The 72,089-nt window shown below is 34.1% G+C and overlaps 3 protein-coding genes across 6 annotated transcripts; 1 reads left to right on the top strand and 2 right to left on the bottom strand.

The window, feature by feature from the left end:
* Positions 1 to 16,963: 16,963 nt before the first annotated feature.
* On the bottom strand, positions 16,964 to 19,187 carry LOC127129398 (serine/threonine-protein phosphatase 7 long form homolog). Its single transcript, XM_051058589.1, has 3 exons — positions 18,403 to 19,187; positions 18,231 to 18,321; positions 16,964 to 18,143 (listed from the first exon to the last, which is right to left on the bottom strand). Exons 1-3 carry the CDS (start codon positions 19,185 to 19,187, stop codon positions 17,028 to 17,030), a joined length of 1,992 nt encoding a protein of 663 aa, XP_050914546.1. The 3' UTR covers positions 16,964 to 17,027.
* Positions 19,188 to 29,164: 9,977 nt separating this feature from the next.
* LOC127128224 (ABC transporter I family member 11, chloroplastic) lies at positions 29,165 to 41,627 on the bottom strand. Of its 3 annotated transcripts, XR_007805792.1 has the most exons (12): positions 41,354 to 41,627; positions 41,112 to 41,191; positions 39,945 to 39,996; positions 39,694 to 39,827; positions 39,020 to 39,134; positions 38,808 to 38,894; positions 38,606 to 38,654; positions 38,423 to 38,507; positions 36,934 to 37,054; positions 34,963 to 35,047; positions 34,697 to 34,867; positions 29,165 to 29,589 (listed from the first exon to the last, which is right to left on the bottom strand). XR_007805792.1 is itself a non-coding variant. In XM_051057447.1 (10 exons), the coding sequence occupies exons 1-9, from the start codon at positions 41,507 to 41,509 to the stop codon at positions 36,976 to 36,978; spliced, it is 837 nt and encodes a 278-aa protein (XP_050913404.1). In that variant the 5' UTR covers positions 41,510 to 41,627; the 3' UTR covers positions 29,165 to 29,589; positions 36,934 to 36,975. The 3 variants fall into 3 exon arrangements, 1 of the variants encoding a protein (XP_050913404.1); XR_007805791.1 differs by lacking the exon at positions 34,697 to 34,867; XM_051057447.1 differs by lacking the exons at positions 34,697 to 34,867; positions 34,963 to 35,047.
* Positions 29,588 to 35,461, top strand: LOC127128223 (protein LAZY 1). Of its 2 annotated transcripts, XM_051057445.1 has the most exons (5): positions 29,804 to 30,519; positions 30,602 to 30,665; positions 31,122 to 31,840; positions 34,129 to 34,375; positions 35,241 to 35,461. In XM_051057445.1, the coding sequence occupies exons 1-5, from the start codon at positions 30,514 to 30,516 to the stop codon at positions 35,258 to 35,260; spliced, it is 1,056 nt and encodes a 351-aa protein (XP_050913402.1). In that variant the 5' UTR covers positions 29,804 to 30,513; the 3' UTR covers positions 35,261 to 35,461. The 2 variants fall into 2 exon arrangements, with proteins under 2 accessions (XP_050913403.1, XP_050913402.1); XM_051057446.1 differs by lacking the exons at positions 29,804 to 30,519; positions 30,602 to 30,665 and adding an exon at positions 29,588 to 29,745.
* Positions 41,628 to 72,089: the final 30,462 nt, after the last annotated feature.

Here is a 72,089-nt window from a genome sequence, read left to right on the forward strand (position 1 = left end):
TTAGTATGATGGTCTTCTTTGATTCGACGAATTTCCTTCTTGCTGGTTTCCTATACTAGTCAAACTGTTGAAGCATCCTCTACCTTTGTTGTCAAACCACTTTCCTCTGTCTTTCTTTTCTTTTTCTGATTGGACCTGCAAAACCACATCACTCTTGAACTTACTTGCAGCTCTTTCAACCATTCTTTGTTCATGATATTCAAGCGTCCTTTGGAGCTCTTCCTTTGTCAATGTTGACAAGTCTTTCGATTCTTCTATGGCTACTACCACATGATCAAATTTGGAGGCAATGACCCCAAGATCTTTGCAACAATTGATCTTGATGTCAACACTTCTCCACATATCCTGATTTGATTCACCAGTTTTGTTACCCTAATGAAAAAGTAAGTTATGCTTTCTCTTTCTTCCATCAGAACCAATTGATATGTTCTTTTATGAGTTTGTAACCTCACCTCTTTTACCTTCTCAGCGCCTCCAAACAATTTATGCAAAGTTTCCCATGCTTCTTTCGCTGATTCAATATCAGTCAGCTTTTTGAAATTGTCTGGATCAACATATTGATGAATTATAAAGAGATCTTTATAATATTTATTCTTCAATTCTCTGTGTGCAACTTTTTCTTCATCTGTCCCATTTTCTGCAAGTGGTATTACTCCTTCCTTCATAAAATCCCACCTGTCTTGATAACAAAGTACGGTCTTCATCTACTTACAACAATGATCATAATTCTTACTATTCAGAATTGAAAGACTTGCTGGAAAATGCCAGTTTGGATTATTAATCGCGATATTCTTCCCAAGAATCATACAACCAATGCTCTAGATACTAGATGCTGGAATTACGATGAATTCCTGATGTGGAATTTCACCAAATCTTGGAGAATTCTGAATCAATCTTTCTGATTGATTATTCACCTTGTTCTTCAATCTTCACTCGAGTGAATCAACCACACCTTGATTGCAAGATGATTCCGCTGCACAACAATTATTAAAGAAAAATAAAAAAGATGAATTGGGGAAGTAAAGAAATAAATTAGGATTTTAGAGAAAAATAGAAGATGAAGAATATTTTTACAGAGTTTATCTCTGCCTTAAAACTGAAGTTTTATTCACTCTTTTTTCTATACACTAACCTCATAAACTTTCATATACCAATAAAATGTTTTTGTAATGTAGAAAAAAGAAAAGAAAAAAAAAATATATATATATATATATATATATATATATATATATATATATATATATATATATATATATATATATATATATATATATATATATATATATATATATATATATATATATATATATATATATATATATATATATTTTTTATTGTCAGTAAAAACTAAAGTAATGTTAATATTATTTTAATAAAATTTTAAAGTAATTAGTGTATATTTTAAAATTAAAAGGTATTAGTGTCATGTTATTAGACCTCAAGAGGAGACTGTAATTTACCCATATATATTTAAACGTTAACAAAAATATTTTAAAAATTGAATGCAATCTAATTGTAAGTGTGTGGTTTCTTATAAAATCGATTTTTACCTTTTTCTAATTTTTTGTATCAGCACTCTATATTTAATTTTTATTTTAGAACCAATGGACTTTCATTGATTTTAAGCGATTTGACTAAAAAACAATCTAATAGCACATTCAACCTTAATATTATGGGTTTTATAACCGTAAGTTGCGGTTGGACTTAACAAAAGTTTATAAAGCCTATTTTCGGATAAACATTCCTCTAGTAAATATATTTTCAAATCATATCTCATTAAATAAAAAATGCTTTAACACACATTTTATTAAATATGTAATTTTTTATGTCGAAATCGAAATAGTGTGTTTGTATTCGACACATGTCAAAAGGATTTACTGTGTGTCAAAATAATATATGCGTTGGACAAAATATGTATTAATTGTATTTGACAGATAGTCAAATATAATTTGCCGAAGTATGTAGTCGAAATATGTAGCTACCAAAGAAGTCGACAATGTCGAAGAAGATTGACTTTGTTTAGTTTTAGTTGAGTAAGTTGTTTTGTGTTTATTTGTCATGCAAGTAATCTCATTTATAAATAGAGAGTATCTCTACTTTTATTTATTCTAAACTTTAATATCAAATCTTGTAATAGTTTTACGTAGTATCATAAATCACAATTGTGATTAACACGTTGTATCAAATATTTAAAGTGCAGTTTACACAATAATATATTCATCTTCTTCCTCTATAATTTCTCTTTTCTTACTTTCAATTGTTTTGTTTTTTTTAATTTTTTAGATAGTATAAAATCATTTTGCAACAAACGGTTAACTGTTTCATCTGAATAAAAATGAAGAACAAAAAATCGTGATCAATAAAAAAATAGATAATCCCATTTTTATACTCAAAACTATTGAATTTAATATATAAATATAAATAATAGATAATCCCATAAAATATACATTAAAAGGAGGGAATGGAGGAGGAGTTTGTTACGTGGAGTAAACAAAAGCAACAGTCTTGGTTATCAAATTTAAGGAACAATTTCCCTAGTTATAGCCTAGTGGCCTCAATCATTGTGAAAGGAGAGACAGGTACGTACGTGATTGAGACAAAACCTACCAATGAGGCCAAATATTTGTGTCATGACATCTTCATTTTTAGCTAGGTCTGAAAACATTAAAGTTTGCTACTCTTGGAGTTGGATCAATGTTGAGCACGTTTTGGTTAGCATGTCCCATTAACTATGAAAACTTTCTGTTTGTTTTGGTTAGCACGTTTTTAAGGCATGACTTGTCCTTGTCAACTCTATATGTGGGGCAACAGAATTTACTTCTTCCCTTTAGAATTTATGTCATTTTTAAAAACGAAAATGTATTTCCAAATGAATGTAAACTTAATTATTTCTTACCAGTAATACTTTTTAATTAACATTTTATACAATACTTTAAACACATCATAGATTAGTTTAGTAAATATGTTATCTATTTCAACATAGTGTACATTTTATATTGTATACATTCCAAATGAAGTATGTGAGGAATGTGTACAAGTAAAGCATCACAAGAATAGCTTCAGCAAGAATGTAGGAAGAAAGTCGAAGGCAATTCTTAAAATTATATACCCTGATGTATGTGGTCGAATCCAGGTGGATTCGTTTGGAGGTAACAAATACTTTGTCACATTCATAGATGATTTTAGTCGAAAACAGTGGATTTACCTGATCAAGAACAAAAGTGAAGTCATTAAGGTATTTGTCAAGTTTAAATCTATAGTCGAAATACAAAGTGGTTGAAAGATCAAGATTCTAAGGACTGATGGTGGCGGAGAATATGTTCTGAAAGAATTCGACACACTATGTGAGAAAGAAGGGGTTGTGCATGAAGTGGTGTCACCCTACATTCCATAACAAAATGGAACTGTTGAAAGAAAGAATATAATCATCATGAATATGGTAATAAGTATGTTTAAAGGCAAGCATATACCCAAATAATTATGAGGAGAAACTGTGACGACTGCAACATATATTATGAACAGATGTCCGATGAAGAAGTTAGAAGGAATTACGCTAGAAGAATGTTAGTTTGGTGTCAAGCCTAGCTTAAGTCATCTGAAAGTATTTGGATCTATAACACATAGACATGTTCCTGATCAGCTGAGAAGAAAACTTGATGATAAGTCGAGTCAAATTATTCTAATAGGATATCATTTGACTAGAGGATACAAATTGTTCGACCCGGTGAACAAGCAAGTAGTGATCAATATGGACGTGATCATAGATGAGCTTAAGGAATGGGATTGGATTGAAAATTTAAAAAAGGATTTAGTGAGAATCCTATGTGAAGAACCAGCAAGTAAAGTTGAAAGAGAAGTTCGACAAAAAGAAGTCAGAGATCAAGCAAGCACAAGTGCACCTCAAAGAACAAGACACATGCCTGCAAGGTTGCGGGAATGTATGATTACATCAGATGATATGGTCAATGATGAAGGTGAGCTGGTACATTATGCTTTTTCTGTAGATGTCAAACCAATCAATGCAGTTGAGGCATTGAAGGATTCGACATGGATAAAAGCAGTGAATTAGGAACTGAAGTCCATCAAAGTCAACAAAATTTGGTCAATTATCGAATTGCCTCAAGGCAAGAAGGCAATTAAAGTGAAGTGGGTATACAAGGTGAAGTTAAATCCTAGAGAAGAAGTAACTCAACACAAGGCAAGACTTATGGTGAAAGGATTTCTTCAGAAAGAAGGAATCAACTTCGAAGGTTGCACCTGTTGCTAGGATCAAAACAATCAGGTTAGTTGTTGGTCTAGTAAACATGAATAACTAACATATGTGTCAGATGGATATGAAATATGAATTCATGAATGACCTCTTAGATGGAGAAATTTATGTTGCACAACCAGTTGGGTTTGTGAAACAGGGCCAAGAAAGAAAAGTATATAGGTTGCATAAAGCCATGTATGGACTCAAACAAGCTTCAAGAGCTTGGAATAAGAAGATAGATAGTTTCCTAAGGGAGAAAGAATTTGTAAAGTGCACAACTGATCATAGAGTATATGTAATAAAAATCAATAATGAATTTCTTATATTGTGTCTCTATGTCGATGACTTATTAATAACAGGTAGCTGCAAGAAATAGATCGAAGACTTCAAAGGTGATCTTAGCAAAGAGTTCGAAATGTCTGATTTGGGAAACATTTCATACTTTCTTGGTATCAAATTCTACAAGAGTATAAGAGGCTTTATGATGCATCAAAGAAGATATTCAAATAAATACTCAAAAGATTTGAGATGGAAGAATGCAATGCGACTTTGACACCTGTTGAACCAAGATTGCAACTGCTGAAACACTCAGATGAAGGTGATGTCGACCCAACATAGTATAAAAGACTTATTGGGTCATTAAGATACGTTTGTCATACAACGTATGATCTAGCATACAGTGTAGGTATAATGAGTAAATTCATACATAAGCCAAAGGTATCACATCTAGCAGCGACGAAGAGGATACTGAGGTATCTCAATGGAACTCTCAACTATGGCATTATGTTTTTTGCATCTGATAAAGGAAAAGAATGTCATCTATTAGGTTACATCGACTCAAATTGGTGTAGTGATGTTTCTGATAGAAAATCCACAGCTGGTTATATGTTTATCCTAGGTGGTACACCAGTTGCTTGGAGCTCAAGAAAAGAACCAGTAGTAGCATTGTCGTTGTTTGAAGCAGGGTACATAAATGCTTCCCTATGTGCATGTCAAGCAACATGGATGGTTAATTTGATCGAAGAAATTATAGGAAAGAACCATGGAGCAATTACCATAAAGATCGACAACATGTTTGCTATCAATCTGGCGAAGAAACCGATAGCACATGGAAGAAGCAAACACATCAAAATAAGGCTTCATTATATTCGAGAGAAAGTAGACAATGGGAAATTGAACTTGGAACACTGCATAACTGAGAATCAGATTGCAGATATCATGACGAAAGTTATGCAAGTCGAAGTGTTCAAAAGACTAAGAACAATGATGAATGTAGATAGCTTAGACGCGGTGAATTAGGTGGTGTGTTGAAAGTGTAACCCTTTGTGTCAGAGCACCATTTCGACAGATTATGTTGTAGTCTAAATGCTCTGCATGCGTAAATATTATAGTTATCGAAATATAAACGAAGTGTGTCTTCGACAGAATTTAAGACTTAGCATTTATTTTGTGTTTTAGTTGAGTTTGTTTGTTTGTTAGAGATTGCTTGGTGTGCAAGAAATATTAGTCTATAAATAAGGAGGTGTTCTATCATTGTTTGTAATAGAGTTGCATAGTGAAAAGAGTGAATAAAACTTTAGTTTGAAGGCATAGAGAAAATCTGCATAAATATTCTCCCTTTTCCCCTTTTCTCTAAAACCCTAATTTCTTTATTTTCTTTCCCAATTCATCTTTTCTTTTCTTATTTACATTGTGTAGGAGAATCATCTTATAACCAATGTGTGATTGATTCACTCGAGTGAAGAATGAAGAACTAGAGGAGTAATTATCGCGGCTGAAAAAATCACAAAGTCGCCATCATTCTTTATTCATTCCTAAAGAACAGAGAAATAATGACAAAACCTAAAAGGGGAGGATAAGACGTAAGGGTTTGGGAATCGATTAAGTGAGGGGAAAGTGTTATGCACCTCGCACCTCCATTGTACTCAATGGGATCCTTCTCTAGTTCTAGGGTTACTATGTTTACCTAAGGGGTGTTTGCTTAAAGTACTTATTTTTTATTAATTCTTTATTACAATTATTTACAAAAGATGACAATCTATTATTTTCAGGGAGAAAGATTTAATTACAAAAGGGACCAAAAATGATTTTATATTATTGCACTCGCCAGAGTGTCACAACTTTATGTCTACTTATCCTCAATTAATGAAGAATCAAAGTATCGTAGTTCATCTAGAAAATTGTTGTGTTTATTTATTTTAGTTGTGAAAACATCTCAACGAACAAGGGGGCAGAGAAAAGTTTTTTGAAAAAGATCTCAATGCACAACGGCAAAGAAAATTATATTTGATGTGCGTTGGGATTGATTTGTTGATTGATAAGGTGTGACATCAATCAATCAACTTGATTTGTAAAAAATGTGTTTTTAATTTGATTTAGAAATTAGGGTATCCTATATAGATATATAATTATCATATTTTGTTCTTTTTATTTGAATGTTTAATTATAAAGAAAAAAAATTGTTTTAACGTGAATTTAGAAAAAAAAATCAATTAGATTAAGTTAGACCCATTAAAACTTAATTAAATGGATTAATTTTAAACACGAGGTATAAAAGAGATTTTGTATGTTTTGTATTTTTTTAAAACTAGATATGAAAGGAATATTTTTATTTTATTATTTATTTAATTTTTTAAAAATAATAAGAAGAAAATGAAAGAGATAAATGATTCAATGTTCATATTAATCATAATTTAAAAAAAATTACTAATTACTTATTTTAAAAGATGGAATGTTTTGCATTATTTTATTGCTTTCGAATAGTTTTTATTATTTTGCATCTTTACTAAACATAACATATATTTTTTTTTATTTAACAAAAGAGATTTTCTTTTATGTTTCTTACATATATTTTTTATGTGTTAATAAACTCATGACCTAATTGATTAATCTAAATTATATTGATGAAGATAGACATTATATTTTAATAATCAAATAGACTGTAGACATAAATAATCAAATTTAATTATTAAAATATTACTGTAAGAATCATTTTTTTTTTGCGTTTGCTTTTAATCGTGACTTAAACTAAATTTCAAATAGAAGAAAAACATATTTTAATGATATTATATTAATATTTAAATTATATTACTATCTTTTTTTGAATATATTTTATGTAATTAGAATAACGATGATCAATAAATTAATTATTAAAATATAATGAAGAACTCAATTGTATGTAAAAGTGATTTTTCTTTGTAAATTTTTTAATAATAATAATAATGCAAAACAAAATGTTAAGATTAAAAACGGTTTTTTTCAATAATAACAATAATTAAAAAAAGTTAATGTTAAAAAACATTTTTTTGGTAAAAATGTTTTTTTAATAGTAATAAAAAAAAGATTAAGATTAAAAAAAAATTGATTTCATATTGATTTATGATGCTAGCTTAAAAATCAATTTATGATATTAGTTAAAAAAAGTTTGTGACATTTCTTTTAAAAAGATCTAAAAGAAAAATTGATTCTTTAAAGAATTACTTCATGACAATAAAAGAGTTGTTAGAAAAACAATGGAAAGGCAAAATAAAACTGATTTAAAAAATTACTCCATGATATTAAAACAGGTTGTTATATGATTTTAGTTCGGTGACATCAAACACATAATTAAATCCAAGTATCAAACAATAGATTAAGACAAACAAGATCCAATAACAAAATTTTATGCAAAAAAAAAAAAGATAAATAAGAATGGAGGATAACATACAGAGAGGAGGATTTTCCCGGTCAAATGTACAATTTCTCTTTCTTTCACTCTTTTTCCTTTCTTTGCTTCTTCTACCTCAAGTTCTTTCTAACTAATCTTCTCGTTTTTCTTTAGTTGCAAAGACGGTTGAAGCTTAGATTAGGATTTTTAGTTGTTGTTGTTCTTTGATGTCAAGAGCAATAACTTTAGGATTGTAGATTTGTAACTGTGGGTGTCTTTTCCGTGATAATTGTAGGTCAAAAATTGAATGTCTAATTGAATTGTTTATGAAAGATTTTGAGGATTCAATTTTATCTATTTCTTAGAAACCAAGTCAATGAATCTGGATGGATTCATGGCTCATGTACGATGTAACAACAAAATATAATTGAAATTGATTTTTTTAATGATTTTTAATGCTATAATAATTATTATTAAAAATACTAATTAATAGATTCATGGCTCATATACAATGTAACAGCAAAATACTAATTATTAAAAAATAATTTAATAATAAATTTGAAAATAAAATAAAAATAATAAAAAGTATCATTTTTTATTTTAAAATAATATATACTTAAATGCACGTTTAGTTTGCTTAATTTGAGTGTTTTAAATCATTGTTCCCTCTATTATCAAATCAACAATTCTAGTCTCTTAATCACGATGGTCTTTGGATTTTTGTGGTCCCCTCCGACTTTTGCATACTAGTATTGATGATTAGAATAAAAGAATAATCTTTAATGATGTCATTGATGACTAGGATAATTTATTAATTAATAATTTTTATAGAATAAATTAATAATTAATTATTTTAATTAATGTTTTCTTGAGTTCCAAAATAAACTCTTTTGCTTTAAATCATCTATATGATTTTGGTTATGACCACTCAAGAGATGATTACTTGGTAATTTTATATATTAATCATAATTTTACTTATTTTATCCCTATATGCCTTATAAAAAGCGATGATATTATTAGAAAAGCTAATTATTCTTTTGTGAAGTTAAATGTTGAAGAACAGTTGTTAGAGATTAACTCTGACTGTAGCAATCCAAATGGATTACAAACTATCATCTATACGGAGTCTCTACTTTCACTCTCTGACGGTGACATTCAGCAAGTTTAAGATCACAGAAACAAGAAAGTCAAATATTTTCCTTCACCATTTTCTTGCAGCTTACAATAGAATATTAACAATTTTCTCACACCATCCATTAACTGATCAGTTTCATTTATAAATGGAGCCTAGAGCTTGCACAATCTGAAATTCAAAACTGGTATTGACCCCAAAATGGTCCATTACTCCACTCTTTCTACCATTCTCATGTTGCACTAGAGTCTCACATTGTTTCTTTCATAAATAATTTTAGTGTTTATAAAGGTCAACAATGCAATACAATGTCTTCTTGAGTTCAAGCTTGAAATGGATACTTAATTAATTGGGCTTAAACCTAGTAATTCTTTTCAAAATTTTAAATACTTAATTTTTAAATATATTAATTAAAACAATTAATTATTAATTTATTCTATAAAAAATATTAATTAATAAATTATCCTAGTCATCAATGACATATTATTAAAAATTATTTTGTATCCCAATCATCAATGTCACATATGCAAAAGTGGAGGGGCCCACAAAAATTTAAAGACCATCAAAATTAAGGGACCATAATCATTGGTTTTGTAATAGGGGTCAATTGTTTAAAACGCTCAAACTAGGAGGATCAAAAGTGCATTTAAACCAATAATATAAATGAAGGTAAAAACATAAAAAAGAGAAAAAAAAAACTCTAAAAGTTTAGAAAATGGGATTCCAACTCAAGTCATCTCCCTTGTAACTCCTTACACATGTTCTTCTACCAATTGTGTCATTTAATTTATTCAAAATAAAGTGGCACAAGAAAACATATAAAAGATGGACAAAATTTAGGGTACGACAACTGTCCCTATTTAATCACCTTTGAACTGAGATGATGATGACAGCGAGTCTTCATTCTCTTGGGGGAAGATGATTAAATATAGAGAGGGACCCTAATTTTTGTCCACGGATTTAGATTCTCTGGGGATGTATAAGGACTTGACGCATCTCGTACTTCGTTGGTATCCAAACCAACCTTTGGTGGAACCCTCGTGAAACTCACATAACTAAATCTGGTGAGACCCGAGTAATACCCGTAATGGAACTCTGATCTCCGAATCACTTCCTTAGGTAATCCATGTGATACTTTGCTGGAACCTGAATCTCTGATAGGTTTCAACCACTCTTGGTGAAACCTGTGTACGATTCCGATGATCTTCCGATCATTTTTTACGGAATTTAGGTAGGACTCTAGTGATCCTCCAATTGCCGCTAATGAAACCCCTTGATAAAACTCTAATGAAACCCTTTGATAAAACCCTCGATGAAACCCTGGTAAAACCCTCAATGAAACCCTAGTGGAACCCTTGATAAAAAAAAACCTTGATTAAGCCCTTGATAAAAGCCCCTGGTGGAACCCTTGATGAAACTCCTGATGAAACCCCTAATAAAACTCTTGATGAAACCATTGAATTATACTCATGATTATTTTGATGGAATTTATCCCGTATGCGGGATAGGTTGCTAATTTGGGAATGTGATGGGTGAAAACCTACTCACCGGTTGGTAACGATCATCTAGGATGATCTGCTACTGGGTAGATTCTCTTGAAGACTCACTAGGGGTGAGCTTGCTGGGGAAAACCCTTTGAAAAACGTTTTGTGGAGACAGTGGGGAAGGCCAATAAGCATTCCTACTTGGTAAATTGTAATGATATATTTCGGGATATGAGAATTCAACTGTCATCGATATAAGAACTGATGCTAAATAACTCATAATTGGCATGAAAAACTGATTTAATACCTGAGAGTGGTGACAGTGGTATAAGAACCGAAAGCAATAACAATGGTATAAGAACCGTAAACAAGATGACAAATGGTGTAAGAACCGTAAAATAAAAGGATAAACGGTGTAAGAACCATAAAATGAAATGATAAGTGGTGTAAGAACCGTAAAATGAAATGATAAACAACGTAAGGACCGTAAAATAAAACGGTGTAAGAATCAGAGTGAGCAATGGTGTAAGAACTTAAAGTAAATGTATGACAACTTTGTAATAACTCAAGTGAATAAATGACAACGGTGTAAGAACCAAAGTAAAAACAACGGTGTATCATGGTACTTTTATACTTAGGGAGAGATCCTTATTGGGACTCCGTGAGGACTCTTAACTCAACCTCTCACTATCGTGGTACTTGAGAAATAAAGGTATCATGGATAGGACCAGAGGAAGGATTATATTATCATGGATGGTACTGGAGCAAGAGCTTCTGTTGGGGAGTTCTCTAAGAAGAACAGAGTAAAAAGGAGATTGATAGAAGAACTCTATGTCTTTACTAGGGAAGACTGGTGTCACGTAAGATGACTGTCTACTAGGGAATAGGCTTCCAGGAGAGGTTCCCTAAGGAGCGTTAGTGCCATAGAAAGTCCTAAAAAATCCCTGCAAGGATCTGATGAGGGAATTGTATATCATTAGGGCATACCAGGGACAGTGTTGCTAAGTATTTTTTGCTTGGAGAATGAGTTCCAAGGATACTCGCTGGGGTATTATCCTTAAGACCGACTCACTGGGAGATATAGTGAGAAAATAGTTGGGGAAAAGTTTGGACGAAGATCTATCACTAATTTAGATGGGGATTGATCTAGAGTCTTATGATGAGTCCTTAGCATATGATATGTATCTACGTTATGTATGGATGTTATGCCATGTTATGTATGCATGTTTAGAGTTTGTATGGCGTAATGCTCCATATTCATGGATATGATACGCATGATATGATGCATGAATATGGTGTTGTGAATGATTCGTCCATGGATAATATATTCTTTTGAAGAATAAGGTTTATTTTCTTTCGGCGAAGAGTAAAGCGATACCCCCGAAAAGTGGCTTTTGAAGGTTGGGTTTTGGAATTGTTACTGAGGATGAGCTTTGGGATATTTGAGACGTTGGGTAAGCTCGAGCTCTTGATTATGAATGTTGGGTGTCCAACAAGATCTGGCCTTTTAGGTAAATTCCAAATGAGGTTGGGCTTTTTGTAGGGCATTGAATGCCGAGGAAGGTTGGGTTTTTGTGAGGTGGCAAGTAAGATTAGGCTTTATGAGGAGGTCGGTTTTATGTTGTCGTAATATGCCAGATGAGTGAGATGATATGAATGATTAGATGCTAGAGTGAAGCGACATAATTGATGCATGACGATGATTTGAATGTTTCCACAAGTGCCCCTGTGGTGTGCCGGGGATTGTTAGGACTTAGAGAGGTTACTTGTATTACAAGGCTATTTGTCAAATGATTATGGGATATTACATCAACATGACTTCCCAATACTCGTTTCGAACTTGACGATTACCGATGTTCGAAAGAGCTTGTATGTGCTTCTTGAAAGTTTTGAGAGGGCTTGTCCCTGCAGTATCCTATAGTTTCCCCAGTTTTTCGGGCCTTTGAAGAGATTCACTTCAATATGAGTTTGGATCAGCTTGGCCATAGCACGCACTTGAGATGGTATGTCATTGTATGAGCCTTGATGAGTTCACCTTTGACTAATCGAATCATGTGATGATCTGCCTTTGATGAACTTTTTTTTGAAGTGGTTTCTTTTAATCAAGATTTGCAGCAGACTGCCCCAAATTGATTGAGATTTGGAGGCTATTACCCTTATTTGTAGGTCTTTTGAAGCAGTTGCTCGAAAAGGAACTTGGATCTCATCTTGTTGTGGTATGACCTTGGTATGAACTTCCCTAGTATATGAATCTTGAAAGGTCAGCCCCTGATCACTAGGGTCTGAATGAGTTGCATGAAAAGGGACTTGGGTCCCTCAATGCTGCGATATGACTTTTATATGAATTTCCTCAGTCTTAGAAAATAATGCCCCTGACTAACCGACTCTCAGAGTGGTTGGATTCACTATTCTCTTCAGGTGGCATGCCCCAATATGATTCTCTTGAAAGATTTTCCCTTATCATTAGGGTCGTGGAGGTAATTCCACACCGGTGGGTCAAATCTTGGGATGATTTGCTCCTAGTTAGTATGACCTTCATATGGTGTGCCCTGATTATAAGAATTTTCTCCTGATCGGAATGATCTTCAGATGATCTACCCGTGATTGTAAGGATTCCTAGGTGATTTACCCCTAGTAAATAGTTTTCTTGAAGCAGTATGCCCCTGATCAGGCCTCTTTTTAAAATTCTTTAATGCTAAGTATTGATTTGCAAGTAAAATGTTCCTTTTGAAAAGTAATTCTAATGCAATGCACATGTAAGTTTTTGAAACCAATAATTGTTATGGAAAACATATATGGTGTATACAGATGATATTTGGCCATGAAGTTGACACAAATGAAGATTTGAAAATATAGTTAGCGATGATTTAACAAACATTCGAAGTCAGCTTAATAACGATTTTTTCCGAGTGTGCTTTGATAGTGAACCTAGATTCAATTAGGACTTTTAAAGGTTATAATTTTGCATGGTTCACGGTTTATGAAACAAAAGGATTATAAGGCTCAAATTTTGATTAAGACCCACCCATTCTTCTTGTTGATCTCCATTCTTAAATTCAATCAATTCAACAAATGCGTTTAGTCTGCAAGAGAATTTTGAAAGATAATAATGGAGGTAGATGTAATGGTTCAAGAACTTGTGAGATTCTTGAGGTTGTAGTCACCTACTTTCACTTACAAGCTTGTTTCTTGTTGTTTTTATACTTTTTAATCCCTATTTTTGTATGGACCAGTTCTTTTGAATTTTTGGTCCATGGGGATGCCCTAACTTTTGCTTAAGTCAACTCCTTTTTAGTTTTTGAATTAACAGGCTCTTTTTGAATCATGGTGCCCTAACTTTTTCCTAAGTCAAATTCTCAGGGTTTTTTTTTTCTTTTTGACTTAGCGGGCTCTTTTTTTAAATAACTTTTGTGATATTTGCTTTTGATTTCGAAAGTTGTGACCGCCATGTTAGCTATTGTGAGCTTTGTATTTTCATTGTTTTCTCAATGTTGGATGGAGTATGCGAGGAATAGGATGTGCTTAAACCTCTTACTGTGGTGATAAGATGAAATAATTCTCTTTAGATTAGAATGCATCATTGACTTAATTGAAAAACTAATATGTCCCTGGTTAAGATTAAGGGTTTTTATGAATAGAAAAGGAAACAACGACTTCTGGCTTGAGGGGGTTGACTACGGATTTTATCTTTTTATTTCTCCAGTATTTGGGAAGTGAAATAATGTCTTACATCGTCATCCAAGTCTTACTAATAAAAGCATTCGTCAGCAAATTCAGTTATTTTATTTACATCATTCTCCTTATAAGTTTGTTAATATGTGAGGAGTGAAATAAAAAGGTGTTGATTTTTTATTTTTTTTATGATGGCATAAGAGTAAAAACAAATGGATTGATTCCAAAAATGTACGCATGCTTGTTTTACTAAAATTACTTTTCAAAGATTACAACTTTAAGCAACAAACAAAACTTAACAAGAAAGAAATTATAACTAAAAATGATAAAGTCTATTGATCCTAGGGGTGAGCTTCCTTGTTGAACCACCGAATTTTAGGAGATGCTTCTTGATATTCTTGTACTTTGTCAAAGTAAGAGGTGATCTCTCACCGATGAGACTCCTCCTTCAAATTTCAACTGCTTGTTGTCGATCAAGTCTTGAACTTTGTGTTCACACTAGGCGTTCTTGTCATAACTGTGAGGATATGGATGAGGATGAGGATCAGGGGGTTGTAGTTTTACTTGGGCATCTCTGAGCAAGTGCTGAAGTAGTTGTCGATAAGACTTTGGTACATGATCCCATTTTTTTCCAAGCTTTATTTTTCGTTGTAGGACACACTAATCTTGTGATCGATGAGGCGCATGAGCCTGCTGGTGATAAGAATACTGCTGCAGATTTTGTTGTGGAGGCATTATACATTTGAGGCTCTAGGTAGGCATATGACTGGCATGGCGAAGGGTTGCCTTCTCTCTTCAATGGTACTTCCCCTCTTGAGTCCCTCTATAGTTTCTTGAGACGTCTTTCAAGTTCATTCATGAGTATCAGGAAGCCTGGTAGCTAGATAGTTTGAGGAAGGTCGGTGAAGGTGGAAGAGGTATGGTTCACGGTGCATGTATGCAGATGCATGAAAATGCATGGGGTATGCAAAAAAGATTTTTTTTATGTATTTTTAGGTATGCTAAAAGTTTTTTTAATGTATGCAGGTGTCACATTAGGATAGTGACAAATAGGGATAATTAGGGCACACATATGGGTTTAGGGATACTATCGAATATAAAGACACCTTATTTAGGAAAGCTCCTTACAAATAGGGATAAAGACATGTATGAGAACCCATATATGGGTTTAGGAATAATTTCAAATATAAGGACGCCTTATTTAGGAAGGCTCCTTACAGATAGGAATAATGTCTGGTATGGGAAATGCAAATGTGGGTTTAGGAATGGGATGATGACAGAACAACCTACGGGAGGGCTCCCTATGATAGGTTGGTTCTAAGGTTTTACTACTCAATCCCATCACTTGTAGGATCTAGAATTTTGGGATAAGAGTCATAGCGTCATGAACTATATCTTTGTTTTACCATGAGAAGAAACTAGCCCTCCCAAGATAATCCTTCGGGATAAGTCTTATCTAGGCGGGACCTTAGTAACGATCCTTGCGGGTTGATAAAATAATGTCACCATGGGTGAAATAGGTTCTAGATAATGGTTCCCAGAGTCATGGACCACATCTAAATCATTAGCGTAGTGAGCGGATAACCCTCCTATGAAGACAAATTTAGGGGATCTATTATGAGTGTAGTTTTCATGCCCCTGAGAGATGTGACATCACACTGGTTAGCACTGCGATTCTAATTCTTAACTTATATTTTTCCTCCAAACTTGGGTTTTATCTTCTCACAAATAAAAATCCCAACCAATGACATGTATAATAATGAAATAAAAAAGAAAAGATAAAATAAAATGAAAAGAAAATAAATAAAAAGCAAAAATAAATAAAAAGCACAAATAAATAAAAGTAAACAAGCCCTAGAACTAGAGGGCATGGTTGATTCTCTTTTGGAAAGAATGAATCCCCAATAGAGTCGTCAGCCGTCGCGGCGGGAAAAATCATAAATCCGCCATCATCCTTTATTTGTTCCTAAGGAATGGAGAAATAATGATAAAAACCTAAAAGGGAAAGATAAGATGTTAGGGTTCAGGAGTCGATTAAGTGAGGGGAAGGTATTAGACACCCCTCACCTCCATTGTACTCAATGCGATCCTTCTCTAGTTTTAGGATTACTATGTTTACATAAGGGATGTTTGCTTAAATTACTTATTTCTCTAATTAATATTTTATTTCAATTATTTACAAAAGAGGACAATCTATTATTTTCATGGGGAAAGATTTAATTAAAAAAATGGGACTAAAAATGGTTTTTTATTATTACACTCGCTAGAGTGTCACAACTTTTGAATTTTTTTTTTAAATATCCAAAAATTTCAAAAAAATTTCAAAAATATCCAATTTTTCAAAATAATTACACAAATGGCCAAAATTGGCCATTTTTTACCCTTAGGCGCCACCCTAGTTGGCGCCTACCCTTAATGGGGAGGGCAAGTCGCCACTAGGGGTGGCGCCTATGCCCAAATCCATTTTTTTTTTTTTTTTTTTTTAATGTTTTTTTTAATGTTTTTTTTTTTTTTTTAATTTTTTTTTATTTATAAATTTATGTTTTTTATTAAGTATATTAATTTATGTTGACACATATATTTTGTCTAAATTTTTTTATTTATATATATATATATATATATTAATTTATATATATATTTAATTTATATATATATATATTTAATATAATTTATAAGTAATTAATATTATTTGTAAATTTTTGGAAAAAAAATTAATTTATATATGTATAAAGATATGATAGACAATATTTTTAAAGATAAAGATAAAGATATAAAGATAATAAACAGAAAATATTTTTATTTAAATAATAAACAAGGCAAATATTACAAAGATATGATTAATCACATATGATGCGGTCCCTTGTACGATCCGCACGGGGGAGGTCTAGTTACTCGCCTAGACGGTTCACGTGGTGGTGGTGCTTCCCTATTACCACCCCTTGCCCTAACGCGCCCCCTTGCCGCTTGCCGTTGTGGTTCGGTCGAAGTCCCTTCAGTGCTGTAGGAAAGACGGGTCCCCTCTGCGCCCTCGAAGCTTTGTCTCGGTGGGACAAACTGACTACTGCTGGGTGCGCCCTCGAATTGTGGTCTTTGGTAGTTTAGGGTTGAATCGGGTTGGCCAAAGTGCAATGTTTGTTGTGGTGTGTAGTAGTCCTGTTGGTAGTCCTCTTGTATACCCGTGTCGGGGCTAGGTGGAGGACTGGAAGAGCTTGGGAAATTGCCGTGTTGGAATTGTTGGGATTGGTGGAAGTAGGGGGATTGATATTGTGGTAGGTGTTGGGACTGTTGATGGTGGTGGGAATGTTGAGTTTGTTGTTGGTAGTCTTCATGGTATTGGGATTGAGTTTGTGGTATGTATTGTTGATTTGGTTGGGGGGTGGACATGTGTTGTGGTTGTTGTTGTTGGTAATATGGTGGTGGTGGTTGTTGTTGGTAATAAGGTGGTGGTGGTTGTTGTTGGTAAAATGGTTGTGGTGGTTGTTGTTGGTAATAAGGTGGTGGTTGTTGTTGTTGGGAATACTGTGGTGGTTGTTGTTGTTGGAAATATGGCTGTTGCATCCGGGGATCGTCCAAATAGAACGGGTCAGACACAATCATTTCTGGATTGGTATTTGCTCTATACCATTCCACATATTCCCTTGTCGGCTTCATTTCGTTGGGCGCCACCGGAAATTGTAGAACATAGTGGGCACGGTCTTTCCACATTTTTCGAAACTCCTTAGCAAATTCCTTCCAATTTTGGGCATACCACTGGTGGCTGACTTTTTTTAGATGCCAAGGTTCCATGGACATTGGGGGGCCTGGGATGTCTTGATGCATTCCGAATTGAAGCTTGACACGGTCACTTTGGTGCATCTCCACAGTGGTGAACCGCATTATGGCCGTTTTTGCTGTCCAAACAGCTGCATCTTCGGGGTTTGGTTGATGTTCCAATCCCAAATATGGCCTCCAAATAAACTGCAAAGAAAAAAGTAAATATGTTATTTATCGATAATGCATGACATTAATAAATCAGTTAGAAGTTGAGTGATTTAGTGGTAATACATCCTGTGCTCGGAGACGATCCAACAGTTGACGATAAAATATAATTTTATTTTTGGGGGTAAGACTGTAATCCAGTCCGGTTGTAATGAACCTAAACAAAAAAAGATAAATAATATTAGTTACAAATATTTATAGAATAAATATACAAAATGAAATAAGATCATAAATTTACCTAGTTGCGTAGGGGAAGGAGTAGTCATTAGGATTTTCTGGGGCTAGCCTCGGCAATCTCCACCACCCCCATGTTTGAAGCAAAAAAGAACATCCAGAAAATGTACAGTGCTCATTTTGTGCATTTTTACACAAAGAGCTATATAGGAATGCTAATACTGCAGAACCCCAACTATATGTGCTTATTCTATCAATGTCCCCGAGCAAACTCAAGTACATAAAATTTATGCTATTTCCCGTCCCTTCGGGAAATAGCAAGTTCCCAAACAATAGCATAATGTAAACCCGGGTTTTTATGACTTTTTCTTGTTCGGAGGATTCCTCAGTCAAAGTTATGGAGTTGTGGTACAATTGTAGGCTAGATAATTTAATACCCTGACCCCTTGCTTTGGCAGACCCCTCACCCTCGACCAGATCTACCCCCAACATTTCAACACATATTTGGTTAGGCTGTTGAACATTTCCGGTGACAGGCTTACCATCTATTCTAAGACCTAAAAGCATGTACACGTCCTCTAATGTGACGGTACATTCACCAGTTGGTAGGTGAAAGGTGTGTGTCTCAGGTCTCCAACGTTCACACAGAGCCAAAATGAATTTGGCATCAATGGTGGCATTTACGACATGCATTACATGACCGAAACCCGCACGCTCTATGTAAGGTACGCACCATGGGTCTGGATAAGGCATTGGGTGTGAACGTTGACGAAATTTCTTGGGATCCTTTAAAAACAAACAATATAAAAAATTATTATATTGGACTTTTAAAAAACTAACTACAAACATACGAAAGAGGCAATGTTCAAGAAAAACTTACGAATGAGGCAATGTTTGCCCTAGTTCCTCTGTGTTCTTGGCCCATGGTAAGAAGCGACATGACTGCAATGTAGGAAGAAGCTTGGTGGATGAGAAGTTTCGCCTGAGTTCTCTGAATAAAAGTGTTAGTGGTAGATGAAAACTTGCAAGAATGACCCTCTATTTATACTCTTTTTCAAGTAAACTGAATATGCAAAAATGTGACAAGTGTAAGGCATGCGTGGTAGTGTTGGCATGCATTGGTGGAATCTGATGATGCAGAAACGTGACAAGTGTGAGGCATGCGTGGGAATCTTGCAGAATAGGTGCAGACTACGTGGCAGTGTTGGCATGCATAGGTGCAGACTAGGTGGGAGTTGTCTTGTCTTGGGGAAGACTTGGTGGAATCTGATGATGCAGAAACGTGACAAGTGTGAGGCATGCGTGGGAATCTTGCAGAATAGGTGCAGACTACGTGGCAGTGTTGGCATGCTTAGGTGCAGACTAGGTGGGAGTTGTCTTGTCTTGGGGAAGACTTGGTGGAATCTGATGACGCAGAAACGTGACAAGTGTGAGGCATGCGTGGGAATCTTGCAGAATAGGTGCAGACTACGTGGCAGTGTTGGCATGCTTAGGTGCAGACTAGGTGGGAGTTGTCTTGTCTTGGGGAAGACTTGGTGGAATCTGATGACGCAGAAACGTGACAAGTGTGAGGCATGCGTGGGAATCTTGCAGAATAGGTGCAGACTACGTGGCAGTGTTGGCATGCTTAGGTGCAGACTAGGTGGGAGTTGTCTTGTCTTGGGGAAGACTTGGTGGAATCTGATGATGCAAAAATGTGACAAGTGTGAGGCATGCGTGGGAATCTTGCAGAATAGGTGTCACACTGTACAGGTCAGATGAGAAGTTAAGTGTCACAGAGATAGTAGAATCCAATTTTAGCTTTGATATCCCCCAATAATTTATTTAACGGTTGAAATTTGACTTTCAAATATTTATTATTGTGGTGTACGCGTGCACTTTCAAATATTTTTCAAAAAGAAAAACAAATAATTATATTGTAATTAAATTATTTTATGTTTTATTACAACTTTAAATTGAATACTTCATTTAGTTACGCCATACTAATTGGTGGTGAAGACTTGATGGGGAACAGGCATGCATGGGAATCTCTGAGACTATGTTCAGGCTAGGTGGATAGGTTGGAATGCATTAGTACAGACTAGGTGGGAGTGTTGCATTCAAGGGTGTGACACGTGTAAGGCATGCGTGGGAATCTCTGAGACTTGGTGGTGAAGACTTGATGGGGAACAGGCATGCATGGGAATCTCTGAGACTATGTTCAGGCTAGGTGGATAGGTTGGAATGCATTAGTACAGACTAGGTGGGAGTGTTGCATTCAAGGGTGTGACACGTGTAAGGCATGCAAGGGAATCTCTGAGGTATTCACAATATCTTCACAGCAATCTTCACACACATATCTTCACAGCAATCTTCAGTAAGATTCTTGCAGTATAAATATTCACACACATTTTCGCAAAGGTATTCACAATATCTTCACAGCAATCTTCACAAAACCTTGAAAATATCTTCACAAAACCTTCACAAAACCCTCACAAAACCTTCACAAAACCTTCACAAAACCTTCACAAAACCTTCACAATGTCTTCACAAAACATGTCATCTTCTTCACAATACAAAGTCAAAGCTCACGTCAACGGTGAGACTTATGAATGTGATAAGTCTGGCTTCCTATTTAGAAACACCGAATGCACTCGGTTTTGTCTAAATAGAGGAGCTGACTTCTCTTATCTGAAAAGGAAGATTGAGTCCAAACTAAGACAACCCGTGTCCCAAATTTTTTATCAACAACCTTTTTTTTCAGAAAACAACTCTGTCAAGTTTTATAAGTCATTGATTCAAAATGACATGGAGACACAATACATGCTTCGTAACCATGAGTACTCTGGTTACGACTACATAGTGTTGTACATTGTGTTGGAACAACCTCAACCAACTCAGAATATTCAATCACAGGTTATTGATCCTGTGATTGATGACGAACAAGATGCTGAGCACCACGTTGAAGACGATGTGGTTGATGATGCTGAAGACGTGGTTGATGACTTGGTGAACCGTCATTCTGAAGACGAAGACCAACCTCAAATACCTATAGCGCAACGCTACTCACCTCCTGCGCACTTCACAACACTTAACTTGGGCGAGGATGAGCCCTCATCAGATATGTTCTACAACCCATATATGAGGTCTGATGAGGACTTAAAGAAGGGTGACCAATTTCGGACCAAGGAAGAGTGTCTGTTAGCAATAAAGAACTGGCACTTGAAAAATTGTGTTGACTACGATGTTATCAAATCAAATCCGGAAAGATACGTTATTGAATGCAAAAATCCGGAGTGTGGATATAGGTTGATGGCATCGTACAAGAAGAAGCATAACGCGTGGGTGATAGGGTCAATATCTCAAGCTCACATTTGCGTCAACACCAACATGGCACAGGATCATCGCAAACTTAGCCATGACATGATCTGCCATTCCATATTACCTCTAGTTGAGGCTGACCCGTCACTGAAGGTCAAAACAATTATCTCCCATTGTGTGGCTGTTTTCAAATATACACCGTCATACAGAAAGGCTTGGTTAGCAAAAACCAAGGCAATTGAACTGGTGTACGGTAACTGGGAGGAATCATACAAACAACTACCACGCTACCTGGCTGCACTACGATTGTATTCACCTGGGACGGTTACTATAATGGAGACCTTGCCTGCACAATCCCCTGACGGAACTCGTCTAGAAGGTAATGGAATTTTCCATAGACTTTTCTGGGCATTCCGTCCATGCATCATCGGGTTCACATTCTGCAAACCACTTGTTCAAGTCGATGGAACTTGGCTGTATGGGAAATACAAAGGATCGTTACTGATGGCGGTCGCACAAGATGGCAATTCAAATATTTTCCCAATAGCCTTTGCATTGGTGGAAGGAGAAACGGCAGCTGGTTGGAGTTTCTTCCTTAAGAATCTTCGAACGCACGTGACTCCACAAGCTGGCATCTGCGTTATTTCTGACAGGCACGCCTCAATAGACAGTGCATACAATAATCCAGCAAATGGCTGGCATGACCCCCCGTCTACCCATGTCTACTGCATCAGGCATATTGCACAAAATTTTATGCGGGAGTTCAAGGATAACTTTTTGAAGCAACATTTGATAAACGCGGGGTACGCATTAAACCAGCCTGGATTCCAATACTATCGCCGGGAAATAGTGTTGGCAAATTCTGATGCAGGGAGGTGGATTGATAATATCGACAGAGCGAAGTGGACTAGATCGTACGACGATGGGGTGAGGTGGGGCCACATGACAACAAATCTTGTGGAATCAATGAACGGCGTGTTTAAGGGCATACGTAACCTCCCGGTAACCGCATTGGTGAGTGCGACCTATTTTCGGATGGCAACGTTGTTCGTAACAAGGGGCAGGCGCTGGAATGAAGTGTTGCAGACGAGTCAGGTTTATAGTGAAGCCTGCATGAAGTTTATGAGGCAGGAATCCGCCAAAGCCAGCAGCCATCGGGTTACGGAGTTCGACCGCCATGGCCACACTTTCAGTGTCAAGGAAACAATTGACCACAACCAAGGGCTGCCCAGACAAGAGTATAGGGTCCTAATACCAGACCGTTGGTGCGACTGTGGTCAATTTCAGGCGTATCGTATGCCTTGTTCCCATGTCATTGCAGCGTGTTCACACAGCCACTTCGATGCATTATCGCTAGTGTCTCCAATCTACAAAGTTGCAACATTGCTCAATGTATACGACAATCCCTTTCCGGTGGTAGCATTGGAGGCGTATTGGCCAGAGTATGACGGGGAAATTGTTTGGCACAACGAATCGATGCGGCGGAATAAAAGTGGTCGCCCAAATAGCAGGCGCATTAGAACTGAAATGGACGTCGCAGAGAAAATGCAGAGGAAGTGTAGCATATGTAGACAACTAGGGCATAATAAGAACAAATGTCCATATCGTGGATCTAGTTCCACAACTTAGTTTTCACTTTCATAAATCTGTGTACCAAAATCATTTTAAATTAAAGTTTACTTTTTATTCCAAATAGAAGATGACACTTGAACAACAAACACAAACATCTAACATTACAACACCAATTACTAAAACAAAAACAAATACTGGAACAAAAACAAGTACTAAAACAAGAACAAGTACTAGAACAATAACAAATACAACAACAACATGACAAACAACCATTAAAATCTAAGAAATTACAACAGTTAACACTATGTCGTCTGATCCATGCATCATTTGGATGCAATCAATGTCGCTTTCAACTTCAACCCACCAGCGTATCGTTTCTCCAGTTTCAAATGAGAACCTTGTTCTAAGCCTCTGAATCCTTCTGATGACTTCACCAGGTTGGTAATCTCCCTCTAACCAAGACATCAAGGACCTTTTTAGTTGGTCCAACGAACGGATGTTCCAAAATTTCATCTCCATTGGGGGTTTCAAAGGCGAGAAAATAACATGCCCATCCCTTTTTAAGATTACTGGTTCAGGATCCGGGCGCCTTGATGATGTTCGCTGCCATGACGACGGTCTTGGGGATGCCATGAACTCAACTTGATACAGAAGGTGGTACGAAACAGTGTTGAAGAAAATGCAAGGAAATAACACTTTATTTATAGGAAAAGATCTGGGTTGTACACCAGTCTACCTAACCCTAATTCTCCCAAAAATTTATAAATAATATTATTTACTTATAAATTAAATTAATATATATATAAATTAATATATATATATATATATATATATATATATATATATATATATATATATATCTTGTAAATAAATATTTATATATATTAATTAAATGTGTATAATATTAATTGTTTATAAATTAAATTAATATATATATATATATAAATTAATATATATATAAATTAATATATATATATATATCTTGTAATAATTTTATTTATATATAAGTGTTAATATAAATTAATATAATTTATAAAAAAAATATATTTATCAAATATCTAATATTTAAAAAAAAAAATTAAAAAAAAAAATTAATAAAACATTTAAAAAAAAAAAAAAAAAAAAAAAAAAAAAAAAAAAAAGGGATTGGGCATAGGCGCCACCCCTAGTGGCGACTTGCCCTACCCATTAAGGGTAGGCGCCAACTAGGGTGGCGCCTATGTACACAATTAGGGCAAATTTTGCCCATTTGTGTAATTTTTTTGAAAAATGGGTTAATTTTGAAATTTTTTTAAAAATTCTGGATATTTAAAAAAAAAATTCACAACTTTTTGCCTATGTATCCTCAATTAATGAAGAATCATAATATCTTAGTTCGTCTAGAAAAATGTTGTGTGTTTGTTGATTTTAGTTGTGAAAACATCTCAACGCACAAAAGCAAGAGAAAAGTTTGTTAGAAAAAGGTATCAATGCACAAGACGGAAAAAATTGTATCTGATGTGTGTTGGGATTGATTTTAGATTGATTTGTTGATTGATAAGATATGACACCATTCAATCAATTTGATTTGCAAAAAAAAATATGTTTTTAATTTGATTTAGAAATTAGGGTGTGCTATATAGATTTATAATTATCATTCTTTGTTCTTTTTATTTGAATGTTTAATTCTAAAGAAAAAAAATTGTTTTAACGTGAATTTTAGAAAAAATCAATTAGACTAAGTTAGATTGATTAAGACTTAATTAAACGGACTAATTTTAAACACAACGTATAAAAGAAATTTTGTGTTTTTATTTTTTTAGAATTAGATATAAAAGAAATATTTTTGTTTTATAATTTATTTCATTATTAAACAAAATAATAATAAAAAATAAAAGAAATCAATGATTCAATATTCATATTAATGATAATTTTATAAAAAAAGCTATTAATTAATTATTTTAAAAGATTTATTTTTTTGTTATTGAATATTTTTATTATTTTGCATGCATACAAATATTACTGAACATTAAAAAAAATTATTTAACAAATGAGATTTTTTTTTCTTATATATATTTTTTAACTAAATTTTTTACACGCCCAACAAAATTATTTAAGTTCCATAGTTGTTCATGATAATGCAAATCAAGGTTGAAGGTAATGGAACTAGTGTTTTCTGCATTTTTTTTCTCAAATCTATTATTGTTTTGTGTACAAGATTAACTACAAATACTGGTCCAACTCGAATTAATAATTGAATTCGTAGTCCCTCAAGCTAATTCATCTATGGAGGAACTAAAGCTGACTTTTTTACCACATTGCCCTTTTTTTTTTAAATAATATTTCTAATATATTCCATTTTGAAAATAATTTTTTAGAATGTCCCACTTTATTCCTTTAACTCGCCCACTCAAAGGACGAGTTGCTGAAGAATGAAACATGACTGTATTGACTTGCTTATTGATTGGACGAGTACTTACATAAATATTTTTCCATGCATGAACTCGGCCATTTGGCATATGGCCGAGTGAATGAAGGATTTTTGTTTTTTAAATTAATTTAATAAATCTAATTAATTAATTAATTTTGTTTTTAAATATAATATTATGCCTCATTATTATAATTAATTATAAATACAATTATTACAATTAATTATAATTATTAAATCATTTTTTTAATTTAATAAGGCATAATATTACAACAATTTTTACAATTATTTTATTTCTGTAATAAGTAATAATAATTGTATTAAAAAACAAAATTAATTCATTTAAAAACAATTATTATAATATCAATAAAATTATTATTACTTATTATAATTAATTATATGCATCATTATAATATTTATAGTTTTATTATTAAAACAATTTTTTAATTTACAAAAATATTATTATTTAAAAAAACAATTTTTATTATTTAAATATAAAAATTACTAAAAAAATATTTAATAATAATCCTAATAATATTATTAAATTATAATATGGAATTTTTACTAGAGTGCCCCATTTTTAAAATAATTGTTTTTAAATAAATTAAATTATACCCCATTTTAATTGTAATAGTAAAATAATAATTGTAACATAAAAATTCCTCTATTTGTAGCACGATAGATATCTATATATGGAATTTAATTTAAAATTAAATTAAAACAAAATGAATTATAATAACAATTATTTTGAAATTAATTTAAAATGAATTAATTGTAAAACAATTGTTTTTAATTGAATTAATTTTGTTTTTAAATACAATTATTATTACTTATTCAAAAACAAAATAATTGTAAAAATTGTTGTAATATTATGTCTCATTAAATTAAAAAATTGTTTTAATAATTGTAATTAATTGTAATAATTGTATTTAAAAATTAATTTTGTTTTAATTTTATGTCTCATTAATTCAAAATTGTGGTAATATTATGTTTTTAAATTAATTAATTTTGTTTACAATTAATTAATTCAAAATTGTGGTAATATTATGTTTTTAAGTTATTACCAAAATTATTAAAAACAATCTAATGAAATGATAATTGTTTTTAAATGAATTAATTTTGTTTTTTTAATACAATTATTATTACTTATTACAGAAACAAAATAATTGTAAAAATTGAAAAATTGATTTAATAATTGTAATTAATTTTAATAATTATATTTATAATTAATTATAATAATAAGGCATAATATTGTATTTAAAAACAAAATTAATTCATTAGATTTATTAAATTAATTTAAAAATAAAAAATAAATAACCTCCATTCACTCGGTCATTCATTGACCGAGTTCATGCATGAAAAAATATTCATGTTAGTACTCGTCTAATCAATGGGCAAGTCAATACAGTAGTCATATTTCGTCCTTCAACAACTTATTTTTAAAATCGACGAGTCAAATGAATAAAGTGGAATATTCTGGAAAATTATTTTCAAAATGGAATATATTAAGAATATTATTTCATAAAAGGGCAATGTGTCTCGTAAAAAAAGTCACTAAAGCTAAAGCATGTTTAGTAGATAAGTGTTCCACAATGTAGGGGTGGTTTAACATCGTCACTTTTTTGGCATGATGTGGATCTTTCAGCAACAGGAACAGACATTATCCCTGCAAAATTCACTGCAGCAATTAAAGTTGTTCATATGGCATAATTACAAAAATAAAATGGTATAGAAATGTCCTTAAAGCTTGAATCATAGTACAATCAATAACATAACTGCTCCTGATTTAGAAAGATGCAAAAGGTCCATTCATAAGTGTTGAAAAAGAGACTGCCAACGTCATGCTGCCTGCAAATTGTTCCTTAAATTCGATACTCAAGATTCTTGCTTTCATTTACTCCACGTAACAAACTCTTTCTCCATTCCTTTTATTGGATCATCCAACATTGATATTCCTTAATCAAATTCAATAGTTACCGTGACTGTTTTAAAAATCGGATCGATCATCAAATGGGTAAAAGTATTAGATCATTAGTTTATCGGTCGAACTATTAGGTCATTAGTCAAACTATATAGTTAAATTGAATTAAATTGGAATAATTCGATTGAATAAATTGTTCTCTATAACAAATTATATAATTATTAAATTGATTGAACCGGATGACTCAGTCTCTAAGAAAATCATAACACCGATAAAATATTAAATTTTCAAAATATCATAATTTTACAATTTTATTATTTAAATTCAAATTATAAATACACTCATCGCGCACACACAAAATATAAGCTCCAATAAATTTTACACATTTAATTGCAACATAAATTAAATAATAAAAAAATATGTCTAATAAACTTAATTAAAAAAAGGTAAAATTGTTTTAAATAAATTTTAAATAAATTTCAATTTTAATTTTTTAAGAAAAATTATAAAAAACGGTGTCATATTGTGAGAAAAAAACAAATACTCAATTTTGATCATTATCACTTATTCTCACTAATTCAATAATTTACACGGTTGAACAATTAGATGATACTAATGACTCCCCAATTTTAACTGGTAGGTTAAAGGTTTCGTATCTAATGAGAAATATTTAAAATATGTGTTTAAAGGAGAGCAATATTAGATCTTATTAATTGGTTTCATAAATTTGTGTTAACCACAATTCCAACTGGAATTAAAATTTATAATATTAAGGTTCGTTTGACAGGTTAAATAATAAATCTAAATCATCATCGATTTGAATGTGCTATTAGATTGCTTAGGTAGTCAAATTGCTTTAAATCAATGAAAATTGGCCGGTTCTCAGATCAATATTAAATATACAAGTGTTGATATAAAAGTTTTAAAACATCTCAAGTAAAAATCAATTTTATAACAAAACACCGATAAAAATCACGCGCAACTAGACCACGGTCTGCACGCAAATTTAAAAGAGGTTTGTTAACCTTTAAATATATATTTTGCACTAATAATATTTAATTAATTTCCTTTCTTTTTTAATAAATTTTACTTAAAGAAAACTTATTATAAATTATTAATATTAACATGAGAATAGAATGGTATATCTTATATTTCAATAATAAGAAGATTAAAAGTAAAATTTTAACCTTTTGATTTTAAAGTATGAAATCTATGTCATAATTTTCTATATGTCATAATTTTCTATATGTCATAATTTTCTAAAAGTTTTTTAATATTATTAATTCAACAATCATGTGAATTTTTTATCCAAATAATTCAATTTTTTTTTTAAATTCCAAAATAATCTTATTTTCAAAAAAATTCTCAATCTATCCCACTTTAAAGAAGAGGGCAGATGAACTGGACTACTAACTATAAAAAAAAAATCCCAACATATCCCAACAAGATAAAAATATAAAAAAATATAAAATAAATAAAAACAAAGATTACTAGAGAGGACTACTAACTATCCCAACCTCTTAAAAATCATATTTTACTAAGATGAAGTTATCTCACAAGTAACTAAAATGAGAAACAAATTCTACCTGCCCCATACATACAAGACAAGAAACCTTATCTCACCACTTTAAAAGGAATCCAACTAATCCATTATCTTTATAGTACCAGGCTGCAATAATTATGTCACTGTTCCAACAAATTAAGTAAGTACTAAAATGAACATCCTCCATAGAATAACCTATTTGTAACAAGTATTACTATTGAAGGGAGCTCAAGACAGATGTAGGGTAACTTGTGGGAACCTATTTTAAGTTCTAAGAGTTACATTGCTGTTGAAGTTCCTAAAACTTATGTGGCATAATAAAATCCATAAAAAGAATTAAGAACATCCAACTATGATATGTCCATGATGTATGTTTTACAAATGAGAAATGTTTAGTAATGTTCAAGTCTGTGATTTGCAACAGTTTTTCTCCGGCTCCATGCAAACATAATAGCTCATCACTTTTTTGTCATGATGTGGATCTTTCAGCAACAGGAACTGACACTCTCTGCAAAATTCACTACAACAATTAAAGTTGTTCATATGGCATAATTACAAAAACAAGGAGGTAGAAAAATGTCCATAAAGCTTGAATCATTGTACAACCAATAAGAGAACTGCTCATGATTTAGAAAGATGCAAAGGGTCCATCCAGAAGTGTCGGGTAAGATCTTAACATCTCTTCTATAGCCTCATTCCCAACTGTACTGGAATAGGTAGAAGCACATGGCAGGTGCTTTCGAGGTAGGAAGAGGTTTAGCTAATTATTACAACAGGCATCACAAATAGTGCATATAACAAAACAAAATGAAGGTTCGGTTTTAGAAAGTTTGGTCCTTCACTTGGACCCCTAACCACCACACCTCCCATAATAAAACTTTTTACCAAAAACTCATTAGTGGATAAATAAATTGAAACATATACAATCGCATATAGAACTACATTCGAACAGTGTTTACAATACACTATCTAACTAACATATTGTTCTAAAACTTTTAGCAATTCAAAATTGGCAGTGCATTATCATCTGAATGCAGTTTGGCCTGCCTTGAAATAGAGGTTACCAATCTACAAATGTGTAGATCCAACTCCATTAAAGTTCATACAGAGACAAAAATATAGACAAATAGAAACTAGTTGGTACTCATGAAAAACTCAATTTACCCACATGATTAGCTTTTGAATAGAATGGCCAACCACATTGTTGTATCTATCTAATTGTTTTTCTCCATAGAGACTTATTTATCTTAGAACCTTGCATTTACCGACTTCCAACTCATTGAGTCACAAAGCAAAGATATTTGTGCCTTTTCACTTTGTCCATCATAATCACCCAAACCTGGAGACCTTTTTCCATTCATATTTATAACTACCAACCAGCCTAATTTGTTAAGTGAGAAAACTTGGTTATCAAATTAAGAATAGAGTCAAAATGAAGGTATGTTAAACTCTTATAAATTTAGGATGACTTTCTTTTTCCAGACCTTTGGCATAATACTACATGCCTTTACTTCTTGCAGTTGTTTCAATGGGTGCATCGAAAACTTCGGCAAAATATTGATCCCGTCAAGGACTTCACCCTTGGTATTCAGCTGTGTTTATTATTCCTATCTCACTGATGACTAGTCACAATGTTAATCAACAATAACATAACAAAATATGTGTTACATTGATTTTTATGAACTGCATAAATGCACCATTATCTGTGAGCAAATAATCTAAACTAAAATGTCACAATGTTACACATCTCTAGCTAAAGTAAAATTAAGGAGTTTTGCATATATAATGGCTTTTCAAATAGATAAGGATTTACGACCACTATTGTTCTTGAACCTTTCACATCCTACTTCAAGTTGATTAAAACCACTAATCTATTACAGATGAAACATTAAACGTATATCACTCTCAAAACCAATACTTGAGAGTGATATACATTCATCTGCAGTATAAATATGTTTCACCGGCTCATGTAGATTATAGATTTGTCTTTAATTTCTAATTTCACGAATTTCGTAATTTATTTTGGAACTCCAATTTCAGGAAATCCTTGTGCTGGTCTTACTGTGCAGCTAACAGTTAACAACCAGCACTCTCAGAGAAAGTCAAGCTTCAGTTCCATTAACCATTCCTGTTTCTTAAAGCCGCACTATCAGGAAAGTCAAACATGTTGGGGCAGAGAAGAAGAAATATCATCTGCAGCCATATCTGAGCTCTTTGAAGGCTTTCTGACAATTGGAACACTTGGTGCAGAGGCAATTACCAACGAGCCAGCAACACCAACATTTGCTACGCCTTTCGAAAACCTACCTATGAAAGATGCAGACGTGACAGAGACTGAACTGAAGCTCATAAGTTACGAGCTTGAGAAATTTCTTGAGGCTGAAGAAGAATGTTTTTATGAATCATCAAGAAAAAACTGTCTTAGCAACATCCCACTAAATGGAACAGATGCTGACGATTATGGAAACGAGGTTGTATGTCCACTGCAAGGATATTTACTGGGGTCATCGTTCAAAATACCAGAGAAAGTAGAAGTGAGGGAAGAGTGGGCAACACTTGCTGAGCTATTTCAAAGGACAAAGACAACAAAAGAAGACTGTATAGAGACAGGAGCAAAAGAGAAACAAGTCAAGCAAGCACACATGTCTGCCATGCATATCATGAAAAAGATGTGGAAAAAGGTCTACAGTTCCTCAAAAAGCTGTAGCACTGCCGGGAATATAGCTGATTCTACTACAACCAATGCAAAGCTCCGTAAGGTTGGTCCCTATTACTAGATATTATATTACGTACTACCTTGATCCCTAAACATATGACCCCTAAGGTTCGTTCCTATTCCTAGATATTCTATTACGTACTACCTTGACCCCTAAACATATGACCCTTTGAGTAAATCACGAGAATTAAGAGAGATGACCGTGATATTAAATTTTTGAAAAATTTTACCTTTAAGGGAGAGAATTAGTTAATTTTTTTGTAAGAGTATTACATAGAAAAAGATGTAATATAACTAGAGAAATGATAATAAAGAAATAATTAATGCACTTTAAAATTTAAAAAATATCCTATAAGACGGATAAAGAAAAAAAACTCAAGACGATCTTATATTAAAAGAAAGAGATAGTATTTAACAAGAGTCTGAGTCTAGGTAAGTCTAGGAATGAGTTAGGACTCTAAAGAAGATGTAGGGTTCATTCCCTAATGCAAAGCGATGTTTCCCTATCCTATTAACTAACATTTTTCTACCAAATATACAACAAACACCGAATCTTATCCCACTAAATAAAATCTGCAATATTGATCAACTTTCACCGTAACATTCTATCCAACACAATATTTCTATCCAAATCATTAATTTCGAGATCTTTCTAAATAACTTCTTTTATAACTTTTTTAGATCTTCCTTTATCTTTAGTTGTTTGACTTCTTTTCATCTGATCTACTCTCTTTATCATAGAATCTACAGTTTACTCTCTACATGCCTAAACCACCTAAGTCTATTTTCCACGGTCTTCTCTACTATAGGTGCTACCCCAACACTCCTATTTCTCCATCGTTTTGTATTACAGACCCAAGATATTTAAACCGCGTGACTTGTGGAATGATATGGTCTCCAACTTTCACCTCTAACTTAGAAAAGCTTCATCTTTTATTAAACTTACATTCCATATACTCCGTCTTACTTCTACTTAGGCGAAAGTTGTGCGATTCTAAAGCTCGTCTCCAATATCTCATTTAAATCCTCCTTCGACTTTTTAAGTAGGACTACTTCATCCGGAAAAAAACATGCATCTACGTGCTAGCTCTTGGATATGTTATATGAGTACATTTAAGATTAAAGTAAAAAGATAGGGACTTAAGATTCAACCTTGATGCAAACCTATTGTACTGGAGAAATCGCCTGTCTCTTCATCTTGTGTCCGCACACTAATCGATACCCCTTCATACATGTCTTGGATAGCTCGAATGCAATTGTAACTCCTTTCTTCTCTAAGACTTCCCACAAAATCTTTCTAGACACTCTAGCATACGCCTTCTCCAAGTCAATAAAAAAATAAATGCAAGTCTTGTTCGTTTATCAAATATTGTTACATCACATGTCATAGTAAATAAATCGCTTACATGATCGACCTCCCTGACATAAAATCAAATTGATTCTCAATGACTTAAGTCTCTTTTCTTAGTCTCCATTCAATCAGTTTTTCTCATAACATCATGGTATGACTCATAAGTTTAATCCCCCTTATAATTTGTAATTTTTTGCATATGTCTCTTGTTCTTATAGATTGAAACTAAAGTGTTTCTTCACCATTTATCCGGTATTTACTTTAACCTCAAAATTTCATTGAAGAGTTTATTGAGCCACTCAATACCTCTATCAAATATAACCGGAAAAAATGGAAGTGAGTGTTAAGAAATGTGATTGGGCATAACTCAACCCTACAAAACTGGTTGGTAGAGTGAAGACTGCCCCCACTTATAAAGATATGTTCAAACCATATATTATCCGATGTGGGACTCTTAACACACACCCTCACGTTCAGGACTAGACAATTGTAGCGTAGAAATAAATGGTGGGTGGCCCGATAGTGGAAACCATAATAGGTGGTCCACCGGATCTTAAACGAGGCTCTTGATACCATGTTAAGAAATGTGATTGGGCATAACTCAACCCTACAAAACCGGTTGGTAGAGTGAGCACTGCCCCCCACTTATAAAGACATGTTCAAACCATATATTATCCGATGTGGGACTCTTAACGGTAAGAATATCATCAACAAGACAAAGACATAAATTTAATGATAGCTTGATATCATTTAGAATAAAGTAAAACACTATAAAAAAAAATCACCATATTAACATTTAAAAGTTGTGAAGCATTCTTTAAGACCACAAAATAAAACTCATCTGAATATTAAATGAAGGAATTCTAGTAGGCATTTTCCTAACTAAGTTTAGCTATCAAAATAAAACGACAATTTCAATATTCATCTTGAACACACAACAATCATAATATGTTATTTGGTTTATTCATCTGGATATACAGGTTCCACGCAATTTTCACAGAAAAGTCTATCTTAAAGACACCATCAGTGCAAAAAGTGTTACTAAATCCCACAAAGGTGACAAAGGAGACACCAAAAACTCAGATCCTGGCAGAAGATTTCATTCAGATAGCAAGTCAAAAGAGTGGTCTAAACACTGTGAGACCATCTGGAACCCATCGCAAGATGGCTTAAGTTGCAGTGGTTCGACTGGGAACAATGAGCACTGGATCAAAACAGATGCCGAGTGTAAGTACTACCTATCTCTAGAATCTGATTATTCACACACAATAATTTGATAAATATATTCCATCGGCGTCATTTTAAGTTTTCCTAGAGTCTTCTTTAAACAACAAAATATGCAGTATAAATGGAGTGATTGACAGTATAATGAAATGCCATTTTGAAATCTTCATGATAGGGGCCTTTGACGCAAGTAATCTTAGTGATTATATATATATATATATATATATATATATATATATATATATATATATATATATATATATATATATATATATATATATAGAGAGAGAGAGAGAGAGAGAGAGAGAAGTGGTTAAGTCTCACATCGGCTATAAACGGGTGGAATGCTGAATTTGGGTATCATCTCAGAGATTCTTAAATGCTGAATTTTTCAGCAACTGCTCTAGTCAGTATATGACTTCATTGAGTATTAAGTTTGTCACTTGTAAAGAACATTTTTAACACTTTCAGCATTAAATACAGGCTCCTATGATCCTAAAATTATTAATTTAACACAATTATATGTTAGGTTAGAACATCATGTACATAATACTTAAAAAGAATTTTTCAATCAAGAAAAAAATACTTACCAGGACTAAAGTCGTTTTCAAGCAAAACTCCTTACACCCGCTCTCTTTCATATTGCCCATATACAATATTGTAAATACTCAAACCCTACCAATGTGCAAAATATTCGTTAATGTTGAATATTAATATGTAGCATACAGCAAATTTCAAACTAAATCCCCAGCAAATTTTTTTATTTCAATGGATACTGGTATACTATGGAGCATCATATTATTTACGTTGCATTCTAATTGAAATATATTTATGCATTTTGACTAACTTACTATTGTTGGTATTGTAGATTTGGTACTGGAGCTGTAGCAACTACGCTGTACGAGAGTATTAATAATTGAGCCGCTTTAAGAGACTTCTCAACAGCAGTATTTCATTGTGTGATTGTGTTATGGATGTACTTTTAAGTGGAAACTGATAATACAGTCCATAAACCTGTGTTTTATGAAATCTTCCAAATAAGTAGACACTCTTCTACAGTCAATCCTAATTGGAATCTAGTTTCGTGTGAATTCTTGAGCTAGTCCTAACTAAACCTGATGCATGTACTTTTGGTTACTTTCACTAGTTTCGCATGAATTCTTAAGAGTCATTCTTGCATCGCGTGTGAGGTAAATATAGGCCCTCTGCCGTCAAATTAATGTATCAATATTGTGACATTTAAATATGTGGTAAAAAACTAAAAGAAAGATGAATGTGAATGGTAGTTCAAAACATAATATGTGCAATAGAAACCCAACACGATGAAGGTGTTGGAGGCTGCAATGAAGGCAAACTAATTGCGCAATTTAGGCGACTAGGGGCGGACCGCAGTGAAGGCGGAAATTCCAACACGCCTCCTCGCGCTCGGGCCTTAATGAGGCCGAAGCATGGACGATGCGGGAAGCCCAACAAGTGATATAGGATAGGTTATGATACCATCTTAAAATGTGTGTTGGTCTTAACTCATCCCTACAAAACCAACTTATATGGTGAGGATTGCTCTCCCTTATAAATACAACACATGTCGTATGTCTAAGTAATATGGAACTAAATCCACCCCTTTAAAACCAGCACAATGAAGGTGTTGGAGGCTGCAATGAAGGCAAATCAAATGCCACAATTTAGGCGACTAGGGGTAGACTGCAAAGAATGCGGAAATTCCAACACAAACCATCCGAAGGAATTCCCAGGATTCGATATCAGGTCATCATTATAAGTCTCTCCAAACTAGGTTTAAGAGAGCATGCAAGTTACTGTCTGATAAACCAAGAAGGCTGTATAGATAGTAACCGGTTAAATTAGAAATAGTATTCAGATATTAAACATTTTGTAGATAAAAACTTACAGCGGTAAGAACTGACAACTGATTCCCAAATCCAGTACCAATGTAGTGTGAACTGGTTCAGGGAAAAGAATACATTGAACAAAATAATAGCTGACGATTTCAGAGATCCTGGCCTCTTCCACACACTCAGAATTTAATCCAATATCCTACCTCACATTCTTTTCTCCTGTTTTAATTCCCACCGTGCAGCTATCTCAATTAATAATAGTCAGTCCACTTAGTTAACCAGTTTCAACTAATTTAGAGGCTTTGATGTTTTGCTTCTTTCCTATTCCTTCTCACATACACTCTCCTACTTGAAGGTTACTGCCTGTCAGGAAAAACAGAATCCTATATACGACGAATTATTTAGCTTATCTCTAAAATTACCCAACTCACTTTGGCTTGAAGTGTGGGAAAAGCAAAGCCCACAAGTATATTCTGAAACAAGCCCCAAGTCCATTCTAAGGACCAAATGTCCCAAAAGTCTGCGCTAAATAAAGAGTACGTCATATATATATTGACAAACGCAAAATCAGAAAGACTTTTTCTTTTAAAAGAATTATTATATAATTATCAAGGCAGTCAAAAATTATTCTAGGGACCAAATGTCCTAAAAGCCTACAATAAAGGTGAAGTAGAAAATACATCAAGAACATAAGATTAAGGTTCAGACCTCTTAGCATTCCATCTTGGTTATCAAGGCAATAAATATAAATTATAATGGTAGAAACTCCTGTCTAAGATTGCCACCCATTTCCATCCTCCATGATTGATCAACTAGACTCGCAAACTCTCTGAAATTCACACAAAAATCCCAAGAAAAATTAGCAATTCATAAAAGTACTAACAGGATATAAAAAGAGAAACCAAAACTTCTTTTACAATTAAAAGAGGAATTGAGTAATAGGGGAACATATTCTGCTTTGAAGTTAGAAACAATGATTAAGGATTAACCTCACGATCTCCTAGCTACAACATACTAAAAAAACATCTATACACCACCAAAAACTCTGAACTATTTTGAGTTCGTATCAATTTATTAGTTCTAGTTTTCTTACATTAGACGCCATATTGTGAAATGAATTGCTGATTGGAAAGCCTGTTGGCTGTAGAATGAATCATACAACCACAAAAAATAACAGCCAGGGCATTTTCCACTTGGTGGAGTCAGCTGCATAGATTACACAACACCATAATGCTTCTATAGTGTATTAACTTTAAAATGAATTATAAGATTTATGATCAATCATTAACAATAGCATTTAATATATTTTTCAGATAAATATTGATAGGAACTTATTTAGAAAAGGAAATTCCTTATCAACTGCATAAACAAATCCCTAGATATTGAAGGCAACTCTATCCCACCAATTGCTTCCCTTTCTATTTCAACCCCTCTTCCTATTTACAGGCAAAATGCATTATTTGTTTATTCAACTAACTCATCCATCTTTCTGATTAGCCCAATTAACCCACTAACTAAGGGTTACCTTACCTATCAAAAATCATAAAGACACGTTCATCGGACAATATATAGCATGAACATGTCTTTATAAGTGGGGACAATCTTCACCTTACAAACCGGTTTTCTAGGGTTGAGTTAGACCCCACCACATTTTCATCCTTCATTTGTATATTTGTTTATAGTCACTTATAAAGACATGTTCATGCTATATATTGTCCGATGTGGGACTCTTAACACTAATAATTATTCGGCTTAAATTAATTTAGTTTCTTTGTAACATTTGATATTAGAATTTCTAATAGAAATGGACAAATAAAAAATTAAAGCAAAAGAAAAAGAATGTAAGCAAATACTAATACTCCTTTTGACACCATATATGAGAAAATGCTGCTGTTTTTTGTCTTAATGATAAGAAAAAAATCACAAATTTTAAGGTTAATAAATTGCTAAAATTACTTTACTATTTTTATATTTACAAGAAATGCATATATTGCTGATATAAGTGGGTGTAAAAACATTTGATGCCAGAACAATACTATTTGGAATAAACTTTCAAAGTTATAACATTAAATCCTCCTTGAACTTGATGATTTTTTTCTTCTTAAAAATGAGACCAAAAGAAGTATATAATAAGAATCAAACAATAATATGATTAAAAAGTTAGATGATCTAAAGTTAATAGAGTAATTGAAACAACCTCAAGTCATGGCTGACAACTAGCACAGTTAATTCTTTTTTTAGATGCTTTAAAAGCTTCACGACATCCGCACGTGCTTTCCAATCTAACCAAAGGGAAAGTATTAGATACAACTTTAAAAGAATATTGTAGTTCATTTAAAAAAAAAACAACGCATTTCCTAAAACAATTGTAGTTTCATACCAAGTCCAGCAAGAGGCTCATCCAATATTAATAAATCAGGGACTTGCACCTGAAAATTAAAAATACCATTATTCCAATTGACACTCGGTTGTCTGAAAACTAAAACAACAATCAGGAGCCAGTCATGTGAAGACATGAAGCAAAATCAAGCAGGCATGTCAATATTTTGTTTCTAATTTCTTTTTAAGAAAAATTAACTTACTAACTGTATTGCCAAGGCAAGGCGACGTTTGTAACCACCGCTGAGGGAGTGAGGATTCGTATCCAATGATATCCCACTTAATCCAACCTATAGTTATGAATAAGAAACGGAATTGCATATGAAACATAAGAATAAAATGACCGTGGAGAAAGTACTAAATAATATAATGACTATAAACAAACATACAAATGAATTTGCAAAGGTATAACTACCCAGTTAATTGCCCTCTGAAGCCCTAGAGCAAGTTTCTCCCTTACTTGATCATTACCCTTTTGCCTTGGCCACCCAAAAGTGACTTCATCAAGTACAGTATCAGCAACAAAATACCTAGGTTGCAACACCAATATGTGTAGAAGTTTAGAAATGGAAATCCAATAAAATGAAACATGATCAGAAAATAATTACGAAAGGCTAATGGAGACAGTTTGGAAATTAAGCAATATACCGCTCATACGATTGGACAAGAAAAAATATTTGATTTAGTATCATGAAGCCTGTAAAAAGTGTTTTGTGTAGATTATTTGGATACAACAACTGAGTTATCCCTCAAAGTTCAAAGGTTTGCCTTGCAAGTTGTACAAGTGTTTGAAACATAGATTTGTATTACACTCTTACTTATATGTCATGTCAGACAATCGGGTAATACATTTTCAGCATCAAGAGAACTATATATTATGCATGATGGTAAGCCTGAAATGTTGGTCCCTTGCGACCTTTTCGAGTTCTATTCTTCTTGGGTTGAGTCACTTGAAATTTGAAGGGGTCCCAACAGCAAAATTAAAATGGTGTAGTTGATGTATATTTATTTACAGCACAAAATTAAAACAAAATGCAAGTTGTAGAATAAAAATATATCTTATTGTATTTAACTAATGTATTTTTGTACCTCTCTGGAAACTGGAAGACAATACCAACCCTTTCTGGCACCAAGGGCTCCGGAGATTGACTAGGATTTCCATCATCTCCATATTTTTGGATGTAAATAGATCCAGATGTTGGTTTGCTTATTCCTGCAAGAAGCTATATGGAACAAAAGGAGTTCACATGGAGGAGCGTAATTAATCATCCAAACAGGTAAGTAACATTGAATTTTCAATAAAGCAGATTCATAAAAGAGTAAAGAGGTAGGTGGAAGACCTGCAAAAGTGTTGTTTTTCCGCTTCCACTCTGTCCAAAAATTAGACCAAAACTGTGGCAATTGACAGAAATGAGTTACCACACATGAAAAAAATCCTTTGTTCTTTTACCAAATATTAGGAGGGACAACAAGGAGAGATGGTAGGAAGTAACATATATTTTATTAGCTCCAAATGATCATTTTAGATTCACCCAATCACACTAATAGTTAGTTATACCCTCTTTTAAAGTACATACAGAAAAGGTGGAAAAATTGGGATACAAATTAGGGGGAAAATTCATACCCTGGATCAATTCTAAACAATGTCTCAAAACGAGACTTCCGAACCATGATTCAACTTCTTTAAACCGCTCAAACCTTATGTAGCACCGACACCTCTGAAAAAATGTGTATTTGTGTCTGTGTCAGTGTCGGACATCGACACCGACACGACACCAACAGTAGTGATTACTTCCAATTTGTTCATTTTTTTCAAATAATTATTTGTGTCGACGTGTCAGTGTCAATGTCGTGTTCGGTGTCCGTGTTTGTACTTCATAGCTCAAACCATAACAAAGTTGCAATCGAACTGTGTGTCAATTCATGGTTTTGGTTCAATTGTTTTCAAAAAATATATGGTAGTTGATATCCAAATTAGGTCAAGAGCAACAAACAAGGGAGAGAGACACCACATATTCATCCAAAACTTTAAGGGTTTGTTTGAGAGTTGGTTTCTGAAGAGTTTTGGATAGAAAGGCTCTGGAGGCTGCGTCTATATCTTAAAATATGTTTGATATTTTGAAAATGTTTAAAAACCAATATACTAAATTAGTATATAAAATCATAGTGTACTTTAAACTTTTTAAAAATATCATATAGACGTGGCCCTCCAAATTCTTCCCCTCCACAAACCAACTTCCAAACAGACCCTAAGGTATTAGGTATAAGGATCCTCTCACTTATAAAGTGTTTTACCTCCACTTTTCTAAGCAATGTAAGACTTCCAACTCACACTTGTATGACAACCGTAGCACCTACGTTTAGGGTTAAATGTGTATCATCTAGCTACACTCAATCACTTTGATTTTCTTAAATTATTACTGGAATCTACATGTCAATGTCGTGTATAGTGCTCAAACTGATACATAATTGAATTTGATGAAATCAAGACATGAAAAAACAAAAACCTTTTCTCTGGAAGAGAAAAACTAACTGAATTGAGAAGATTAGGCTGAGTCCCTGGAGGTTGATAACTAACATCTTTGACCTAAAACAAAAAATCACAGTTTAATCATTAGTGCATACATTCCTCTAATTGCTGCAATTTCAATTATAATATAAAGCAATTAAGAACATGAACAAAAATCGCATTTCAGATAGAGATAATCGAATGATGGTTGAGACGGTTACTAGAGAAGTGCGTACATACTTCAAGAGATGAGTAACGGCAGCAAGTGGTTGGGAATTTGAAGGTGTAATGCGATTGAGGGAGACAATGGGAAAGTGAGGATGATTGTGAAGGAAAAGAGGAAAGTGGCGGTTTGAGGAAGCGAAAGGCGATTGGTGGATTAAAAGAGGTCGCCATAGACGGTGGCTGGTTCGGTTGGGGAGTGTAGGAGGGAGGGGCCAATGTTCCAAAAAAATAAAAATAAAAACATTGATATTTGTTCTACTTTGGGTGGGTAAATTGGTGCATCAAGTGGGAGAGGTATACACCGTCAATTAATTATAGACGTTAGATATTAAAATAAGTTTGATTTTTATTTTAAAAATCTATAAAATAATATAAATGGGTGATGGTGATGAATCGACGCACACTTTGAAAATATATTTTTTTGAATGCAATGCATTAAGAAACAGCAACATTATGTTTGGTAGTATAACTTAGCAATGTATTTTTGTCCTTTTTTGATTTTCCTGCATTTCTTCCATTTTTATTTTTAGTGAGTTACAGGTATGTTTTCGAATTTGATTTTCAAAAAATACAAAAGTGCATTTATGTATTTTGTCTGTCTGCATTATTTTGTTTGATTTTGAGTTTCACATATCTGGATTTGATTTTTTTTCTATTTTGTATGGTTTTGTCTAGTTTAATTATAGGTAACGTGGTAGACAACCAAGATCATTGAGGCTCAACAAAGTGTCCCAGCATACATGTGTTCGCATGGAAAGAGTCTGACCCTCACGACCACTAGTCGATGTCAGTTCATTTGATATAGATGTGTCAACTTCTAGGATTAGATGTCTTCGACTTCGTCTTCCCAGAGGCAGGTGTCACTTGTTGCTGCCCCAGAAGCCTCATCCGTCCAGGTTGATGCATTTGCCTCGTGTTGAGTCATTCTTGAGGAATTTATAGGAGCCTCGTATGACACGTCATTGTTGCCTTTGTATGCGGACCATGTTGTCAGGCAAGTGTGGGACTGAGAGGTAAAATTTATATGTATTTATAATTTGAAACACATGTGTTATAATATTCAAACTTTTTTTATGATGGTGTATTTTTTACAGTATCGTGATGCTTTAAAATGCACCAACCATGGTCGAAAGATTGATAGGTTGTAACAGCCTAAGGAGTAGTGGTTTCACGAGGTCATGCAGCTATTTGGGATGTGAATTTATGCATGACTAGTTATATTATTATTAACCATGGTATGCTTTTTGCGTTGGTTGAGAGATGACACTTTAAGACTTCATTTTTTTCATCTTCTGCATGGTGAGATTTCTATCACACTGGATGATGTGTCATACCTGTTACATCTTTCGATTAGGGGAAGATTGTTAGACCACTATAGGATGACCAAACTTGATGCACTAGAAATTACCGTGAACTAATTGGGAGTTAATCCAAAGAATACTCTAAAGGAGATAGAAGACACCATATGGTGTCATGCTAGATTTGGATTCTTGAAGAACATGTATGCACATCACTTGGTTGTGGCACTGCATGTCGATGATGATGATAATGAACATGTTATGTATCATATAGCATGCACATCAAGGTCATACCTCATGTACTTGGTTGGCACGTCCATATTTATGGACAAGAGTGCATATTACATCGATGTGGTTTATCTCAGATACTTCATTGACTTTGAGCGGATTCATGACTACAACTAAGGGGTCGCGTGTTTGGTTTACATGTACTTTAAGTTAGGTAAAGATTGTCTTTGGAAGACAAAACAAATGACAGGTAGTTGCACGTTGTTGACGGTAATATATTTGTATCCTTTACTGTTTTTGTACCATCTTTATAACATGTGTGCTACATCATTACTAATAACTTATCTATACCATTTTTAGGCATGGCTCCTCTAGCACTTCCCACTTACATTTGTCTGGTCATTTGTTAATGGCTACGCGTGAGGATCAACCATGTGCTTGTACATTCCTCCCGCTCATAAGGAATCAGTCGATCGAGCCCTTCAGAGTGTTTCTTAACCGCACAACAGTAGATGTTATACGCTTTAAGTTGTACGACGATCACTGTTAGACGCGTCCCTGGGATGACATAACATTCTACTCTATATGGTTGACTTGTGGATCACGTCTGATGTATCTGCATCTTCATGATCGAGTCATGGCAAGTTCGGGTATATGGAGGTTCTTGTAAGAACAAGATTTGGTTCTATATTTGATCTTTAGTTTTAATGATAACAATGCATTGTTTCTTAGAGAACAATTTTGTACACTAATGGTTTTTATCTAATGTGTAGATTTTGCTAACAGGTTCTGATTTTGAAGCATTGACGTGTGACGTCATCAAGTTCTTGAATAAACACACTCTAACTATAAAGAGATAAAAGTGTTTTACAAGATGTTGTCAAGTTCTAGAAAGCTCTTGGACAACGGTTTTGATGAATGTTTATGCTAAAGCTTCTGACTGTGACTCTGATTAAAGAGCCTATGAAGGATTGTCAGCCTTCAAGATTCTATGCTCAAGTTCTTAATATTCTGAAGAACAAGATCTGAAGACTCTGAAGACTAGGTTTTGAGGAACTGTGTCAAGACTCTGAAGACCGAGGTTCTGAAGATTCTTTCAACTAGTCTCTTGATCCTTCTAAGCATGCTTCAACATTATTCCATCATAAGCCTCTGAAGATTAGAAGATAAGATCAAAAGGTTTTGCATCAGAAAAATAATACACAGTACAAGATCACCCTTCCATCCACTATGCTGATTTTATAGGCTAAGGACAGTACTATTGTACCATTTTGTCTCTTATATGTAAAACGTTACACAAAGAGACAACTATAATTTACTATTCAAAATCTACCCTCTAATAGGTATTTTAATTACATATATAAATAAGACTTGGAAGAATGGAAAATGTCACTAACGCTCATGCTAATTCGTTGCGCTAAGAACTACGCTCATACACACGTTATTTTCTAAAGTATATATTTTCTATGTATAGTCTTTGTAAACACACAAGAGTTGTTGCTCGTTATTGTATGAAGATATTTATTTTATTTAACTTGTGTTAATCTGCTTTCTAAGAAGCAATACTTGTAAACACATACTTGTAAATCTCAAAGTTGTTTGAGTGGTTTCATTTAGTGACTAGGTTTTAGTCAGATAGACTCAAGAAGACAAAGACGGTTTGCCTTTGTGGTGTCTATAATCAGTTTCGATTATAATGGATTAAGTCCTTGTTGAGAAGGCAAAATTACCTTGGTAGGATGGACTGGAGGTAGCTTCGTTAACAGCGAACCATTATAAAAATAACTTTGTTATTTTTCTTGTTCGTTGTATAGTTTGATTAAGTTGGTTTTGAAAATGCTTTTGTTTTTAGAATCCCAACTCAAACCCCCATTTCTTGTGTTTTTTGTCACCTTCAATTGGCATTAGAGCCCCGGTTCTAGTCTTGATAAGATATCAAACACCTAACAATGTCAGATACAGATCCAGTGTGAAACACAATGGCTGCTCTTTCACCACCAATTGCTTAAACAAAAGCTAGAGATCACTAGAATGATAAACCTCATGTTTTTATAGAGACAAATTTGACTATTGGAAGGATAGAATAGAGAGCTTTTTTCTAGGTCATGATGTTGATCTATGGGATATAGTAGTTGATGGCTATGAACACTGAGTAAATGCAAGTGACAATAAAGTTGAAAGAAGAGTGATGACATATCAACAGAAGAAACACTATAAGAATCATCACAAAGAAAGAACCATCTTACTAAATGTTATTTCATACACTGAGTATGAGAAAATCACCAACAAATATACTGCTAAATCTATATTTGATTCTCTGAGGATGACGCATGAAGGGAATGCACAAGTCAAAGAAACCAAGGCTTTTGCCTTGATTCAAAAATATGAAGCATTCAAGATGGAGGATGAGGAAACTATTGGGAACATGTTCTCAAGGTTTTAGACCCTTTTTGTAGGACTTAAGGTTCTGGAAAAAGGGTATTCTACTATTTATCATGTTAAGAAGATCACCAGGAGTCTACCAAAGCGTTGGAGATCTATGGTAATTGCTCTAAAGTTATCAAAGGATCTTAATAACATTTCTCTTGAAGAACTGGTTAGTCCTTTAAGAAGTCATGAGATTGAGCTCGAGGAAGATGAGCCCAAGAGAAATAGCAAATATATTGCTCTGAAGTTTTCAGGAAAATCTTAAAAGATAAAAGCTCTTCAAGAAGAAACTGATGAAGAGTCTGAATAGGAATCAAAAGAAGAAGAAGAAGATGAATTGTCTCTTATGTCGAGACGCATTAATCAACTCTAGAAGAAAAGGCAAGGCAAATTTAGAGGAAAAAGAAGGACAGGTGGTCGTTCTGAGTCCACTTCTAAGAAGGACAAGTGGTCGTTCTGAGTCCACTTCAAGAATGAATGTCCCAAGTTAAAGAAAGAAAGGCCTAAGAAGAACTTAAGAGGAAAGAAGAAGGGTATGATGGCTACATGGGATGATTCAGAGTCTTCAAAAGATGATTATGAAGAAGAGCAGACTAACATGGCATTGATGGCTTGCACAAAAGCTCCTGGATAAATGATTCAACCAAAATCAGAATCTGAGTCAGATTCGGAAGAGGTGTTTTTTGAAATTTCTCGTTTTGAGCTTAAATCTAGTTTATCAAAAGTTCTGGAAAAACATCAGAATCTTCTGGACAAATTCCTGGATCTGAAGAAGATTTGTGTATCTGAATCAGAAGCTTATTGTAAGCTTCAGAAATATTTTTCAAGCTTGAGTGAAGAAAATCTCATTTTGAAAAACAATAATTATATGCCTCAATGCAAAAGTCTCAAACCTGAAAAGAAAATTCGTTCTAAAGCCTCTACAGGTTCTAGTGATATCATAAATAAATATAATAAATCTTTCTAAGAATGTCTTTCTAAAAGCCTGAATAGAAGCTTAATGGCTTCCATGATTTATGGTAGTAGAAACAGAAAAATGGGTATTGGCTATGATTCTAATGACGAATTTGATTCTGAAAAAGATGATAAGCCCAATACTCTTCAATCCCATTTTGTACCTTATGGGAAACAAAATGGAGTTATGCCTAAAGTTAGAATTGCTTCTAAACCTAAGGCTAAAGCAAAACTTCATTACCACATCAATTATGCATACATGTATAGTTATCCTGCACAAACACCCAAGTTTGTTAAGAACTCTGGGAAGACTAACCTCAAAGGACCCAAAAAGATATGGGCGCCTAAGGACAAGATAGTATGTTGCAGATATCCTTAGCAGTAGAGTTGAGACACCATACATGATACTTGGACTCTAGATGCTCGCGACATATGACGGGAAGAAGGCATATGTTCCAAATCCTGGAGGCATCATCGGTTTCGGAGGTGATCAGAAAGGGAATATCATTGGCTCCAGAACAGTAAGTAACGATAAACTTCCTTCCATTACTAATTTTCTTTTAGTTAAAGGTTTAATGCATAATATGTTGTCCATAAGTTAATTGAGTGGCAATGGTTATGACATTATTTTCAATCAAAAGTCTTGTAAGTTGTCAGTCAAAAGGATGACTCAGTTCTTTTCAGTGGAAAGAGGAAAAACAATATTTATAAGATAAGGCTTTTTATTTTGAGAATCAAAATGTAAAATGTCTTATGTCTGTAAATGAAGAGCAATGAACGTGACATAGATAATTGGGCCATGTTAGCATGAGGAGGATTTCTCAGCTAAATAAGCTTAATTTAGTTAGAGACCTGCCAAATCTGAAGTTTGCTTCATATGCTTTTTCTGAAGCATGTCAGAAAGGAAGGTTTTCTAATTCTTCTTTTAAGGATAAAAATGTTGTTTCAACCTCCAGACCATTGGAGCTTCTTCATATTGACATGTTTGGTCCAATGAAAACTTTCTTTGTCAATGGTAAGAAGTATAGACTAGCCATGATGACTACAACAGATGGACATGGGTAAAATTTCACAGACACGAGGATGAGTCACATTATGTGTTCTCTACCTTATGCTCTCAAGTGCAAAATGAGAAGGATATCAAAATTGTAAAAGTCAGAACTGGTCATGGTGGAGAATTTGAAAACAAAGATTTTGAAAAACTTTTTAATGCTAATGGAATTTCGCATGATTTCTCATGCCCTAGAACTCCACAGCAAAATGGAGTTGTATAAAGGAAGAATAGGACTCGCAAGAGATAATCAGAACCATGATCAACGAGACTAGTGTGGCTAAGAACGTTTGGGCAAAGGCAATCAACACATCATGTTATATTCAGAACATGATCTCTATAAGATCCATTATGGGTAAGACTCTGTATGAATTGTGGAAGAATCTAAAGCCTAACATTTCATATTTTTATCCTTTTGTATGTTCTTGTTTTATGCTGAACATTAAGGAGAATTTGAGCAAGTTTGACTCTAAGGAACAAAAGTGCATGATGGTAGGATACTCTGGACCCTCAAAAGGCTATAAATTATAAAATACTGAGACACGAATTATTGAAGAATGTCAAATTCGATGATAAGCTTAACTCTGAAAAGTTAAAGCTGGTTGAGAAATTTGTAGATCTGGAGATCACTTATTAGGGTTCTGAAGGAAAGACTTCAGAAGCCAAAGAAGCTGAAGCAAAATACCCTGAAGCTCATCAACCAGAAGTTGGTGAAGCTTAGACTCCTCTAAGAAAGCACAAATAGAGATCTTCACATTCTGAAGAATTGATTCTGGAATACAAATCTAAACCTGTCAGAACCAGATCCTCTTTCAAACCTTCTGAAGTGACTCTTCTGAGTTTGGTATCTATAATAGAGCCTACATCAATTGATGAAGTGATTTTGGACACATAATGTATTCTAGTTATGCAAGACGAACTCAATCAATTCTCTAGAAATGACGTATGGGATCTGGTGCCAAGACCCAAAGAACTCACATTATTGGAATAAAGTGGGTCTTTAGAAATAAGCTGAACAAACAAGGAGACGTAGTAAGAAACAAGGCTCAACTGGTAGCACAAGGTTATAATCAGCACAAGGGGATTGGCTATACATAAACCTTTGCACCAGTTTCCAGGTTAGAGTCTATTTGTCTCTTAATTTCCTTTGTTTTTAATCATAACATCATCTTATATCAGATGGATGTTAAGAGTGGATCTCTGAATGGTTACATTACTGAAGAAATGTATGTACACCAACCCCCTAATTTTGAAAATTCTAAAAATCCATATTTTGTTTTCAAGCTTAAGAAATCATTGTATGGTCTGAAACAAGCTCCCAAAGCATGGTATGAGAGACTAAGCAAACTTCTTTTAGGAAATGATTTCGCAAGAGGGAAGATTGATAAAAATTATTTTTGTAAGTCATTCAAAAATGATATTATTGTTGTTTAAACTTACGTTGATGATATCATATTTGGTTCTGTTAATGCTACTTTCTGCAAGGAATTTGTTAAGCATATGCAGGAAGAGTTTGAGATGAGTCTGATGGGAGAACTTAAGTTCTTTCTGGAGATTCATATTAATCAAAGTCTAGAAGGAACATACATCCATTAGAGCAAGTACACCCAAGAACTTCTGAAGAAGTTTGACATGTCATAATGCAAGATGTCAAAGACTCTTATGCATCCTACATGTATCCATGAGAAGGATGAGCCTCTGGATGCAACACTCAAATGCTCTGGATGAAAAGTATATAAGATTTCTAGATATATGAGAGTAATATTCATATACTTTATGATAATACTTCTGCTATTTGTTTATCTAAGAATCCCATTGTGCGTTCTAGAGCAAAACATATTAAGATAAAAGATCACTTTATACGTGACTATATTAATAAGGGGATTTTAAATCTAAAATTTATTGATACAGACCATCAATTTGATGACATCTTTAAAAAAAACCTTGTTGAAGATAAATTTGTTTTCATTCTGAAAATCTTGAAAATGGATTTATGTCCATAATGAAAAAGATTTTTTTTCTCAGAATGTTAATCTCTCAAAATTGAAAAATGACTATGAGATTTGTTGATTGTTCTGAACGTGTGAGTCTTCTGAAGTGAGAAAGTTTCATAAGTTTAGATGTATCCAATCAGAATTTGTTTAGTTAAACAAATATGCTTTATGGATACCAAACAGTTTCACATTAAATGGTTGTCAATCAGTCTTGATTAGTGGAACGGTTTTAAGATAATTGTCTTAGAAAACTGAACTATTTTGATCTGATGATGTGACACATTGGGTTAATAAATCTTGGGATTAGGCAAAATCTTTCACACTTTACCCCCTTGTTAGAATTTTTTCTTTTCTCAAAACTTTTTCATGATTGCAAAAACGTCTATTTAAGCCCACTTCACACACTTTTCCTACTATCATAACCTACATTTTCTCTCTTTGAACTTAAAAACTTTCAGTAAACCCTAAAACCATTTTCTTCATCAACAATGTCATCTTCACAACAATCTACTCAACAAACTAAAGAACATCAACAAGTTTAATAACAAAGTGTTGCTACAACTCAACGAACTGGCAGTGGTTCTTCTTCATCGTAACCACAACCTCAAATCCCTCATCTGCTTTAGATAGCTTCATATAGATCTTCTTCAGGTCAAGTTCTTTGTACTGAAGATGCATATGATGTTCCTGAAATCACTTCGAGTATTCCTGCATAAAAACTAGAAGTATTGGGTGAACTCTTAGTTGAGTTTGGAAATATGAAGGAGAATGGGATTGGCCTTCTTTCTGCTGTAAAATTTAAAGGTTGGAAAGTTTCTTCAACCATCTTCAAGGCCTAGTTTCTTTAACATGGTGAGAGAATTCTGGATAAATGCCAAATCTTCTCCTTTCCAAGTTACTTCCTTTGTTTTTTGGAAAGAAGATTTTCATTTCGGAAAAGCGTATTGCCAAACTCATTGGTCATGATGGGTCTGGAATAAGGTGTGAACAAATGAAGGAAAAGGAATCAAATTTAACTGAGATGTCTAAAGTGATTTTCTCCTTTAGAAACCACTCTAGTAAGATCAAGAATCTTCTTCCTCATTTGAATGCTTGGGCTAGAATCCTTCTTGAATGCATTCATCCCAGACCATTAACCAATTCCTCTAACTACATAAATGGTGACCAACAATATATCCTTTATTGTATTGAATCTGAAAAGAAGGTGAATCTTCTCACACTTTTGTTTCAACATCTAAGGGATATTGTAAGGGACACCAGAGATGGTATCAAAACGACAAAAGCTACATCCCTATGGGTAGGTTGATCTCAGACATTCTGATGGAAAGCCAACAAATGATCAATTCTCTAAAGGCATGCAACCTTTGGATGGTAGGATGCTGAATGCCAAGGCTCTGAAGAATATGGGGATTATTACTGAAGTGATAAGTCCTCATACTGAATTTCCCAAGGATATCATCCTTAACAGAATGATTCCTTTGAATGATTTCCATATCTTCTCAAAGCCATATTCTTTGAAAGAGGTGGTAGAATTTCTGGAGAAGTACCATGCTAATGCTCTTCTGGAAGCTTTTGAAGCTATTTTGCAGAAGAAGAAGAGGAAACTGCTAAGAAGCATTCTGAAAGGATGGCCAAGAAGTTTAAGGCATCTAGGGAGCATCATGATAATTCTGCTAAAGAACCCAGAGCCTTTAAAGCTACTTTTACTGGAATTGCTTCTCGAACAACTACTCCTTCTGAAGCTCGTCGTCCTACTATTGTTTATAGTTCATCCATTTCAACAACCACACCCCCTTCATCTATATCTTTTCCATATACCTTTTTACAAGGTTTCTCCCTCCCCCGACCACTCTTTCTCATAATGTTCCTTATGTTTTGGAACCAATTACTTCTGAACCCATTCATACTTATGCTCCCCAATGTCGCATCTTGAAAAAACACGCACACAAAATAAAGTCACCACCAATGTTATTTATCCCAAGAGAGGGAAAGGAAACACTGAGTAAACCTACAAAAGGATGAATCTAATAATCTCGCAACCAAAAGACGGGTAAGGGAGTCAATTACGTAAGGGGAAGGTATTAACACCCCTCACGTCCGTAGTACTCTACAGGATCCACTATTGTTGTTCTAATCAAAAGGGTGTGTTTATTATAAAACTTACTGACTAAAACAAATGCATGCAAACATTGAATTGTAAATAAAAAGAAAGTTTTTATTATTGCGATTGCTTAGGCTTTGCAACCCAATGCCTACGTATCAAAAAGAATCATAACACCATAGTTCTTCTCAATTTTTTTTATTTGTTGGTGCTTTTTATGGGTAACCACCCTTATGAAAATTTTTATAAGAAAATCCAAGTGGCAAAAGAAGTTTGATTGATTGAGTGTTTTGTTGAGAGAATACACCCAATGATCCTCCCAAAGTATGAGGTATCTGAGTACTTTTCTCTTATTGTTGAAAGAGTTCCATTAGTAGTAGAATGTTTTTTGGATCTTGATTAAGAAATGGTTTTTATTTTAGAATGAATTCAAAAGAGAAATAGAAAATCTAAGGGAATTCTCAAGATAAATCCTAATGTTGGCATGCAAGAGTGGTCCTAAAGTTAGTATGAAAGGGATACATTTACCTAGATTATCATGAAAAGATTGACCTAGGGTTAAGGATAAAGGGGGTCTACTTAATGTTGTCATGCTTGGTTATCCAACCTAAGGTCTACTTTAGTTCAAACTTAGCCAAGAATGAACCAAAGAAAATCCTATGGGGAACATGTTGTTCACACAAAGAAAAGAGATAAAAGAAGAAGGATAACCCATATCAAGTCATGGAACAATAAGCAATGCAACACTATATCAAGTCATAATAGAAAATAAAAATAGTAGCAACCCATATCATGTCATGGGAAGAAGATACAAACAATGGCAATCCATATCAAGTCATGGAAAGGTAAAAGCAATAACAATCCATATCAAGTCATGGGACAAAAAGGTAGAAACCAGTTCATATCAAGTTGTGAAAGAATAGATGAAAGGTAAATAATGCAAGCCAAATCAAGTCATGAAGCAATAACAATCCATATCAAGCCATGGAAGAGATAAAGTAGTACAATTTATACCAAAAGTAGTCCATATTTAGTCATGGAAGAATAACAAATCAAATTGAGTCATGAAAAGGTAGATGAAATATGAACAAAGTGATCCATGTCAAGTCATGGAAGAAGGATACAAGAAGCAGACAAGTTATCAAGTCAAGATGAGCAACAACATCACATAGGTCCAAAAGAGGCTCAAGCAAGAGATAATCAAACAAGGGAAGCATGCACGTGACATTAAGGAATGAGATGTTTGTTCAACAAGTTCACTCAAGATGAGATTCAAGAGTAACAAAAAGAAGTCATCCCAAATTATATACACAAATTAAAGTCAAGTAACCTGATAAGCAAGTAAAAATATCATTCTAGAAAAGGAATCCTTTATCAAAATCAACAAGATGAAAAAAAGATTAAAAAGGGGAATGCTCATAGGTCATGGGACAATGACAAAGTCCTCTTCAAAGCATCAAGTACAACTTCCAAACTCCAAGAGGTATCAATAAACCAATAAACTCATATTTCATGTACAACTAGCAAGTCAAAAGATAGACATCATCCAAGCAAGGAATCCTTTGTCAAACCAAAGTAAAAAGGCAATGTGAAATGAAATTGAGATAAAAAAAAATGAAATAAGTGTAACATTAAAATACACAAGGATGGATCCCAAACTCCTAAGAGTTTCACCATCCACCAAATTCAAAACTAGGTTAAGACAATGAGTAATGTAGCTCCTAATATGTCATCATGATGAATGACAATGGAATACCATCCAAAGAATCACAGGAGCAACGTACAAGGATACCAAGATCAAATAAATCAGAAGTGTTGATAAGAGGTATCAAATTCAATTGGTCCCATAGTACTTAAGTTGGAATGCACAAGACATAATCCAAACCAATGGTCTTAAAAGCATACAAGAAGAATTCAAGGCAATCAATCAAAGAAACAATAATTTGGAAATGCCTAAAAGGGATCACATGGGTGAATTTAAGACCTTTAAATGATGATGATTAGGTCAAGATAGAATGAGAGAGAAATCCCCAATGGTTGCACAAGTTCAATTTAAAATAAACAATCTAGATGCAAAGTGTAACACAAAGAAACAAGCATGTCTTTCATAATTCAAGAAAAATAGTTAGAAGCATAAATAAATTATGAAAAATAATTCAAAGAAAGATGAGGTCAAAATCACAAGATGTCCTAGAGATATACTCAAAACCATGTGCAAAATATGTTCAAGCAATTAGATCATTTAGGCTAAGCACAAACAAATAACCATTACAAAGATACCTTCAAGAATAGACTCAAAATAGACTTAAAATTAACAATCAAAGCAAGATTGAAAGCTCAAAAGACTTATATACATATGTCTACAAGTGTGTAAAATATTGGGTCAAAACTCAAAAGGGAAGATTAAATATCAAACTTTAGCAAAGTAAGCTAGCATAAATGGACACATGTAATAAAAAAATGAAATAAATATTAAAACAAATTGAAAAAGAAAATAAATAAGATGAAAAATTAAATAGCACTTCAAATGTCCCTCCTAAATTAAATCAATATTTTTGGCCTAAAAGAAATATTTTAAATAGAATTAAATAAAAATGGCATAATAAAAATAAATGAGAAAGAAAGGGGTGTGCATTAGTAAATAAGGAATGAACTTATTATTAAGTAAAACATGCTCATGGGCCCAATACAAGGGGTGTGAAAAGAGAAGTCTTTAGGCCCAACGACCAAACACACCCAAGGCCAGGTTTTTTTGCAGCGTGACATCAAAAGAAAGAATTAAAATGTACAAAAATCATGTAGACCTGATCATCAACTGATCATGTTACTTAAGTCACTAGTGGACAAAATAAGGTCCCAACCAATCAAAAACAGCCAGCGAATCATCCCCTACCTCAAGCCATGCATACACAAACCCTAAACCCGATTTTGAAGGTATCACTTCCAATCCAAATATCTCATTCCACAGTGCATGAAAACGCATGAAATAAAGACAAAATATAGATCTCATGGATAACTACAATGACATCTCAAACCAAATTCAAAAACAAGGTCTTGTTTAAGAGAAATAAGGCATGAAAGTTGGAGAGAACACATTATAATCAAAACTTCAGCAAGCTTATACATCATATATTCGAGTATACATATGAAAATAATGCACTGAGTCAACTCCAAACAACACTCTTAATCATTTATAGTATGTACACGTTTGAAAATGAATGTGATACAGAGAATGGATAACCTACCTAGTGGAGAAAGTCTGTAGCGGTAAATTCATGATCATCAAGTTATGGATAAACTTAACGTCAATAAAACCAGAGTCGCCACCGCGCTTTTATTGTTTCCAAAGGAAAAGGGAAAAGTACGAATAAAACCCAAAGATAAGAAGTTTTTAAATCAAAACTAATAAAATGCCAGAGATTACAGGTACGGGGGTTGGTTACACAGAGGGATGGTGTTAGCATCCAAAGTATCCTAGGTACTCTTAGGGAGCCCTTTTTCATGTGTGTATGTGTTTTTGGTATAAAAGATGTTTAAGAAAAATAGAGTGTGGGGATGAGAAAAGAATTCATTAATTATATTTTTGTGTTTGAAGAGACCTTCGGACTTGTGCCTATGTACCAACATAAAAATGAGGGATCAAAACCTCGTAGTTCGTGGTAATAATTTCAAAATGGGTGATTGCTTTTTAACAAAATTTTAATAAAAGGAGGGCACAAACGGCCAAAAATTTGAATGAGTGTTAGTTCTTTTTGTCTTGTGAAATTTTAAGTCAATATGATTAGATTTATTTACAAGTTTGATTTAAGAAAAAGGAGTTTGAAAATTCAATGGCATAAGGCCAAAGTTTCTACTTGAAATAAGGTATGAGTTTGAAATTACAAGCAAAGAATATTTTTGAAAAGGGAAGAGATTATTGAAATTTAAGAAGTGGGAGAAGATGAAGAGACTAATCCTAAGCATAAAATTAAAAGTTAAGAGTTGAAATTTTTTGACCAATGGGATGCAATCCAACAAACAAGAATGTCATATAGAAAACCCACTTTCCCTTTGGACTTTGAATCAAGCAATAATCAATCAAGTAATTAGCAATATCAGACATCATGAAGATCAAGGCATCAAATAAAGATATCCACATCCAAGTAAACAAATCCCACAGCTAACAGTCTTCTTTGTCTTCTCATGTATCAGATGAAATACTCCTTGATCAACTTAGAATAAGGCATTAGACACAAGATAACAGTTGCATCAAGATAATGTAGCAGATGAGTTCAAATAAATCCCAAGACTTGCATCAGATGAAGGCTCAGTCCATAATAACGTGATCTTAGAATGTTGGCATTGGCCAAGTCCTTTTTGCATAGGGAATGTTGCCTAATCCTAAGTCCAAAAGTTCAGATCAAGATCAACAATCCACCAAACATTTTTTTAGGGTTTTTGTTATTTATTAAGTATTTTAAGGTCCTAAGACCACAAACACAATAAAAAAAAATACACAAACAATATATATACAATCACAATACATGGCTCAAATGAGCAAAGTAAAAATGGCATAAACATAAACAAGTTAAATGAAATGTAAATGGTAATGAATGATAAATGACTAGAAATTAAATTGCATAAAGTAAATGACTTGGAAGTAAAGCAATATTAATAAGAGTTAGTTAAATGTTAGTCAAGGTTAATTGCATATTAGTGGTGTTTTTGCTTTTTAATTGATTAAGTCATTCTTTGGAGAACACTCAACCATCTATTCACAAGCATGGATCCTTGAACTAAGACATCTTCCATAGGAAGGAAAAAAGGCCAAGTTTCCATACAATACCATGAAAGATGGGAGACTTACAATCTCACTTACTAGAATGATATACCTTTAGGGTCAAAATTTAGCTCTATGTTAAGCAAACGTAATTAGACTTATGTAGAAGTCATAACTATCTGAGGTCGGGCAATATAAATTTAGGTGTTAATGCATGTTAGAGATTTGGTATAATGAACCAAACTCTTAAAACATACCACACACTAAAAGAAAAGATTAGAAGGGATGGACTTATCTCATCCATACTTGTATTGATTCATCTAACACAAAGTCATTGATGAACCAATTAGCCTTAGGATGTTTGAGATTTCATTGGTCAATGAAAGGAATGGGAAATAATAGGGATGAAGATGAAGAGGGAGGGGAGTGAGAAAAACATAAATTGGTCATGCGAGGAATTTTATCAAATTAAAATCATTCATTTATTTTGGGAGATGAAATGTACATTTTATCAATCCCCTAAATCCAATGATTTTAATCCAACAAAAGTCAAATCAACTTTGACCAATGCCCAAACAAATAGTTAAACATCACAAGACCATAATAATGGCTCAACATAATTTTTACATGATTAATCAACTAAAAATAAAATTAAAAATGCATTAAAATTCAATTTAATTTGGTCAAAACCTAAAACCTCTTCAAAATACCAAATAAAGGGCCAAGAGATTTATCCTAGGTCAAACAAGGTCAAAGGACCTCAGACAAGAGACTTCATCATTTTTGAAAAGTCAGAAGTATTTTAAAAAAATTAAAAATATGCACAAAAGTATTTAATTCATAAAAAATATCAAAATTAATAATAAAAAAAGTTAATTCAGAAAATGAAAGAGAAAATTATTTAAAGATTTTTGGTGAAAGTCCCATATTTTTTGGATTAAAAATGAAATTATTATGAATTAAACAAAATAAAACAATTAAATGAAAAATCAGAAAATACAAAAAAATAAAGGCCATCAGATCTCCCTCATTAATTGAGGTGGCAGAACTGATGGCCACGCGTGCGCTATCCATGGTGGACCTGAGTCAAAGCGCGACAGGCGTGGTAATCAAAACTAAGGCCGAGATCAGAATGCTGGACCAAGATCATATGGATGAGATGAAGCCAACTCACCACCGAAGCCCTAACTCCGGTCATCTTCTCAGGTGATGACCATCAGACTGGTCCAACCTAAACTTCATGAAAAATGAAAAACAATGACACTATTTTGAAGAGAAAATGCTCAAGATCATGAATCTGGCTCAATTTTCTCTAATTCCAAGTATATAAAAAGATACAGGGATTTGAATTTTGAGGATCATGAACTGAGTTGCTTCGATTTGACCTCAAAGCAACTCAATCTTGTTGCCTATATTGATAGGACTTTAGCCAATAAAAAATCATAAAGAATAGTTAAGAATTGAGAGAGAATCGAAGAGATGAAGTTTTTGAAATTTAACCTTCGAGTAGCTTCAATTCAGCTTGATCTTGATCTGGATTTGCTTGATTCTTCCTCCTCTTGCTTGCAGTGATCAATGGCAATGAATTCTTGGAGTTTGAACTTCAAAACAAAAGGTGAAACTCAAACTCGACTTCAATGAAATCCTCAAGAAATTCTATGGGTGAGGGTCTGAGTTATCTTGGCAAAGCTTGGGCAAGGTGTTGATGCATTTTCTGAAGCCACGAGCTTGTTTAAATAGGCAATGAAATTGATTTTTGCACCACTTGAAATTTTGCCAAAATTGGAAACCAAGTTGCATGGATGCATGTGCAATGATTTAGGCCTAAGGAATGATGCAATCCATCTCCAATTCGTGTGTAATTGATGCTGAAGTCATTACAATGAAGCATGCAAAGAAGAATGATCACTTGAATCCAAAACTTGCCAAAACAAATCCCACAATGGAGCCATGCACAAGTCCCTCAAATTGGATCCAAATGAGATGATCTTGGACTTTTTAGAAAGGTGAGATCAAGGGGAACAACTTTTATGTTGAACATGTTTCCATTTGAATCTTGGATCATGATGAATTTTGAGGTGGAAGTTTGGAAAATCAAACATATTTGAAACGTTTCTAAGTACCAAGTCAAATGTTCACTTCTTCCACCTTAAATAACTTTTGCTATGGACTTCAAATGGAAAAATTTCATTCATAAAAGTTATATATCTTTCAATCCTATTCAATTTTGTCACAAATTTGACCTCATTTGGATTTGGCATGAAGGAGTTATGCATTTTAGAAGTTGAGGAAAATCACTTGTTCAATGCTAACGGCCCAAAATGACCTATAATGTTTCCTCTTGGAAAATGAATTTGAAAGTTGAACTCGAACTTCCTCGAAACATAAAAGTTGAAAAGGACATCTTGAATGTGATCATGAAACTCTAATGGCTTTCATCTCATAAAAATTAAGCAAGTTATGGGCTTTGGAAGTTGACCTTCTAACTAGGGTTCAGACAAAATGACCTATAATCTTTCACCATAAAAAATGACTTTCCAAGCAAAACTAGATCTTGACTTCAACATGAAAGTTGTTTGGAATGTAATTATGAGTAGCGTTTATCTTGTAATTATTTTTATATGACAAAAATTGTAGGCGATAGGGTCTAGGGAACCCCATTTTTTATTAGTTGACTTTCTCTGGTCAACCACCATGAACCATCTTGTAAACTTGACATTATGTTGATCTTTGGGACTCATGGAGGATCATATATATGTAAGATGAGGTAATATGAAGTATCCCTTGAAATATTTGATCAAATGTTGAAGAAACTTATTGAGGAAGTCACACACGATACCCAAATGAATTAGGGCTTCCAAGACAAACAAGCTTCAAACTCTTGATGAATTCTTGATCGAAATGATATGTGAAGACCATGGGGATCCATATATGATGTCTAGAGTCAATGTGAACCATATTTTGATTGATCTCCTTGCATTGAGGGTCTTAAACCCTATATATGAGCTTGATGAAGCATCAGTGGACAGACACACACTACCTACAAAAGCAACAAACTATACATTGACATATTTTTGGTATTTTGGTTAGTAAATAATGAAAAACAAAGTATGATACAATCAAAATGTGTTTGGTGATATCTCCCAATGCAAACCCAATGAATGAGGGGTAAGGAGGATGCCAAGGTGTGATCCCAAAGCTAATGCATATGATGAGATAGCACGAGGGATCTTAGGGTCAAAATTGGGGTCTTACAACTGCCACTATTTAAGGACATTCTAACTGAGGATGTGAAGGTTAAAATCTTCGTATCAACTCAGTAGAATGGACTTAAATAATAACATATAGAAATAAATTTTGGTCCATAAGAGACCTCATGATGCATATGATATGAAATGTTAAGCATAATCTATGTGGGGAAAACATTGCCACAAAGGAAAAGAATCCAGAGAGACTGAAAGTCTGCAGGAGCATAATGCATTCCATAAGGAACACTCACTCATTGGGGAGACAAAGACCCTGGGGATAAATAATGGTGCATAGGCCAGGCGACGACTTGAAAACTGCTGGAGACACGAGAGGGATTCCATGAAAATAAATCAATGGAAGGACTCGGTTGGGGATAAAGGGAAAATCTGCAGGGGAAACGGGTAAATCAGAACAAAGCGGAGATACTCGAACCAAGTAGGGAATTGTCAACTTCACTAGGGAAATACACACTCAAACTCAACTGGGGAAGAATGAACTTCAACACAGGATTACCATAAATATATTATCTATTATCGGTTGTTGGGTAGGAAGATAATGTACTCTAACAGAGGGACATCCGTTACCTATTAGGGTAAACATATCAAGAATGACTCGTTGAGAAAACAGGAGGTGCATTCATTACCGGTTATTGGGTAAGAAACAACCTGTTGGGGAAAATATCAAATAGGATTTACATCTACCGGTTATTGGGCAGAAGACCAAAGAGAGAATATCAGTCACCGGTTAAAGTGAACATATCAAGGATAGACTCGGAGGAAGAATATATGTCATCGGTTAGGATGAACATATCAAGAATAAACTGCCGAGGAAAAAGTAGGAATTATATCTATCATTTGCTGGATAGAATACCAACAAGAGAATATCTGTCACCGGTTAGGATGAACATATCAAGGATAAACTCAGCAGGTGAAAGCAGGATTTACGACTACCTGTTATTGGGCAGAAGACCGCAAAGGGGAGAAAATCCATCATCGGTTAAGATGAGCATATCAAGGATTAACTCTGAGGGGAGAAATAGGATTTATATCTACCGGTTACTAGATAGAATACCAAAGGGAGAAAAATCCGTCATCGGTTAGGATGAACATATCAAGGATTAACTCTCTAGGGAAACAAAATAGGGATTACAACTACCTTTTTACTGGGTAGAAAATCACAAAGGGAGAATATATGTCATCGGTTAAGATGAACATATCAAGGATTAGACCACCTTGGGAAACGTGAAAATGAATCCACTGGGGATAACAAAAGGAAGTAAATTACAATTTATCGGGTATTGGGTAAAAGTAAAGTACTCAAAAATTGAGAAGAATATTACCAGTTACTGGGTAACATATTCTCGAGGGACCAAAACATCCATCTAGGTAGTAACTAAAAAGAAATGGTCAAACAAAGACTCGACCCAATGAGGATATAACTCAGGGAGAGTGGTTCCATCCAGATAATTAACTGGGGAGGAAACTGAAATAATAATCATCCACGAGGAAATAACTCAGTGGGGAATGAGAAAGGTTAAACTCTTTCTGCTTAAGGGGTTGACACTCTACTATTGAAGGAGGACAAACGCACCAAATCTGTATGGGGAAATAATATCACCATAACAGGGGATCAAAAATAAGGAATCCAATGCAATAAAAAATGCATAATGAGATATTTGATGTTGTGTTTTATGCATAAATATGTATGCATATGATTATGATTATGTTGACAAAACAACACAAAGGATACAAATATCACATATTTGAATCACCACTGCAACACTCGGTTAATCTCAACAAGATGGTAACACCAACTGGAGAAAAAAATGATGGGGATGAACACCAATCATCTGGCTCTGAATAACTCAATCCTGGCCGGGGAAGGAGAAAGTATATGCTGAGGATCTAAATTGTCAACTCTGCAGGGAATTTTAGGTCAACATCATATCAAATGGGAGACAACCTTGCAGAGAACCAAATCAAACACTGCTCAATACTAAACACTTCCATATTTGAGGATGAACTCCACCAGGGAGTACAAGAGGTAAAACTCTGCACGGAGGATCTAGGCAAGTTGCTGAGGATGCGAACCTACCGCTCAGTTGGGGAAAATGGTTTGCAAAAGGGACTGATCACCAGTTCAACTCTATTGGGGACAAATGATGAACTATTTGGGAAAGATCACCAAACCACCTGCTTGGGGAAGACCAGCAAGGCTTCGCATTGTCAAGACTCACCTGTTCTCAGACTGCTGTTGATATTCCTTAATGAAATCGATTGTTTTTTAAAGTAATTGCTTTTATATTCTTAAGAAATATGTTTTAAATTATTAATTCCTTTCAAAATTATCATCATAAAATTCAATTTTATTTAGATGAAATAAATAAGAGTAGAAACAATTGGATAAAAAGCTCATCTTTATTTAATAAAATGGTAGTCTGTAAATGACAAGACTCCATGGATCTTTACAAAAAGTTGAAAATGATAATTTACATGGAAAAGGGCTACATTGAATACAATGATCACTACTCTTCCTACCAACTTCGATATTTATTGTGCTCTTGGCTTTGGTCGAGAATGACGAATCAGAAATGAATGACTTGCTCAAAACTGTCTTCAATGATCAGGACCAACCGAATGCAGTTACTTGCCATAATCCATATTTTTTCCTAGATTTCCCCAAGGAGGGGTACTCAATCTAGCGGGATAAATTTATGTTTTTATGTCTCTAACTTTTGCCTAGATCTCCCTTTCGGGTTTTCAATCCACCGAGACGCTCATTTTTTCCTAAGCCGCCCTTTCGGGTTTTCAACTTAGCGAGCTGTTCTTTTCTTTTTAGGCGAAGTATTTTTTGACTGCATCGGCATTCACAGGGCGAGTTAACTCTTCACCATCCATAGTTGTAAGAATCAAAGCACCACCTGAAAAGGCCCTCTCAACATCATATGGGCCTTCATAATTAGGAGTCCATTTGCCCCTAGCATCAGGTTTAAAAGATAGAATTTTCTTGAGCACAAGGTCACCTTCTCTAAAAACACGAGGCATGACCTTCCTATCAAATGCCTTCTTCAGTCTTTGTTGATATAACTGACCATGACATATGGCAGTCAATCTCTTCTCTTCAATTAAATCCAGTTGATCATATCTGGTCTGGCACCATTTAGCTTCTGTCAACTTGGCTTCCATCAAGAGACGTAGTGATGGGATCTTAACCTCTACGGGGAGCACAACTTCTATGCCATACATAAGAGAGAAAGGGGTTGCCCCTGTTGAAGTACGAATGGATGTACGGTACCCATGTAAAGCAAATGAGAGCATCTCATGCCAATCTTTATATGTTACAACCATCTTCTGAATAATCTTTTTGATGTTCTTGTTTGCAGCTTCAGCAGCCTCATTCATCTTAGGTCTGTAGGGAGAAGAATTATGATGTGCAATTTTGAAGTCTTTGCAAAGAGCTTCCACCATATTGTTATTCTAGTTTTATCCATTGTTAGTAACGATCTTACTTGGCACACCATAACGGAATATAATCCGATTCTTGATAAACCGTATAACAACTTGCTTGGTCACATTCGCATACGATGCCACTTCAACCCACTTTGTGAAGTAGTCAATAGCCACCAAAATGAAACGATGTCCGTTCGAAGCTTTAGGCTCAATCATACCAATCATATCAATTCCCCACATGGAGAAGGGCCATGGAGAGGAAATGACATTCAACAATGTCGGAGGAACATGAATTTTATCTGCATAAATTTGACACTTGTGACATTTCTTCACAAACTTGCAACAGTCAGATTCCATTGTCAGCCAATAGGAACTTGCTCTCAACATCTTCTTCGCCATAACATGTCCATTGGAATGAGGACCAAAGGAACCTTCATGGACTTCAGTCATCAATATGTATAATTCATGTCTATCCACACATTTGAGCAAAACCATATTGAAGTTTCTCTTGTAAAGCACATCCCCATTCAGGTAGAAGTTGCTAGCTAATCTTCTTAATGTCATTTTATCTTTCAAAGATGCCCCAGACGGGTAAATCAGACTTTGGAGGAAACATTTGATATCAAAATACCACGGCTTTTCATCTTTAACTTCTTCAACAACAAATACATGAGTTGGCCTATCAAGACACATTACAGTCAAATTGGGAACTTCATTCCAAAATTTCACCATGATCATTGATGCCAACATTGCAAGAGCATCTGCCATCCAGTTTTCATCTCGAGGGATATGATGAAACTCAACCTTTGTAAAAAAGTTGAAATCCTCCTCGCATAGTCCCTATAGGGTATCAAGTCGTGTTGATTCGTCTTCCATTCACCTTTGATCTGATTCATAACCAAAGTTGAATCTCCATAGATGTCAAGATATTTTATTCTGAGATCAACGGATTCTTTGAGCCCCATAATGCAAGCTTCATACTCAACCATATTGTTTATACACTTGGAAGTCAATCTAACTGTAAACAGAAAATAAGTTCCTTGAGGAGTAATAATCACTGCCCCAATGCCATTACCATACCAATTAACAACTCCATCAAATACCATGCCCCAACGGGAACCAGATTATGACCCTTCTTCAAGCAATGGTTCATCACAATCTTTCATTTTCAAGTACAAAATCTCTTCGTCAGGAAAATCTTACTGCACTGACTGGTAATCTTCAATCGGTTGGTGAGCCAAATGGCCAGCCAAGACACTACCTTTAATCACTTTTTGAGATAGATATTCAATATCATACTCGGATAACAACATCTGCCAACGGGAAATTCTTCCAGTTAAAGCAGGCTTCTCAAAAATGTACTTGATTGGATCCATTTTGGATATCAACCAAGTAGTATGATTCAACATATACTGGCGCAGATACTTAGCAGCCCAAGTCAATGCGTAACAAGTCTTTACAAGCATAGAATACCGAGTCTCACAGTCGGTGAATTTCTAACTGAGGTAGTAAATTGTATACTCTTTCTTTCCAGATTCATCTTGTTGACCAAGAACATAACCCATACTCTCATCAAGCACAATCAAATACATGATCAATGGTCTTCCTTCAACAAATGGAGATAGAATCGTAGGTTCAAGCAGATACTCTTTGATACTGTCAAAAGCTTTCTGGAAATCTCCAGTCCAATCACAAGATTGATCTTTATGAAGAAGCTTGAATATAGGCGCACATGTGGCAGTTATATGCGATATCAATCTTAAGATATAGTTCAAACGGTCGAGAAAACCTCTAACTTGCTTCTCAGTTTTGGGTGCAGGCATCTCTTTTATTGCTTTGACCTTGGCAGAATCAACTTCAATACCCTTCTCACTGACGATAAAGCCCAACAACTTACCAGAACGAACACCAAAAGTACACTTATTGGGATTCAATAGGAGTTTGTACTTCCTCAAACGCTGGAATAACTTCAACAAATGCTCGACATGTTCTTTTTCATCACTTGATTTGGCAATCATATCATCAACATAAACTTCAATCTCTTTATGCATCATATCATGAAAAAGAGTGGTCATAACTCTCTGGTACGTTGCACCAACATTCTTTAAACCAAAAGGCATCACTCTAAAACAAAATGTTCCCCAGGGTGTAATGAATGTCGTCTTATCCATATCTCCGAGTGCCATCTTGATCTGATTATAACCGGAAAATCCGTCCATAAACAAAAAGACTTTGAATTTAGTTGTATTGTCTACCAACATGTCAATGTGTGGTAGAGGAAAATTATCTTTCAGACTAGCTTTGTTCAAATCTCTATAATCAACAAACATGCAGACTTTTCCATCTTTCTTCAGAACAGGCACAATGTTGGCCACCAATTGCGGATATTCATAGGTAACAAGAAAACCAACATCAATCTGTTTTTGCACTCCCTCTTTGATCTTAACTTCCATATCAGGATGAGTTCTTCTTAATTTCTACTTGACTGACGGACATTCTGGCTTCAACGACAATCTATGCTCCACAATCTCAGAATCCAAACCAGGCATGTCTTGATAGTGTAGCGGTAAATTCATGATCATCAAGCTATGGATAAGCTAGACGTCAACAAAACCAGAGTCATCGCCGCCGCACTTTTATTGTTTCCAAGGGAAAAGGGAAAAGTATGAACAAAACCCAAAAAGATAATAAGTTTTCAAATCAAAACTAATAAAATGTCAGAGATTTCAGATAAGGGGGTTGGTTACACAGAGGGAAGGTGTTAGCATCCAAAGTGTCTGAGGTACTCCTAAGGAGCCCTTTTTGTGCGCATATGTGTTTTTATATAAATGATGTTTGCAAATAAAAGAGTGTGGGGATGATAAAAGAATTCATTAATTATATATTTGTGTTTGACAAGACCTTCAGACTTGTGCCTACGTACCAACTTAAAAACAAGGGATCAAAATCTCGTAGTTCGTGGTATCAATTTCAAAGTGAGTGCATTGCTTTTAACAAAAATTTAAGTTTAAAAGGAACAAGGGACTAAAAATGGTTTGAATGAGTGTTAGTTCTTTTTGGCTTTTGAAATTTTAAGTCAAGTATAGTTAAGTTTATTCACAAGTTTGGTTAAGAAAAGGAGTTTGAAAATGCAATGGCATAAGGCCAAAGTTTCTAATTTGCAATAAGGTCAAAGTTTAGAAAACAGACAAAAGCAAAGAAGATTTTTAAAAGGAGGAAGAGATTTTGAAATTAAAGAAGTGGGGAGGAGATTAAAAGGCTAATCCTAAGCATAAATTTAAAAATTGAGAGTTGAAAAGATCTGACCAATGGGCTGCAATCCAATAGACAAAAATGTCATATAGAAACCCAAATTTCCCTTGGACTTTTGAATCAAGCAACAAACAGTACACAAATAGCAAGGCATCAAATAAAGATAGCCACATCCAAGCTTAGAAAATCCATGATCTTCTTCAAAATTTCACATGTGTCAGATGAATTCAAAGATGGCATAAGTCACAGGTTCAAAATAAAAACTTCACAATGATCATGTTGCAGATGAACTCAAATGGATCTTCAATATTGTATCAGATGAATGTTCACTTCACAAGCACTTGGTCTCATAAAAGTTGGCATTGGCCAAGTCTTTTGCATAGGGAGTGTTGCCTAAATTCTAAGTCCAATAGTCTCAGATCAAACCAACAGTCCACACAAGATGTTTTTTAGAGTTTTTGTTCTTATTATGTACATTAAGGGCAAAAGACCACACAAACAAACAAATACATACAAACACAAAATATCACAAAATATGGTCCAAATGGACAAAGTGAAAATGACATTAAAGTAAACAACTTGAATGGTATGAATAATGGGAAATGAATAAGGCTTAAAAAATTAAAGTGCATTAAAAGTAAATGACTTGAAATTAAATGTTAGTTGTTAGTGAATTAGAGGTTAGCTCTATCTTAAGCAGTCGTAATTGGACTTATGTAGAAGTCACAACTATTTGAGGTCGGGCAATAGAATTTAGGTGTTAATGCATGTTAGAGACATAGTATAATGGACTATACTCATCAAACATACCACACACAAAAAGAATATGCAAAGTGGGGGACCTAATCTTATCCATACTTATGTTAATTTTGCAATCAACTAGCTTTAAGATATAAAGATATTATAGGTCCATGACATGAATGGATAAAGAAGGGGAATGAGATGAAGAGGGAGGGGGTAATGGATCAAACACAAATTGGTCAAAGGTGGACTTTTACCAAATTAAGATCATTCATTCATTTTGGGAGATAGAATGTACATTCCATCAATCCCCTAAATCCAATGATCTTAACCTAGCAAAGTCAAATCAACCTTAACCAAGGCCCAACAACACAAGTCAAACTCACAAAGTCAAATAGAATGGCTCTACACAATTAATTTGGCAATTAAACAATTAAAAATAATAAAAATATGCATTAAATTAAATTATGGTTGGTCAATTTCCTAAATCCTCATCAAAACAACAAAGAAATGGCCATGAGATTTATCATAGGTCAAATAAGATCAAAGGACCTTGGAGAAAATTTTCCAGAATTTTTGGAAACTTAAAGTATTTTTAAACAATTAAAAATATTAACAAAATCAATTAAATCATGAAAAATATTAATAATGATCCAAAAAATAATTTTAATCCAGAAAATGAAAAAGGATTTTATTTAAATTTTTTTGGTGAAACTCTCATATTTTTTGGATCAATATTAAATTTAATATGAATTAATGAAAATAAAGGAAATAAAATGAAAATCAATTAATCAGAAAAAATTTGGACCACTTGACTCCCTCATTAATTGAGGTGGCAGATCAAGTGGATGAAAACGCGTATTCCATGGTACACACTAGTCAGCGCGCCACGCAACTGGTAATCAAAAAGAACACTCAATATTAAAAACACATTGGCTTGATCATGTGGCTCAGAACTCATCCAGCACATCGCCGGAGCAAACCACCGGTCATCTTCTCCGATGACCCTGACCGGACTGGTTATCTAATCACCATCACATAAATGAAAAAAAAGGACATTATCTTAAAGAAAAAATGGCGTAGATCATGAATATGACCTCAATTCAACCTAACTCCAAGTATATTGAGAGATACATGGAGTTGAAATTTGAGGTACATGAATTGAGTTGCTTTGATTTGACCTCAAAACAACTCAATCTTCTTGCCTACATTGGTAGGACTTCAGACAACCAAGGATCCGAGAGAATTGATGAGAATTGAGAGAGAATCAAAGAGAAGAAAAATCTGGAAAAATACCTTCAATGATGTGCAGAACTTGATCTCTCTTGCTTCAATTCGTATTTGATCTTGATTATGGAGCTTGTGGAAGTAGATTGGGAATGGTACAAGGCTTTAGATCCCGGATTTTTCGAATCTCCAAACAGTGAGATTCAAACTTAAATTTCAAATGAAATTTCTTAGGTTTTCCTTTCAATTGTGAAGGTTTCAAATGGGGGAGGCAAAGGTGGCGCGTAAGGGTCCTCAAAACTGATGCAATGGACCTCTATTTATAGCAAATGCAAGTGATATTTGCACCTTTAAAAATTCTTCCAAATTTGGTAATGTGGAGTGCACGCTTGCATGTACAGGCCCATGAAGCAACTAAATTAGGTCCAAATGCAAGTGAGATTGAGTCTGAATGTGGATTGTGATGTAAGACAAAAGTGTATTGATGTTTGAAGAATGATTCTTGCCAAGTGATACAGTCATGTTCAGGCCATGTGCAGACCCCTCAAACCTTGTCCAAAATGGATGAATTTGAACACTTTGGAAAGGTTAGATCAATAGGAACAACTATTATGTCGAACACTTTTCCATTTGGAGCTTGCATCATGATGAATTTTAAGGTGGAAGTTTGGAAATTTCAACATGTCAAAATATTTTCTAAGTGTTAAGCCATATGTTCAGTTATTCCACCTTGGCTAACTTTTTATTTGGGCTTCAAATGAGAAACGTGTCTTCATAAAAGTTGTATCTCTTTCAAAAACCCTAAAAATGGTCACAAATTTGACGTCATTTGGATAGGGGATGAATTAGTTATGCATTTTTGAAGTTGAGGAAAATCACTTGTTCAATGGTATTGGTCCAAAATGACCTATAATGTATCCTCATATCACATACTCCTAGAAGTTGATTTATCTCTTCCTCCAAATATAAAAGTTGAATTAGACACCTTTAACTTGATTTTTCAACTTGGAAATATTTCATCTCATAAAAATTGAGCAAGTTATGGCCTTGGGAAGTTGACTTTCAAATTAGGGTTTAAACAAAATGACCTATAGGCTTTCAACATAAAAAATGACTTTCCAAGAAAAAATATCTCTAGACCTCAACATGAAAGTTGTTTGTAATGTCATTTAGAGTAAATTTGCTCTTGGAATCATATTTATATGATGAAAATTGTAGGAGATAGGGTCTAGGGGAACCCAGTTTTGATCAGATGAATTCCTCTGGTCAACCACCATCAACCACCTTGCTAACTTGCAATTTTCTTGACTTTTTGGACTCATGGGAGATCACATATGCATAATATGATGAAATTTTTAGTGTACCTTGGATTATTTGATCAATTGGTGAAAAAGATTGTTGAAGAAGTTACTCAAGATACCCAGATAAACTAGGGTTTCCAAGGCAAACCAATTCCAAACTCCTGAAGAATGCTTGATCAAAATAACATGTAAGTATCATGGGGACTCATATATGATGCCTAGAGCCATTGTGGATCATTCCTTGGTTGAGCTCTTAGCAACGAGGATCTTAAACCCTAGATGTGAACTTGATGGATCAAAGGTGATCATGTGCCCTCCCTATAAAAGAGTTAGACAAATACAAAGACATATTTTTGGTATTTTGCTTAGTAAATGATAAAATAAAAAAGTATGATACAATCACATGGTGCTTGGTGATCTCTCCCAAAACAAACCCAATGAATAAAAGGGGTAAGGAGGATGCCAAGGTGTGATCCCAATGCCAATGCATATGATGAGGATAGCATGAGGGATCTTAGGGTCAAAATAGGGGTCTTACAGCTGCACCTATTTAAGGACATTCTAACTGAGGAGGAGAAGGTTGAAATCTTCGTATCGAATCAGTAGAATGGGCTTAAATAATAACATATAAAAACACATTTTGGTCCCTAAGAGACCTCATGATGCATATGATATGAATGCTAAAATAAACTCTTTATGGGGAAATATTGCCACAAAGGAAAAGAAATCAGAGAGACCGAAAGTTCGTAGGAGGGTAATGCATTCCATAAAGAAAACTCACTGGGGAGACAAAGACTCTATGGGATAAAGGGTTATAGGTAGGCCAGGCTATAACTTAAAAACTGTTGGGGAACTAGAGGAATTCCACGAAAATGGAAAGACTCAGTCGGGGAAACGAAGGAACGTCTGCAGGGGAACAGGTAAATCAGAATAAAACTGAGATACTCGAACCATGCAGGAAAAGTGATTTCACTAAGGAAAAAACGCACTCAACTCAACAGGGGAAGAAATAAACTTCAACACAGGAGGAGCAAAAATATATTATCCACTACCTGTTACTGGGTAAGGAGATAATAAAATCTGGCAGAGATGACATCCGTTATCGGTTAGGGTAAGCATATCAAGGATGACTCACTGAGGACCGCCGGGAGATGTATTCATTATCGATTACTGGGTAAGAATAGACTTACTGGGGAAAACTGAAATTAGCATTTAGAACTACCGGCTACTGGGCAGAAGTCCAAAAGGAGAGAATATCCGTCACTGGTTAAAGTGATCATATCAAGGATAGACTCAAAGGAAAGAAAATCCGTCACCGGTTAAGATGAACATATCAAGGATAGGCTTGCCAGGGGATGTTAAGGAGGATACCTGTCATCGGTTAAGATGAACATATCAAGGATAAACCACCTGAACAAAAGGTAGGAATTACATCTATCGAATGCTGGATAGAATACCATCAATAGGAAATATTTGTCACCGATTAAGATGAACATATCAAGGATAGACAACGAGGGGAAGAATGGGAATTACATCTATTAGTTACTTGTTAGAATACCATAAAAGAGAAATATTTGTCACCGGTTAAGATGAACATATCAAGGATAGACTCCGAGGGAAAGAATAGGAATTACATCTATCAGTTACTAGATAGAATACCACAAAGAGGATATTTGTCACTGGTTAAAGTGAACATATCAAGGATAAACTCAGCAAAGGGGAGAAAAATGCAGGATTTACAACTACCAGTTACTGGGCGGAAGACCGCAAAGAGAAGAAAACCTGTCATCAGTTAGGATGAACATATCAAGGGTTAACCCTCCAGGAAACAAAATAGGGATTATAACTACCTTTTTACTGGGTAGAATACCAAAGATGAGAATATCCATCACCGGTTATGATGAACATATCAATGATAGACTCAAAGTAGGGGAAGAAAATATCCGTCACCGGTTAGGATGAACATATCAAGGATATACTTCCTGAGGAAACGTGAAAACGAATCCGCTGAGGAGAGAAAGGTTACTTTTGCCGGGTATTAGACAAGAAGCAACAAACTGCCAACTAAGAAGAACATCACCAGTTACTGGGTAATAAACTGTCAGGGTGCCAAAAGCATCTATCTAGGTAAGATCTAGAAAGAAATGGTCAATTAAGACTCAACCCGATGAGGATATAACTCGAGGGGATGGTTCCATACAGATAATCAATTGGGGAGGAAACTGAAATAATAATCATCCATGAGGAAATAACTCAGTGGGGAAAGGAGAAAGGTTAAAGTCTTTCTGCTTATGGGGCTGACACTCTACAATTGAAAAGAGGACAGACTCACCAAACCTGTATGGGGATAAGGTACCACCATAATAGAGAATAAGAATCATAAGAATGAGTCAACAGGCGCAATGATGCAATAATGAAATTATATGAGTGTATATGTGTGTGTGTGTGTGTGTGTGTGTGTGTGTGTGTATATATATATATATATATATATATATATATATATATATATATATATATATATATATATATATATATATATATATATATATATATATATATATATATATATATATATATATATATATATATATATATATATATATATATATATATATATATATATGATTATGCTGACAATACAATCTCAAAGGATACACGGATGTCGCATATTTGAATCATCGATACAATTCTCGGCCAATCCCCAAAAGAGAGAAACAAGT

This window comes from Lathyrus oleraceus, chromosome 3, assembly GCF_024323335.1.
Source record: "Lathyrus oleraceus cultivar Zhongwan6 chromosome 3, CAAS_Psat_ZW6_1.0, whole genome shotgun sequence".
NCBI lineage: Eukaryota > Viridiplantae > Streptophyta > Magnoliopsida > Fabales > Fabaceae > Lathyrus > Lathyrus oleraceus.

What these genes read in the sequence shown, in the direction of transcription:
- LOC127129398 (XM_051058589.1), bottom strand. Translation starts at nt 19,187, where the DNA reads ATGTTTGTAGTTAGTTTTTTAAAAGTCCAATATAATAATTTTTTATAT. An exon ending in TCCTTCCCCTACGCAACTAG is followed by an intron (nt 18,322 to 18,402) that starts GTAAATTTATGA and finishes TTTTTTGTTTAG; the next exon opens with GTTCATTACAACCGGACTGG. An exon ending in ATCGTCTCCGAGCACAGGAT is followed by an intron (nt 18,144 to 18,230) that starts GTATTACCACTA and finishes TTTTCTTTGCAG; the next exon opens with TTTATTTGGAGGCCATATTT.
- LOC127128223 (XM_051057445.1), top strand. An exon ending in CGTCAAGGACTTCACCCTTG is followed by an intron (nt 30,666 to 31,121) that starts GTATTCAGCTGT and finishes CTCCAATTTCAG; the next exon opens with GAAATCCTTGTGCTGGTCTT. An exon ending in CCAATGCAAAGCTCCGTAAG is followed by an intron (nt 31,841 to 34,128) that starts GTTGGTCCCTAT and finishes CTGGATATACAG; the next exon opens with GTTCCACGCAATTTTCACAG.
- LOC127128224 (XM_051057447.1), bottom strand. Translation starts at nt 41,509, where the DNA reads ATGGCGACCTCTTTTAATCCACCAATCGCCTTTCGCTTCCTCAAACCG. An exon ending in GAAAAACAACACTTTTGCAG is followed by an intron (nt 39,828 to 39,944) that starts GTCTTCCACCTA and finishes TGTTCCATATAG; the next exon opens with CTTCTTGCAGGAATAAGCAA. An exon ending in GTCTTCCAGTTTCCAGAGAG is followed by an intron (nt 39,135 to 39,693) that starts GTACAAAAATAC and finishes GTTGCAACCTAG; the next exon opens with GTATTTTGTTGCTGATACTG.